Genomic DNA, 72089 nt, shown 5'->3' on the forward strand with positions numbered 1-72089 from the left:
TGTGGGGAAGTTTTCCTGTTTGTTTCGGTGTTTTTCCAGTTCTTTTCTGTAGGCTTCGCAGCCGCGGTAATTACTAGTGTGGTTTTTTCCACAGTTACTACAGGTTGGCACATCTTTTCCTCTGACGTTTCCGCACTGTTTCACGTCGTGAGCACCCGCGCACACCATACACTTTTGGGGACGTTCGCACTCGTCTCCCCCAGGCCTGACATCGAAAACAGATATTAATCGATGAACGATTTGGGTTTCTTCGATATCTTACTATCGATTAAAAAGAGCTTGTTTATATCGAATATTCGCTTCGATTGTGGGTCGTCTGGCAAGTCGACTTTCCATAGAGGTAGAATTTTACCTCTTACTCTTTTCCTCTGGGAGCGTATCTGCGAGACTGCCAAGGGCGTAAATCCTTCATCGATAAGTTAATTTTTTATATCGTCTGCTGGTACCGCAGAAGTATCTTATTATCTATCTTACGTATCTTACTATCGATTAAAAAGAGCTTTTTTAGATCGAATATACGCTTCGATGCTGGGTCGTCCGGCAAGTCTACTTTCCATAGAGGTAGAATTTTACCTCTTGCTCTTTTCCTCTGGGAGCGAATTTGTGAGATTGCCAAGGGTGTAAATCCTTCATCAAAAAGTTCATTTTTTATGTCGTCTGCTGGTATCGCAGAAGTTAGGCCTCTTAAAATAACGCTGAGGGTAGGGGCGTCCGACGTGGATCGCCTCGTGATTTCTGCATCACTGCTTTCTATGAACTTAAGGATTGTCTCGTAGTCTTCCGCGGTGCAAAAGTCAATTTTATATTCAACGCGCACGATTTTGGCTTTCACTGGTGCACGGCACGTTTGACGTATCTTTCGAGCAATGCCTCGCCACTGACGGTCTGCCCGTGCTACGATCGTGTAAGATCCGCCATGCTTCCCGGCTGTTCGCTGCCGTTCTCTTCTTCGGGTACACTTTGCATGGGCGGGTCTTCCTCATCGCTGCTGTCACACGATTGGTACGCTGATGCTGGTCCGTCAGGGTGGGCGTTACCTTCCTGGTTGACATTTCCGTCGATGTTAGTACCGACGTTTCCATCGATGCCGCTCTGATCCCGAGTTCCTGCGGGTTGCCTGGCGTTGTTCGGTTATTTCCGGCGTGGCCTGGTCATCGCTGCTTGCACGCGATTCGCTCGTTGCCGCTGGCTCGTTCGGCGAGGCGGGACGCTCCGGAGCGGCGCTCTCGGTGGCTTTGCCATCTTGGGTCTTTCCGCCTTGGCCTGTCAATAATTTTACAAGTTTTTCTAGGGCTTCAGCTGATTTCTCCAGTTCCTGGGGGGTCAGTTTGGATTTTCCAGTTCCTTGGACTTCTCTCTGTTTTTGCGGTGGGTCGGTTTCCTCCGGGTTTGGTGAACCTTCCGGGGTTCCCTCCGTGATAGCTGGTTCGTTGAATTCTTTCTGGTTCGCCGCACTCGTCTCTTTCGTGGGGTCCGTTTTTCCCGGTTCTGGTGTTTCTGCATCTTGAGACGGCTGGGCTCCGGGTTCCTTGGCGGGCTTCTTCCGCATATAGATCGGTATTTCCTCCCATGTCTTGGCCCGTTCCCATATGTCCTTGTTTATTTCATTGTAGTATTCTGTCGATATGTCCTCGTTTTCGCCACCGAAGAAACAGTCGTCACCTATCACGATGATTTGACTTATGTTCCATCGTAGCGTCTGTTTGAAGAGAGGCACTTCTGGGTCGTCTGGTCTGTCTTGAATGGCTTGGAAGTTTTCCATCGCCTTTCTCAGAAATTCATCACCCGTGCAATAATACACCTCTGTATCGGAGCGCGTGTTTCTTGGATGCGATTCACTCCAGCAGTTGTAATGGTCCTTGATGGTGTTGAGGAAAGCCAGATTTGCCTTGTTGAGGTCGCCGTTACGTGCCTTCTTCTTGCTGTGTAGCGCTGACAGCTTGGCCCATCTTTCTCTTTCGCCTTCATCATCAAGGATCACATCGAGCAGAAAGCAAACAGGTTGCTCTGCCAACTGTTTTCTGGGTGCCATTTTAATTTATGGCAAGTAGATCCAACTGAGTACGGATTCGTGCCTTATATTGCTGTACTAATCCAGCATAATAATAATTATTTTCGTGTAATTTTCAAGAGCTCATACGGAGCGTGTTACCTCTCTCGTGTCTCGTTCGAGAATGCCCACGGATGATCCTGAGACTTCACTACATTTCATGTTCATTTGTAAACATTGGATTGAACAACGCTGTCAATTTGCTATTAGCCTCTCGATTCCCAATGTCAATCGTTTGTCTTGGATGAATTTACTAAAGGCGAATGCTGAACATGTTCTTGTTCATGCTTTTGAAAAATATCTTTATGCATGTAACAGATTTTAATTTGCATTTAATTTTGATTTTTTCTGTTTCTGTATTCACATCAGGTGTGAAATGAGATATTTTTTATGGTATGTATATCGCAGTTATTTTTTTTTTAGAATGTGAGAAAAGCATTTGAATGGAAAAGAAAATTCGTAATTCTTGTTTGTGTGTGTGTGTGTGGGGGGGGGGGGAAGTTGTTTTTTTTTCTCTGAAATTTTATATTTTGTTTTCTCTATGTGTATTTCGGTTAGAACTACTGGTGAAAAATGTCTAGAAGTTGACGGTAGATGAAGTTATAGATCTCTTTTTCACGCACCAGCAAGAATTCATTGACGGTATTTCGTCTGAGAAAGAGAGAAGTAAGGAGGAGTCCCTCACATAAAATGAGATTAGAGAAATGTGTAGAATGTGGGGGGGGGAATCTGTGCAAAACTCTGTGGAAAAGAACCACCCAAATAAAGCTGTAGCAATGTGCAACCTCTCCAACGAATACTGCAATTTACCATTTCCCAGGAATCTTAAAAAAAGATGCAAAAGCAAGTGTCATTGGACAAGGTGCTGTTTAAAAGACACGCCAAAAGAGTAAGTTTGCAAACAACAAGGAGTCCGTAAATCGTCCTAAACGATAGTCCTCCTCTATCTCTCGTCGTGTAGAGTAAGTTAATTTGCAAACATTATCGTATTGTACGTTTATTTATGGTGTTGTTTGTACTACGTATATTTTATTGCATTATGTAGAATTATTAATGTGTTTAAGTATTGATTGAATGCTGTTTTTGTTAGTCATTTTTATGTGAATGAATAATGGTGGAACGAGTTATATCCGAGTTCCCTTCCTATGGGGAAGTTTGATTAGCATAGCGAGCTATTCGGATAACGAGCACGTTGGCGGAACGAATTAAGCTCGTTAACTTAAGTTCCACTGTATGTTTCCTTCTGATTAGAATGAGAATATGATGGGTAAAAATTTAAATATTTTAAAGGTAAAAAATGACGATCACGACATATGTAGCTTGAAATTCCCGTCGTTGTAGTGTTAAACCAAAAAGGTTCCCAAACTTTCTGTTCTATACCACCCCCTTTTCAGAAAAATTCTCATCGCCTTCCAACTTAAGTTAGTCTACAGGATTCCATGTTATACCTACAACTTCTAACGCCCTCTGAACCCCTCCATCGACCACACGCAGCATTTATTGCCGTGTTAAACTATCAAAAATGTAATGTTTCCAAGAGAAAGGGGCTTTCTTGAAAAATCTACTCACGGGGCCCTATCCTGGTCTCTGAAATGCGGCCGATCCAACATTCTTCTAGACATGTCCAGTAGTACTTTCAGTGCGACTCGGACAAGTTCTTCCAAAACTTTCGAATTGGAACTAGGAGTATGCCTTTCCAGCAACCAAACATCGTCAGGTACATTACCCCGAAAGAGAGATATCACGTTCACATTCTCACCTCAATTATCTTACAGGTGCTTCCGATTCACGTCACTCGCACGACCGATTACGAACATTCTAGAGATAATCACACGAGTTTCCAGCGCGAAACAACCTTTGTTAGATTGTTTGCTCTGGAATAAATCATAGTAATCTTGCGCGTCTTTTATATATTTTGTTTCACGAGTTACGTGATTGTTAGTATCCGTAACAATGCAATTCTAATTTTGTCAGGATTTTTCACCGATTTCGAAACAATGGAAATATCTTGCTCATTGTTCAACTTTCTTTGAGCATCTTTTTATCTGCAAAATTTATTTTCAGTATGTCTCTCTCGGGACGTGTGTTATATCTACATTTTTTTTTATTTTGGATCACTTTCTCTCTATAAAAATACACAATTTTAGTCCGATCTTCGTCACGTTTTGCATATATAGCCTACCAGGGATGTTCAACAGCCGGCCCAGGTCATTTTGTGCGGCAAAAGTGACGAGTTTTTTTCTTCTATGGCTTTGGATAGTTTCTTCAAATGTTACTTAGAAGAAACTATATAAATTAGGTATTTTCCGTTTTGAAGGGGGCTCTAGTTTCAAACATTAGTGAGCAAAAGCGCCAAATATGAGAACCCGTGACAACGCCGAACGTTTTTCGCGGCTATGACGTCGGAGACCGTTAAAGGGAAAAAAATAACCATTGCTGATAAGAGCGGTTTGATTGTTATTTAGTCAACACCCACCCTGAAGACATGGCAGAAAAAACGCTTTGGCCGATATTTAAAAAATATTTTTTCCCGTCTTCCAGATAACTTTGAAATAATATGGAATAAATATTTTACAAAAATAAAAATTATGAGGTATTTTATGGTATGAGGGGCAAAGGACTATATTTTTGGCGGTGTTGCACAGTAAGAAAAGGTGAAATGTTCTTCAACCAATCATTTTGGGCATAGAGGCTAAAGATTTCTGGCAGTACCTATCATTTTTTTACATTAGCTGCCCTCAGAATAGGCCCGCGGGGTCCAGTATGAAGAAGAAAGACAAGAGAGTAAATGTATGTGTTTTTATGAAGTGCGTGTAATTTTGTCAGACTCCGGTAAAAATGTCTATGTGGGAGACCCACTCTTAATTACAAATGTTAGTTATATTACTTATTAATATTTCGGCAGGAAAAGTGAACTGCTCTCGTGACGTCAGCTACTCTGCACCATGGTCGCACCTCATTCGTCGGTTGCGTGCCTATGCTGCGATTGGCTGAAAAAGATTCAAAAACATGACATACAATTTATTAATAAATTATTAGTTTTTAGGGGAAGAAAAAAGAGGAATAGTATTAGTATTATTAGAAAGAAGGGAAAAATGGAGTGAGAAGATTTTTATTTTATTTTTCAGAGCCACTTTCGATAATTATCAGAAGTGCCTCAATTGTTTGTTTGGATTTTGTAGGAAATATTCTCGAAAAGATGGTGAAGGGAAGAAAAAGATAGGAAAATATATACAAGATACTTAAATTTCGGTTAATTAGGAGCTTTTAATTGCTCTTCAAACGCTCGCTGCTTCTTCGCAAGCTGCTCTGAAAATTTTTAATGAGCGAGGTGTTGCCCAGCTTCCTTCTGGAATTCTTGGATTAGTACTCGTTTTTTTTTTTGCGCGAGCTCTTTTTCATTATATTTTTCATATATAATTTGGCTAGTTCAAAGATTTCACTAGCTGGGCTTTCGCTTGCGTCAGAGTCCGTGTTCGAGGCTACTTCATCGCGTGTGCTTAATCCGGGATCTGTGGCATCCTTTTCCGCAGTCCGGGCGTTCGTCTCTCCGGCCTGGTTCACGATACTCTCTGGGATCAACCCACGCCTGGGCTGCTCACTCGCCTCGTCGCACTTCCTTGCCAAGTTTTGTCGCGTCTCGGTCGAGTTTTTTCGGAAGTCCGTAGAGTGAGACTTGTGTTTTTCAGCGTGATCTCGCTGCTTGCCTGGTGCCGTAGGGAAGTCCGTAGCATGTGGCCGGCCAATCGCGTTCTACTTTTTGGTCGTCTCAGTTTCTGTTTCCTCTCGAAGAATTTTCTCCAGACACTTCGTGGGAGAAATGTAGTATTATCGTAGTTTCTCCGGGATTTTTTGAATTCCGCGGGCACTATGAACTCATGGTCGCATTTTTCTGTGGGGAAGTTTTCCTGTTTGTTTCGGTGTTTTTCCAGTTCTTTTCTGTAGGCTTCGCAGCCGCGGTAATTACTAGTGTGGTTTTTTCCACAGTTACTACAGGTTGGCACATCTTTTCCTCTGACGTTTCCGCACTGTTTCACGTCGTGAGCACCCGCGCACACCATACACTTTTGGGGACGTTCGCACTCGTCTCCCCCAGGCCTGACATCGAAAACAGATATTAATCGATGAACGATTTGGGTTTCTTCGATATCTTACTATCGATTAAAAAGAGCTTGTTTATATCGAATATTCGCTTCGATTGTGGGTCGTCTGGCAAGTCGACTTTCCATAGAGGTAGAATTTTACCTCTTACTCTTTTCCTCTGGGAGCGTATCTGCGAGACTGCCAAGGGCGTAAATCCTTCATCGATAAGTTAATTTTTTATATCGTCTGCTGGTACCGCAGAAGTATCTTATTATCTATCTTACGTATCTTACTATCGATTAAAAAGAGCTTTTTTAGATCGAATATACGCTTCGATTCTGGGTCGTCCGGCAAGTCTACTTTCCATAGAGGTAGAATTTTACCTCTTGCTCTTTTCCTCTGGGAGCGAATTTGTGAGATTGCCAAGGGTGTAAATCCTTCATCAAAAAGTTCATTTTTTATGTCGTCTGCTGGTATCGCAGAAGTTAGGCCTCTTAAAATAACGCTGAGGGTAGGGGCGTCCGACGTGGATCGCCTCGTGATTTCTGCATCACTGCTTTCTATGAACTTAAGGATTGTCTCGTAGTCTTCCGCGGTGCAAAAGTCAATTTTATATTCAACGCGCACGATTTTGGCTTTCACTGGTGCACGGCACGTTTGACGTATCTTTCGAGCAATGCCTCGCCACTGACGGTCTGCCCGTGCTACGATCGTGTAAGATCCGCCATGCTTCCCGTCTTGTCCCGGCTGTTCGCTGCCGTTCTCTTCTTCGGGTACACTTTGCATGGGCGGGTCTTCCTCATCGCTGCTGTCACACGATTGGTACGCTGATGCTGGTCCGTCAGGGTGGGCGTTACCTTCCTGGTTGACATTTCCGTCGATGTTAGTACCGACGTTTCCATCGATGCCGCTCTGATCCCGAGTTCCTGCGGGTTGCCTGGCGTTGTTCGGTTATTTCCGGCGTGGCCTGGTCATCGCTGCTTGCACGCGATTCGCTCGTTGCCGCTGGCTCGTTCGGCGAGGCGGGACGCTCCGGAGCGGCGCTCTCGGTGGCTTTGCCATCTTGGGTCTTTCCGCCTTGGCCTGTCAATAATTTTACAAGTTTTTCTAGGGCTTCAGCTGATTTCTCCAGTTCCTGGGGGGGTCAGTTTGGATTTTCCAGTTCCTTGGACTTCTCTCTGTTTTTGCGGTGGGTCGGTTTCCTCCGGGTTTGGTGAACCTTCCGGGGTTCCCTCCGTGATAGCTGGTTCGTTGAATTCTTTCTGGTTCGCCGCACTCGTCTCTTTCGTGGGGTCCGTTTTTCCCGGTTCTGGTGTTTCTGCATCTTGAGACGGCTGGGCTCCGGGTTCCTTGGCGGGCTTCTTCCGCATATAGATCGGTATTTCCTCCCATGTCTTGGCCCGTTCCCATATGTCCTTGTTTATTTCATTGTAGTATTCTGTCGATATGTCCTCGTTTTCGCCACCGAAGAAACAGTCGTCACCTATCACGATGATTTGACTTATGTTCCATCGTAGCGTCTGTTTGAAGAGAGGCACTTCTGGGTCGTCTGGTCTGTCTTGAATGGCTTGGAAGTTTTCCATCGCCTTTCTCAGAAATTCATCACCCGTGCAATAATACACCTCTGTATCGGAGCGCGTGTTTCTTGGATGCGATTCACTCCAGCAGTTGTAATGGTCCTTGATGGTGTTGAGGAAAGCCAGATTTGCCTTGTTGAGGTCGCCGTTACGTGCCTTCTTCTTGCTGTGTAGCGCTGACAGCTTGGCCCATCTTTCTCTTTCGCCTTCATCATCAAGGATCACATCGAGCAGAAAGCAAACAGGTTGCTCTGCCAACTGTTTTCTGGGTGCCATTTTAATTTATGGCAAGTAGATCCAACTGAGTACGGATTCGTGCCTTATATTGCTGTACTAATCCAGCATAATAATAATTATTTTCGTGTAATTTTCAAGAGCTCATACGGAGCGTGTTACCTCTCTCGTGTCTCGTTCGAGAATGCCCCCGGATGATCCTGAGACTTCACTACATTTCATGTTCATTTGTAAACATTGGATTGAACAACGCTGTCAATTTGCTATTAGCCTCTCGATTCCCAATGTCAATCGTTTGTCTTGGATGAATTTACTAAAGGCGAATGCTGAACATATTCTTGTTCATGCTTTTGAAAAATATCTTTATGCATGTAACAGATTTTAATTTGCATTTAATTTTGATTTTTTCTGTTTCTGTATTCACATCAGGTGTGAAATGAGATATTTTTTATGGTATGTATATCGCAGTTATTTTTTTTTTAGAATGTGAGAAAAGCATTTGAATGGAAAAGAAAATTCGTAATTCTTGTTTGTGTGTGTGTGTGTGTGGGGGGGGGGGAAGTTGTTTTTTTTTCTCTGAAATTTTATATTTTGTTTTCTCTATGTGTATTTCGGTTAGAACTACTGGTGAAAAATGTCTAGAAGTTGACGGTAGATGAAGTTATAGATCTCTTTTTCACGCACCAGCAAGAATTCATTGACGGTATTTCGTCTGAGAAAGAGAGAAGTAAGGAGGAGTCCCTCACATAAAATGAGATTAGAGAAATGTGTAGAATGTGGGGGGGGGGGAATCTGTGCAAAACTCTGTGGAAAAGAACCACCCAAATAAAGCTGTAGCAATGTGCAACCTCTCCAACGAATACTGCAATTTACCATTTCCCAGGAATCTTAAAAAAAGATGCAAAAGCAAGTGTCATTGGACAAGGTGCTGTTTAAAAGACACGCCAAAAGAGTAAGTTTGCAAACAACAAGGAGTCCGTAAATCGTCCTAAACGATAGTCCTCCTCTATCTCTCGTCGTGTAGAGTAAGTTAATTTGCAAACATTATCGTATTGTACGTTTATTTATGGTGTTGTTTGTACTACGTATATTTTATTGCATTATGTAGAATTATTAATGTGTTTAAGTATTGATTGAATGCTGTTTTTGTTAGTCATTTTTATGTGAATGAATAATGGTGGAACGAGTTATATCCGAGTTCCCTTCCTATGGGGAAGTTTGATTAGCATAGCGAGCTATTCGGATAACGAGCACGTTGGCGGAACGAATTAAGCTCGTTAACTTAAGTTCCACTGTATGTTTCCTTCTGATTAGAATGAGAATATGATGGGTAAAAATTTAAATATTTTAAAGGTAAAAAATGACGATCACGACATATGTAGCTTGAAATTCCCGTCGTTGTAGTGTTAAACCAAAAAGGTTCCCAAACTTTCTGTTCTATACCACCCCCTTTTCAGAAAAATTCTCATCGCCTTCCAACTTAAGTTAGTCTACAGGATTCCATGTTATACCTACAACTTCTAACGCCCTCTGAACCCCTCCATCGACCACACGCAGCATTTATTGCCGTGTTAAACTATCAAAAATGTAATGTTTCCAAGAGAAAGGGGCTTTCTTGAAAAATCTACTCACGGGGCCCTATCCTGGTCTCTGAAATGCGGCCGATCCAACATTCTTCTAGACATGTCCAGTAGTACTTTCAGTGCGACTCGGACAAGTTCTTCCAAAACTTTCGAATTGGAACTAGGAGTATGCCTTTCCAGCAACCAAACATCGTCATGTACATTACCCCGAAAGAGAGATATCACGTTCACATTCTCACCTCAATTATCTTACAGGTGCTTCCGACTCACGTCACTCGCACGACCGATTACGAACATTCTAGAGATAATCACACGAGTTTCCAGCGCGAAACAACCTTTGTTAGATTGTTTGCTCTGGAATAAATCATAGTAATCTTGCGCGTCTTTTATATATTTTGTTTCACGAGTTACGTGATTGTTAGTATCCGTAACAATGCAATTCTAATTTTGTCAGGATTTTTCACCGATTTCGAAACAATGGAAATATCTTGCTCATTGTTCAACTTTCTTTGAGCATCTTTTTATCTGCAAAATTTATTTTCAGTATGTCTCTCTCGGGACGTGTGTTATATCTACATTTTTTTTTATTTTTGATCACTTTCTCTCTATAAAAATACACAATTTTAGTCCGATCTTCGTCACGTTTTGCATATATAGCCTACCAGGGATGTTCAACAGCCGGCCCAGGTCATTTTGTGCGGCAAAAGTGACGAGTTTTTTTCTTCTATGGCTTTGGATAGTTTCTTCAAATGTTACTTAGAAGAAACTATATAAATTAGGTATTTTCCGTTTTGAAGGGGGCTCTAGTTTCAAACATTAGTGAGCAAAAGCGCCAAATATAAGAACCCGTGACAACGCCGGACGTTTTTCTCGGCTATGACGTCGGAGACCGTTAAAGGGAAAAAAATAACCATTGCTGATAAGAGCGGTTTGATTGTTATTTAGTCAACACCCACCCTGAAGACATGGCAGAAAAAACGCTTTGGCCGATATTTAAAAAATATTTTTTCCCGTCTTCCAGATAACTTTGAAATAATATGGAATAAATATTTTACAAAAATAAAAATTATGAGGTATTTTATGGTATGAGGGGCAAAGGACTATATTTTTGGCGGTGTTGCACAGTAAGAAAAGGTGAAATGTTCTTCAACCAATCATTTTGGGCATAGAGGCTAAAGATTTCTGGCAGTACCTATCATTTTTTTACATTAGCTGCCCTCAGAATAGGCCCGCGGGGTCCAGTATGAAGAAGAAAGACAAGAGAGTAAATGTATGTGTTTTTATGAAGTGCGTGTAATTTTGTCAGACTCCGGTAAAAATGTCTATGTGGGAGACCCACTCTTAATTACAAATGTTAGTTATATTACTTATTAATATTTCGGCAGGAAAAGTGAACTGCTCTCGTGACGTCAGCTACTCTGCACCATGGTCGCACCTCATTCGTCGGTTGCGTGCCTATGCTGCGATTGGCTGAAAAAGATTCAAAAACATGACATACAATTTATTAATAAATTATTAGTTTTTAGGGGAAGAAAAAAGAGGAATAGTATTAGTATTATTAGAAAGAAGGGAAAAATAGAGTGAGAAGATTTTTATTTTATTTTTCAGAGCCACTTTCGATAATTATCAGAAGTGCCTCAATTGTTTGTTTGGATTTTGTAGGAAATATTCTCGAAAAGATGGTGAAGGGAAGAAAAAGATAGGAAAATATATACAAGATACTTAAATTTCGGTTAATTAGGAGCTTTTAATTGCTCTTCAAACGCTCGCTGCTTCTTCGCAAGCTGCTCTGAAAATTTTTAATGAGCGAGGTGTTGCTCAGCTTCCTTCTGGAATTCTTGGATTAGTACTCGTTTTTTTTTTGCGCGAGCTCTTTTTCATTATATTTTTCATATATAATTTGGCTAGTTCAAAGATTTCACTAGCTGGGCTTTCGCTTGCGTCAGAGTCCGGGTTCGAGGCTACTTCATCGCGTGTGCTTAATCCGGGATCTGTGGCATCCTTTTCCGCAGTCCGGGCGTTCGTCTCTCCGGCCTGGTTCACGATACTCTCTGGGATCAACCCACGCCTGGGCTGCTCACTCGCCTCGTCGCACTTCCTTGCCAAGTTTTGTCGCGTCTCGGTCGAGTTTTTTCGGAAGTCCGTAGAGTGAGACTTGTGTTTTTCAGCGTGATCTCGCTGCTTGCCTGGTGCCGTAGGGAAGTCCGTAGCATGTGGCCGGCCAATCGCGTTCTACTTTTTGGTCGTCTCAGTTTCTGTTTCCTCTCGAAGAATTTTCTCCAGACACTTCGTGGGAGAAATGTAGTATTATCGTAGTTTCTCCGGGATTTTTTGAATTCCGCGGGCACTATGAACTCATGGTCGCATTTTTCTGTGGGGAAGTTTTCCTGTTTGTTTCGGTGTTTTTCCAGTTCTTTTCTGTAGGCTTCGCAGCCGCGGTAATTACTAGTGTGGTTTTTTCCACAGTTACTACAGGTTGGCACATCTTTTCCTCTGACGTTTCCGCACTGTTTCACGTCGTGAGCACCCGCGCACACCATACACTTTTGGGGACGTTCGCACTCGTCTCCCCCAGGCCTGACATCGAAAACAGATATTAATCGATGAACGATTTGGGTTTCTTCGATATCTTACTATCGATTAAAAAGAGCTTGTTTATATCGAATATTCGCTTCGATTGTGGGTCGTCTGGCAAGTCGACTTTCCATAGAGGTAGAATTTTACCTCTTACTCTTTTCCTCTGGGAGCGTATCTGCGAGACTGCCAAGGGCGTAAATCCTTCATCGATAAGTTAATTTTTTATATCGTCTGCTGGTACCGCAGAAGTATCTTATTATCTATCTTACGTATCTTACTATCGATTAAAAAGAGCTTTTTTAGATCGAATATACGCTTCGATTCTGGGTCGTCCGGCAAGTCTACTTTCCATAGAGGTAGAATTTTACCTCTTGCTCTTTTCCTCTGGGAGCGAATTTGTGAGATTGCCAAGGGTGTAAATCCTTCATCAAAAAGTTCATATTTTATGTCGTCTGCTGGTATCGCAGAAGTTAGGCCTCTTAAAATAACGCTGAGGGTAGGGGCGTCCGACGTGGATCGCCTCGTGATTTCTGCATCACTGCTTTCTATGAACTTAAGGATTGTCTCGTAGTCTTCCGCGGTGCAAAAGTCAATTTTATATTCAACGCGCACGATTTTGGCTTTCACTGGTGCACGGCACGTTTGACGTATCTTTCGAGCAATGCCTCGCCACTGACGGTCTGCCCGTGCTACGATCGTGTAAGATCCGCCATGCTTCCCGTCTTGTCCCGGCTGTTCGCTGCCGTTCTCTTCTTCGGGTACACTTTGCATGGGCGGGTCTTCCTCATCGCTGCTGTCACACGATTGGTACGCTGATGCTGGTCCGTCAGGGTGGGCGTTACCTTCCTGGTTGACATTTCCGTCGATGTTAGTACCGACGTTTCCATCGATGCCGCTCTGATCCCGAGTTCCTGCGGGTTGCCTGGCGTTGTTCGGTTATTTCCGGCGTGGCCTGGTCATCGCTGCTTGCACGCGATTCGCTCGTTGCCGCTGGCTCGTTCGGCGAGGCGGGACGCTCCGGAGCGGCGCTCTCGGTGGCTTTGCCATCTTGGGTCTTTCCGCCTTGGCCTGTCAATAATTTTACAAGTTTTTCTAGGGCTTCAGCTGATTTCTCCAGTTCCTGGGGGGTCAGTTTGGATTTTCCAGTTCCTTGGACTTCTCTCTGTTTTTGCGGTGGGTCGGTTTCCTCCGGGTTTGGTGAACCTTCCGGGGTTCCCTCCGTGATAGCTGGTTCGTTGAATTCTTTCTGGTTCGCCGCACTCGTCTCTTTCGTGGGGTCCGTTTTTCCCGGTTCTGGTGTTTCTGCATCTTGAGACGGCTGGGCTCCGGGTTCCTTGGCGGGCTTCTTCCGCATATAGATCGGTATTTCCTCCCATGTCTTGGCCCGTTCCCATATGTCCTTGTTTATTTCATTGTAGTATTCTGTCGATATGTCCTCGTTTTCGCCACCGAAGAAACAGTCGTCACCTATCACGATGATTTGACTTATGTTCCATCGTAGCGTCTGTTTGAAGAGAGGCACTTCTGGGTCGTCTGGTCTGTCTTGAATGGCTTGGAAGTTTTCCATCGCCTTTCTCAGAAATTCATCACCCGTGCAATAATACACCTCTGTATCGGAGCGCGTGTTTCTTGGATGCGATTCACTCCAGCAGTTGTAATGGTCCTTGATGGTGTTGAGGAAAGCCAGATTTGCCTTGTTGAGGTCGCCGTTACGTGCCTTCTTCTTGCTGTGTAGCGCTGACAGCTTGGCCCATCTTTCTCTTTCGCCTTCATCATCAAGGATCACATCGAGCAGAAAGCAAACAGGTTGCTCTGCCAACTGTTTTCTGGGTGCCATTTTAATTTATGGCAAGTAGATCCAACTGAGTACGGATTCGTGCCTTATATTGCTGTACTAATCCAGCATAATAATAATTATTTTCGTGTAATTTTCAAGAGCTCATACGGAGCGTGTTACCTCTCTCGTGTCTCGTTCGAGAATGCCCCCGGATGATCCTGAGACTTCACTACATTTCATGTTCATTTGTAAACATTGGATTGAACAACGCTGTCAATTTGCTATTAGCCTCTCGATTCCCAATGTCAATCGTTTGTCTTGGATGAATTTACTAAAGGCGAATGCTGAACATGTTCTTGTTCATGCTTTTGAAAAATATCTTTATGCATGTAACAGATTTTAATTTGCATTTAATTTTGATTTTTTCTGTTTCTGTATTCACATCAGGTGTGAAATGAGATATTTTTTATGGTATGTATATCGCAGTTATTTTTTTTTTAGAATGTGAGAAAAGCATTTGAATGGAAAAGAAAATTCGTAATTCTTGTTTGTGTGTGTGTGTGGGGGGGGGCTGGGAAGTTGTTTTTTTTTCTCTGAAATTTTATATTTTGTTTTCTCTATGTGTATTTCGGTTAGAACTACTGGTGAAAAATGTCTAGAAGTTGACGGTAGATGAAGTTATAGATCTCTTTTTCACGCACCAGCAAGAATTCATTGACGGTATTTCGTCTGAGAAAGAGAGAAGTAAGGAGGAGTCCCTCACATAAAATGAGATTAGAGAAATGTGTAGAATGTGGGGGGGGGGGGAATCTGTGCAAAACTCTGTGGAAAAGAACCACCCAAATAAAGCTGTAGCAATGTGCAACCTCTCCAACGAATACTGCAATTTACCATTTCCCAGGAATCTTAAAAAAAGATGCAAAAGCAAGTGTCATTGGACAAGGTGCTGTTTAAAAGACACGCCAAAAGAGTAAGTTTGCAAACAACAAGGAGTCCGTAAATCGTCCTAAACGATAGTCCTCCTCTATATCTCGTCGTGTAGAGTAAGTTAATTTGCAAACATTATCGTATTGTACGTTTATTTATGGTGTTGTTTGTACTACGTATATTTTATTGCATTATGTAGAATTATTAATGTGTTTAAGTATTGATTGAATGCTGTTTTTGTTAGTCATTTTTATGTGAATGAATAATGGTGGAACGAGTTATATCCGAGTTCCCTTCCTATGGGGAAGTTTGATTAGCATAGCGAGCTATTCGGATAACGAGCACGTTGGCGGAACGAATTAAGCTCGTTAACTTAAGTTCCACTGTATGTTTCCTTCTGATTAGAATGAGAATATGATGGGTAAAAATTTAAATATTTTAAAGGTAAAAAATGACGATCACGACATATGTAGCTTGAAATTCCCGTCGTTGTAGTGTTAAACCAAAAAGGTTCCCAAACTTTCTGTTCTATACCACCCCCTTTTCAGAAAAATTCTCATCGCCTTCCAACTTAAGTTAGTCTACAGGATTCCATGTTATACCTACAACTTCTAACGCCCTCTGAACCCCTCCATCGACCACACGCAGCATTTATTGCCGTGTTAAACTATCAAAAATGTAATGTTTCCAAGAGAAAGGGGCTTTCTTGAAAAATCTACTCACGGGGCCCTATCCTGGTCTCTGAAATGCGGCCGATCCAACATTCTTCTAGACATGTCCAGTAGTACTTTCAGTGCGACTCGGACAAGTTCTTCCAAAACTTTCGAATTGGAACTAGGAGTATGCCTTTCCAGCAACCAAACATCGTCAGGTACATTACCCCGAAAGAGAGATATCACGTTCACATTCTCACCTCAATTATCTTACAGGTGCTTCCGATTCACGTCACTCGCACGACCGATTACGAACATTCTAGAGATAATCACACGAGTTTCCAGCGCGAAACAACCTTTGTTAGATTGTTTGCTCTGGAATAAATCATAGTAATCTTGCGCGTCTTTTATATATTTTGTTTCACGAGTTACGTGATTGTTAGTATCCGTAACAATGCAATTCTAATTTTGTCAGGATTTTTCACCGATTTCGAAACAATGGAAATATCTTGCTCATTGTTCAACTTTCTTTGAGCATCTTTTTATCTGCAAAATTTATTTTCAGTATGTCTCTCTCGGGACGTGTGTTATATCTACATTTTTTTTTATTTTTGATCACTTTCTCTCTATAAAAATACACAATTTTAGTCCGATCTTCGTCACGTTTTGCATATATAGCCTACCAGGGATGTTCAACAGCCGGCCCAGGTCATTTTGTGCGGCAAAAGTGACGAGTTTTTTTCTTCTATGGCTTTGGATAGTTTCTTCAAATGTTACTTAGAAGAAACTATATAAATTAGGTATTTTCCGTTTTGAAGGGGGCTCTAGTTTCAAACATTAGTGAGCAAAAGCGCCAAATATGAGAACCCGTGACAACGCCGGACGTTTTTCTCGGCTATGACGTCGGAGACCGTTAAAGGGAAAAAAATAACCATTGCTGATAAGAGCGGTTTGATTGTTATTTAGTCAACACCCACCCTGAAGACATGGCAGAAAAAACGCTTTGGCCGATATTTAAAAAATATTTTTTCCCGTCTTCCAGATAACTTTGAAATAATATGGAATAAATATTTTACAAAAATAAAAATTATGAGGTATTTTATGGTATGAGGGGCAAAGGACTATATTTTTGGCGGTGTTGCACAGTAAGAAAAGGTGAAATGTTCTTCAACCAATCATTTTGGGCATAGAGGCTAAAGATTTCTGGCAGTACCTATCATTTTTTTACATTAGCTGCCCTCAGAATAGGCCCGCGGGGTCCAGTATGAAGAAGAAAGACAAGAGAGTAAATGTATGTGTTTTTATGAAGTGCGTGTAATTTTGTCAGACTCCGGTAAAAATGTCTATGTGGGAGACCCACTCTTAATTACAAATGTTAGTTATATTACTTATTAATATTTCGGCAGGAAAAGTGAACTGCTCTCGTGACGTCAGCTACTCTGCACCATGGTCGCACCTCATTCGTCGGTTGCGTGCCTATGCTGCGATTGGCTGAAAAAGATTCAAAAACATGACATACAATTTATTAATAAATTATTAGTTTTTAGGGGAAGAAAAAAGAGGAATAGTATTAGTATTATTAGAAAGAAGGGAAAAATAGAGTGAGAAGATTTTTATTTTATTTTTCAGAGCCACTTTCGATAATTATCAGAAGTGCCTCAATTGTTTGTTTGGATTTTGTAGGAAATATTCTCGAAAAGATGGTGAAGGGAAGAAAAAGATAGGAAAATATATACAAGATAATTAAATTTCGGTTAATTAGGAGCTTTTAATTGCTCTTCAAACGCTCGCTGCTTCTTCGCAAGCTGCTCTGAAAATTTTTAATGAGCGAGGTGTTGCCCAGCTTCCTTCTGGAATTCTTGGATTAGTACTCGTTTTTTTTTGCGCGAGCTCTTTTTCATTATATTTTTCATATATAATTTGGCTAGTTCAAAGATTTCATTAGCTGGGCTTTCGCTTGCGTCAGAGTCCGGGTTCGAGGCTACTTCATCGCGTGTGCTTAATCCGGGATCTGTGGCATCCTTTTCCGCAGTCCGGGCGTTCGTTTCTCCGGCCTGGCTCACGATACTCTCTGGGATCAACCTACGCCTGGGCTGCTCACTCGCCTCGTCGCACTTCCTTGCCAAGTTTTGTCGCGTCTCGGTTGAGTTTTTTCGGAAGTCCGTAGAGTGAGACTTGTGTTTTTCAGCGTGATCTCGCTGCTTGCCTGGTGCCGTAGGGAAGTCCGTAGCATGTGGGCGGCCAATCGCGTTCTACTTTTTGGTCGTCTCAGTTTCTGTTTCCTCTCGAAGAATTTTCTCCAGACACTTCGTGGGAGAAATGTAGTATTATCGTAGTTTCTCCGGGATTTTTTGAATTCCGCGGGCACTATGAACTCATGGTCGCATTTTTCTGTGGGGAAGTTTTCCTGTTTGTTTCGGTGTTTTTCCAGTTCTTTTCTGTAGGCTTCGCAGCCGCGGTAATTACTAGTGTGGTTTTTTCCACAGTTACTACAGGTTGGCACATCTTTTCCTCTGACGTTTCCGCACTGTTTCACGTCGTGAGCACCCGCGCACACCATACACTTTTGGGGACGTTCGCACTCGTCTCCCCCAGGCCTGACATCGAAAACAGATATTAATCGATGAACGATTTGGGTTTCTTCGATATCTTACTATCGATTAAAAAGAGCTTGTTTATATCGAATATTCGCTTCGATTGTGGGTCGTCTGGCAAGTCGACTTTCCATAGAGGTAGAATTTTACCTCTTGCTCTTTTCCTCTGGGAGCGAATTTGTGAGATTGCCAAGGGTGTAAATCCTTCATCAAAAAGTTCATTTTTTATGTCGTCTGCTGGTATCGCAGAAGTTAGGCCTCTTAAAATAACGCTGAGGGTAGGGGCGTCCGACGTGGATCGCCTCGTGATTTCTGCATCACTGCTTTCTATGAACTTAAGGATTGTCTCGTAGTCTTCCGCGGTGCAAAAGTCAATTTTATATTCAACGCGCACGATTTTGTCTTTCACTGGTGCACGGCACGTTTGACGTATCTTTCGAGCAATGCCTCGCCACTGACGGTCTGCCCGTGCTACGATCGTGTAAGATCCGCCATGCTTCCCGTCTTGTCCCGGCTGTTCGCTGCCGTTCTCTTCTTCGGGTACACTTTGCATGGGCGGGTCTTCCTCATCGCTGCTGTCACACGATTGGTACGCTGATGCTGGTCCGTCAGGGTGGGCGTTACCTTCCTGGTTGACATTTCCGTCGATGTTAGTACCGACGTTTCCGTCGATGTTAGTACCGACGTTTCCATCGATGCCGCTCTGATCCCGAGTTCCTGCGGGTTGCCTGGCGTTGTTCGGTTATTTCCGGCGTGGCCTGGTCATCGCTGCTTGCACGCGATTCGCTCGTTGCCGCTGGCTCGTTCGGCGAGGCGGGACGCTCCGGAGCGGCGCTCTCGGTGGCTTTGCCATCTTGGGTCTTTCCGCCTTGGCCTGTCAATAATTTTACAAGTGTTTCTAGGGCTTCAGCTGATTTCTCCAGTTCCTGGGGGGTCAGTTTGGATTTTCCAGTTCCTTGGACTTCTCTCTGTTTTTGCGGTGGGTCGGTTTCCTCCGGGTTTGGTGAACCTTCCGGGGTTCCCTCCGTGATAGCTGGTTCGTTGAATTCTTTCTGGTTCGCCGCACTCGTCTCTTTCGTGGGGTCCGTTTTTCCCGGTTCTGGTGTTTCTGCATCTTGAGACGGCTGGGCTCCGGGTTCCTTGGCGGGCTTCTTCCGCATATAGATCGGTATTTCCTCCCATGTCTTGGCCCGTTCCCATATGTCCTTGTTTATTTCATTGTAGTATTCTGTCGATATGTCCTCGTTTTCGCCACCGAAGAAACAGTCGTCACCTATCACGATGATTTGACTTATGTTCCATCGTAGCGTCTGTTTGAAGAGAGGCACTTCTGGGTCGTCTGGTCTGTCTTGAATGGCTTGGAAGTTTTCCATCGCCTTTCTCAGAAATTCATCACCCGTGCAATAATACACCTCTGTATCGGAGCGCGTGTTTCTTGGATGCGATTCACTCCAGCAGTTGTAATGGTCCTTGATGGTGTTGAGGAAAGCCAGATTTGCCTTGTTGAGGTCGCCGTTACGTGCCTTCTTCTTGCTGTGTAGCGCTGACAGCTTGGCCCATCTTTCTCTTTCGCCTTCATCATCAAGGATCACATCGAGCAGAAAGCAAACAGGTTGCTCTGCCAACTGTTTTCTGGGTGCCATTTTAATTTATGGCAAGTAGATCCAACTGAGTACGGATTCGTGCCTTATATTGCTGTACTAATCCAGCATAATAATAATTATTTTCGTGTAATTTTCAAGAGCTCATACGGAGCGTGTTACCTCTCTCGTGTCTCGTTCGAGAATGCCCCCGGATGATCCTGAGACTTCACTACATTTCATGTTCATTTGTAAACATTGGATTGAACAACGCTGTCAATTTGCTATTAGCCTCTCGATTCCCAATGTCAATCGTTTGTCTTGGATGAATTTACTAAAGGCGAATGCTGAACATGTTCTTGTTCATGCTTTTGAAAAATATCTTTATGCATGTAACAGATTTTAATTTGCATTTAATTTTGATTTTTTCTGTTTCTGTATTCACATCAGGTGTGAAATGAGATATTTTTTATGGTATGTATATCGCAGTTATTTTTTTTTTAGAATGTGAGAAAAGCATTTGAATGGAAAAGAAAATTCGTAATTCTTGTTTGTGTGTGGGGGGGGGGGGGAAGTTGTTTTTTTTTCTCTGAAATTTTATATTTTGTTTTCTCTATGTGTATTTCGGTTAGAACTACTGGTGAAAAATGTCTAGAAGTTGACGGTAGATGAAGTTATAGATCTCTTTTTCACGCACCAGCAAGAATTCATTGACGGTATTTCGTCTGAGAAAGAGAGAAGTAAGGAGGAGTCCCTCACATAAAATGAGATTAGAGAAATGTGTAGAATGTGGGGGGGGGGAATCTGTGCAAAACTCTGTGGAAAAGAACCACCCAAATAAAGCTGTAGCAATGTGCAACCTCTCCAACGAATACTGCAATTTACCATTTCCCAGGAATCTTAAAAAAAGATGCAAAAGCAAGTGTCATTGGACAAGGTGCTGTTTAAAAGACACGCCAAAAGAGTAAGTTTGCAAACAACAAGGAGTCCGTAAATCGTCCTAAACGATAGTCCTCCTCTATATCTCGTCGTGTAGAGTAAGTTAATTTGCAAACATTATCGTATTGTACGTTTATTTATGGTGTTGTTTGTACTACGTATATTTTATTGCATTATGTAGAATTATTAATGTGTTTAAGTATTGATTGAATGCTGTTTTTGTTAGTCATTTTTATGTGAATGAATAATGGTGGAACGAGTTATATCCGAGTTCCCTTCCTATGGGGAAGTTTGATTAGCATAGCGAGCTATTCGGATAACGAGCACGTTGGCGGAACGAATTAAGCTCGTTAACTTAAGTTCCACTGTATGTTTCCTTCTGATTAGAATGAGAATATGATGGGTAAAAATTTAAATATTTTAAAGGTAAAAAATGACGATCACGACATATGTAGCTTGAAATTCCCGTCGTTGTAGTGTTAAACCAAAAAGGTTCCCAAACTTTCTGTTCTATACCACCCCCTTTTCAGAAAAATTCTCATCGCCTTCCAACTTAAGTTAGTCTACAGGATTCCATGTTATACCTACAACTTCTAACGCCCTCTGAACCCCTCCATCGACCACACGCAGCATTTATTGCCGTGTTAAACTATCAAAAATGTAATGTTTCCAAGAGAAAGGGGCTTTCTTGAAAAATCTACTCACGGGGCCCTATCCTGGTCTCTGAAATGCGGCCGATCCAACATTCTTCTAGACATGTCCAGTAGTACTTTCAGTGCGACTCGGACAAGTTCTTCCAAAACTTTCGAATTGGAACTAGGAGTATGCCTTTCCAGCAACCAAACATCGTCAGGTACATTACCCCGAAAGAGAGATATCACGTTCACATTCTCACCTCAATTATCTTACAGGTGCTTCCGATTCACGTCACTCGCACGACCGATTACGAACATTCTAGAGATAATCACACGAGTTTCCAGCGCGAAACAACCTTTGTTAGATTGTTTGCTCTGGAATAAATCATAGTAATCTTGCGCGTCTTTTATATATTTTGTTTCACGAGTTACGTGATTGTTAGTATCCGTAACAATGCAATTCTAATTTTGTCAGGATTTTTCACCGATTTCGAAACAATGGAAATATCTTGCTCATTGTTCAACTTTCTTTGAGCATCTTTTTATCTGCAAAATTTATTTTCAGTATGTCTCTCTCGGGACGTGTGTTATATCTACATTTTTTTTTATTTTTGATCACTTTCTCTCTATAAAAATACACAATTTTAGTCCGATCTTCGTCACGTTTTGCATATATAGCCTACCAGGGATGTTCAACAGCCGGCCCAGGTCATTTTGTGCGGCAAAAGTGACGAGTTTTTTTCTTCTATGGCTTTGGATAGTTTCTTCAAATGTTACTTAGAAGAAACTATATAAATTAGGTATTTTCCGTTTTGAAGGGGGCTCTAGTTTCAAACATTAGTGAGCAAAAGCGCCAAATATGAGAACCCGTGACAACGCCGGACGTTTTTCTCGGCTATGACGTCGGAGACCGTTAAAGGGAAAAAAATAACCATTGCTGATAAGAGCGGTTTGATTGTTATTTAGTCAACACCCACCCTGAAGACATGGCAGAAAAAACGCTTTGGCCGATATTTAAAAAATATTTTTTCCCGTCTTCCAGATAACTTTGAAATAATATGGAATAAATATTTTACAAAAATAAAAATTATGAGGTATTTTATGGTATGAGGGGCAAAGGACTATATTTTTGGCGGTGTTGCACAGTAAGAAAAGGTGAAATGTTCTTCAACCAATCATTTTGGGCATAGAGGCTAAAGATTTCTGGCAGTACCTATCATTTTTTTACATTAGCTGCCCTCAGAATAGGCCCGCGGGGTCCAGTATGAAGAAGAAAGACAAGAGAGTAAATGTATGTGTTTTTATGAAGTGCGTGTAATTTTGTCAGACTCCGGTAAAAATGTCTATGTGGGAGACCCACTCTTAATTACAAATGTTAGTTATATTACTTATTAATATTTCGGCAGGAAAAGTGAACTGCTCTCGTGACGTCAGCTACTCTGCACCATGGTCGCACCTCATTCGTCGGTTGCGTGCCTATGCTGCGATTGGCTGAAAAAGATTCAAAAACATGACATACAATTTATTAATAAATTATTAGTTTTTAGGGGAAGAAAAAAGAGGAATAGTATTAGTATTATTAGAAAGAAGGGAAAAATAGAGTGAGAAGATTTTTATTTTATTTTTCAGAGCCACTTTCGATAATTATCAGAAGTGCCTCAATTGTTTGTTTGGATTTTGTAGGAAATATTCTCGAAAAGATGGTGAAGGGAAGAAAAAGATAGGAAAATATATACAAGATACTTAAATTTCGGTTAATTAGGAGCTTTTAATTGCTCTTCAAACGCTCGCTGCTTCTTCGCAAGCTGCTCTGAAAATTTTTAATGAGCGAGGTGTTGCCCAGCTTCCTTCTGGAATTCTTGGATTAGTACTCGTTTTTTTTTGCGCGAGCTCTTTTTCATTATATTTTTCATATATAATTTGGCTAGTTCAAAGATTTCATTAGCTGGGCTTTCGCTTGCGTCAGAGTCCGGGTTCGAGGCTACTTCATCGCGTGTGCTTAATCCGGGATCTGTGGCATCCTTTTCCGCAGTCCGGGCGTTCGTTTCTCCGGCCTGGCTCACGATACTCTCTGGGATCAACCTACGCCTGGGCTGCTCACTCGCCTCGTCGCACTTCCTTGCCAAGTTTTGTCGCGTCTCGGTTGAGTTTTTTCGGAAGTCCGTAGAGTGAGACTTGTGTTTTTCAGCGTGATCTCGCTGCTTGCCTGGTGCCGTAGGGAAGTCCGTAGCATGTGGGCGGCCAATCGCGTTCTACTTTTTGGTCGTCTCAGTTTCTGTTTCCTCTCGAAGAATTTTCTCCAGACACTTCGTGGGAGAAATGTAGTATTATCGTAGTTTCTCCGGGATTTTTTGAATTCCGCGGGCACTATGAACTCATGGTCGCATTTTTCTGTGGGGAAGTTTTCCTGTTTGTTTCGGTGTTTTTCCAGTTCTTTTCTGTAGGCTTCGCAGCCGCGGTAATTACTAGTGTGGTTTTTTCCACAGTTACTACAGGTTGGCACATCTTTTCCTCTGACGTTTCCGCACTGTTTCACGTCGTGAGCACCCGCGCACACCATACACTTTTGGGGACGTTCGCACTCGTCTCCCCCAGGCCTGACATCGAAAACAGATATTAATCGATGAACGATTTGGGTTTCTTCGATATCTTACTATCGATTAAAAAGAGCTTGTTTATATCGAATATTCGCTTCGATTGTGGGTCGTCTGGCAAGTCGACTTTCCATAGAGGTAGAATTTTACCTCTTGCTCTTTTCCTCTGGGAGCGAATTTGTGAGATTGCCAAGGGTGTAAATCCTTCATCAAAAAGTTCATTTTTTATGTCGTCTGCTGGTATCGCAGAAGTTAGGCCTCTTAAAATAACGCTGAGGGTAGGGGCGTCCGACGTGGATCGCCTCGTGATTTCTGCATCACTGCTTTCTATGAACTTAAGGATTGTCTCGTAGTCTTCCGCGGTGCAAAAGTCAATTTTATATTCAACGCGCACGATTTTGGCTTTCACTGGTGCACGGCACGTTTGACGTATCTTTCGAGCAATGCCTCGCCACTGACGGTCTGCCCGTGCTACGATCGTGTAAGATCCGCCATGCTTCCCGTCTTGTCCCGGCTGTTCGCTGCCGTTCTCTTCTTCGGGTACACTTTGCATGGGCGGGTCTTCCTCATCGCTGCTGTCACACGATTGGTACGCTGATGCTGGTCCGTCAGGGTGGGCGTTACCTTCCTGGTTGACATTTCCGTCGATGTTAGTACCGACGTTTCCATCGATGCCGCTCTGATCCCGAGTTCCTGCGGGTTGCCTGGCGTTGTTCGGTTATTTCCGGCGTGGCCTGGTCATCGCTGCTTGCACGCGATTCGCTCGTTGCCGCTGGCTCGTTCGGCGAGGCGGGACGCTCCGGAGCGGCGCTCTCGGTGGCTTTGCCATCTTGGGTCTTTCCGCCTTGGCCTGTCAATAATTTTACAAGTTTTTCTAGGGCTTCAGCTGATTTCTCCAGTTCCTGGGGGGTCAGTTTGGATTTTCCAGTTCCTTGGACTTCTCTCTGTTTTTGCGGTGGGTCGGTTTCCTCCGGGTTTGGTGAACCTTCCGGGGTTCCCTCCGTGATAGCTGGTTCGTTGAATTCTTTCTGGTTCGCCGCACTCGTCTCTTTCGTGGGGTCCGTTTTTCCCGGTTCTGGTGTTTCTGCATCTTGAGACGGCTGGGCTCCGGGTTCCTTGGCGGGCTTCTTCCGCATATAGATCGGTATTTCCTCCCATGTCTTGGCCCGTTCCCATATGTCCTTGTTTATTTCATTGTAGTATTCTGTCGATATGTCCTCGTTTTCGCCACCGAAGAAACAGTCGTCACCTATCACGATGATTTGACTTATGTTCCATCGTAGCGTCTGTTTGAAGAGAGGCACTTCTGGGTCGTCTGGTCTGTCTTGAATGGCTTGGAAGTTTTCCATCGCCTTTCTCAGAAATTCATCACCCGTGCAATAATACACCTCTGTATCGGAGCGCGTGTTTCTTGGATGCGATTCACTCCAGCAGTTGTAATGGTCCTTGATGGTGTTGAGGAAAGCCAGATTTGCCTTGTTGAGGTCGCCGTTACGTGCCTTCTTCTTGCTGTGTAGCGCTGACAGCTTGGCCCATCTTTCTCTTTCGCCTTCATCATCAAGGATCACATCGAGCAGAAAGCAAACAGGTTGCTCTGCCAACTGTTTTCTGGGTGCCATTTTAATTTATGGCAAGTAGATCCAACTGAGTACGGATTCGTGCCTTATATTGCTGTGCTAATCCAGCATAATAATAATTATTTTCGTGTAATTTTCAAGAGCTCATACGGAGCGTGCTACCTCTCTCGTGTCTCGTTCGAGAATGCCCCCGGATGATCCTGAGACTTCACTACATTTCATGTTCATTTGTAAACATTGGATTGAACAACGCTGTCAATTTGCTATTAGCCTCTCGATTCCCAATGTCAATCGTTTGTCTTGGATGAATTTACTAAAGGCGAATGCTGAACATGTTCTTGTTCATGCTTTTGAAAAATATCTTTATGCATGTAACAGATTTTAATTTGCATTTAATTTTGATTTTTTCTGTGTCTGTATTCACATCAGGTGTGAAATGAGATATTTTTTATGTTATGTATATCGCAGTTATTTTTTTTTTAGAATGTGAGAAAAGCATTTGAATGGAAAAGAAAATTCGTAATTCTTGTTTGTGTGTGTGTGTGTGGGGGGGGGGGGGAAGTTGTTTTTTTTTCTCTGAAATTTTATATTTTGTTTTCTCTATGTGTATTTCGGTTAGAACTACTGGTGAAAAATGTCTAGAAGTTGACGGTAGATGAAGTTATAGATCTCTTTTTCACGCACCAGCAAGAATTCATTGACGGTATTTCGTCTGAGAAAGAGAGAAGTAAGGAGGAGTCCCTCACATAAAATGAGATTAGAGAAATGTGTAGAATGTGGGGGGGGGGAATCTGTGCAAAACTCTGTGGAAAAGAACCACCCAAATAAAGCTGTAGCAATGTGCAACCTCTCCAACGAATACTGCAATTTACCATTTCCCAGGAATCTTAAAAAAAGATGCAAAAGCAAGTGTCATTGGACAAGGTGCTGTTTAAAAGACACGCCAAAAGAGTAAGTTTGCAAACAACAAGGAGTCCGTAAATCGTCCTAAACGATAGTCCTCCTCTATCTCTCGTCGTGTAGAGTAAGTTAATTTGCAAACATTATCGTATTGTACGTTTATTTATGGTGTTGTTTGTACTACGTATATTTTATTGCATTATGTAGAATTATTAATGTGTTTAAGTATTGATTGAATGCTGTTTTTGTTAGTCATTTTTATGTGAATGAATAATGGTGGAACGAGTTATATCCGAGTTCCCTTCCTATGGGGAAGTTTGATTAGCATAGCGAGCTATTCGGATAACGAGCACGTTGGCGGAACGAATTAAGCTCGTTAACTTAAGTTCCACTGTATGTTTCCTTCTGATTAGAATGAGAATATGATGGGTAAAAATTTAAATATTTTAAAGGTAAAAAATGACGATCACGACATATGTAGCTTGAAATTCCCGTCGTTGTAGTGTTAAACCAAAAAGGTTCCCAAACTTTCTGTTCTATACCACCCCCTTTTCAGAAAAATTCTCATCGCCTTCCAACTTAAGTTAGTCTACAGGATTCCATGTTATACCTACAACTTCTAACGCCCTCTGAACCCCTCCATCGACCACACGCAGCATTTATTGCCGTGTTAAACTATCAAAAATGTAATGTTTCCAAGAGAAAGGGGCTTTCTTGAAAAATCTACTCACGGGGCCCTATCCTGGTCTCTGAAATGCGGCCGATCCAACATTCTTCTAGACATGTCCAGTAGTACTTTCAGTGCGACTCGGACAAGTTCTTCCAAAACTTTCGAATTGGAACTAGGAGTATGCCTTTCCAGCAACCAAACATCGTCAGGTACATTACCCCGAAAGAGAGATATCACGTTCACATTCTCACCTCAATTATCTTACAGGTGCTTCCGATTCACGTCACTCGCACGACCGATTACGAACATTCTAGAGATAATCACACGAGTTTCCAGCGCGAAACAACCTTTGTTAGATTGTTTGCTCTGGAATAAATCATAGTAATCTTGCGCGTCTTTTATATATTTTGTTTCACGAGTTACGTGATTGTTAGTATCCGTAACAATGCAATTCTAATTTTGTCAGGATTTTTCACCGATTTCGAAACAATGGAAATATCTTGCTCATTGTTCAACTTTCTTTGAGCATCTTTTTATCTGCAAAATTTATTTTCAGTATGTCTCTCTCGGGACGTGTGTTATATCTACATTTTTTTTTATTTTTGATCACTTTCTCTCTATAAAAATACACAATTTTAGTCCGATCTTCGTCACGTTTTGCATATATAGCCTACCAGGGATGTTCAACAGCCGGCCCAGGTCATTTTGTGCGGCAAAAGTGACGAGTTTTTTTCTTCTATGGCTTTGGATAGTTTCTTCAAATGTTACTTAGAAGAAACTATATAAATTAGGTATTTTCCGTTTTGAAGGGGGCTCTAGTTTCAAACATTAGTGAGCAAAAGCGCCAAATATGAGAACCCGTGACAACGCCGAACGTTTTTCGCGGCTATGACGTCGGAGACCGTTAAAGGGAAAAAAATAACCATTGCTGATAAGAGCGGTTTGATTGTTATTTAGTCAACACCCACCCTGAAGACATGGCAGAAAAAACGCTTTGGCCGATATTTAAAAAATATATTTTCCCGTCTTCCAGATAACTTTGAAATAATATGGAATAAATATTTTACAAAAATAAAAATTATGAGGTATTTTATGGTATGAGGGGCAAAGGACTATATTTTTGGTGGTGTTGCACAGTAAGAAAAGGTGAAATGTTCTTCAACCAATCATTTTGGGCATAGAGGCTAAAGATTTCTGGCAGTACCTATCATTTTTTGACATTAGCTGCCCTCAGAATAGGCCCGCGGGGGACCAGTATGAAGAAGAAAGACAAGAGAGTAAATGTATGTGTTTTTATGAAGTGCGTGTAATTTTGTCAGACTCCGGTAAAAATGTCTATGTGGGAGACCCACTCTTAATTACAAATGTTAGTTATATTACTTATTAATATTTCGGCAGGAAAAGTGAACTACTCTCGTGACGTCAGCTACTCTGCACCATGGTCGCACCTCATTCGTCGGTTGCGTGCCTATGCTGCGATTGGCTGAAAAAGATTCAAAAACATGACATACAATTTATTAATAAATTATTAGTTTTTAGGGGAAGAAAAAAGAGGAATAGTATTAGTATTATTAGAAAGAAGGGAAAAATAGAGTGAGAAGATTTTTATTTTATTTTTCAGAGCCACTTTCGATAATTATCAGAAGTGCCTCAATTGTTTGTTTGGATTTTGTAGGAAATATTCTCGAAAAGATGGTGAAGGGAAGAAAAAGATAGGAAAATATATACAAGATACTTAAATTTCGGTTAATTAGGAGCTTTTAATTGCTCTTCAAACGCTCCCTGCTTCTTCGCAAGCTGCTCTGAAAATTTTTAATGAGCGAGGTGTTGCCCAGCTTCCTTCTGGAATTCTTGGATTAGTACTCGTTTTTTTTTTGCGCGAGCTCTTTTTCATTATATTTTTCATATATAATTTGGCTAGTTCAAAGATTTCACTAGCTGGGCTTTCGCTTGCGTCAGAGTCCGGGTTCGAGGCTACTTCATCGCGTGTGCTTAATCCGGGATCTGTGGCATCCTTTTCCGCAGTCCGGGCGTTCGTCTCTCCGGCCTGGCTCACGATACTCTCTGGGATCAACCTACGCCTGGGCTGCTCACTCGCCTCGCCGCACTTCCTTGCCAAGTTTTGTCGCGTCTCGGTCGAGTTTTTTCGGAAGTCCGTAGAGTGAGACTTGTGTTTTTCAGCGTGATCTCGCTGCTTGCCTGGTGCCGTAGGGAAGTCCGTAGCATGTGGCCGGCCAATCGCGTTCTACTTTTTGGTCGTCTCAGTTTCTGTTTCCTCTCGAAGAATTTTCTCTAGACACTTCGTGGGAGAAATGTAATATTATCGTAGTTTCTCCGGGATTTTTTGAATTCCGCGGGCACTATGAACTCATGGTCGCATTTTTCTGTGGGGAAGTTTTCCTGTTTGTTTCGGTGTTTTTCCAGTTCTTTTCTGTAGGCTTCGCAGCCGCGGTAATTACTAGTGTGGTTTTTTCCACAGTTACTACAGGTTGGCACATCTTTTCCTCTGACGTTTCCGCACTGTTTCACGTCGTGAGCACCCGCGCACACCATACACTTTTGGGGACGTTCGCACTCGTCTGCCCCAGGCCTGACATCGAAAACAGATATTAATCGATGAACGATTTGGGTTTCTTCGATATCTTACTATCGATTAAAAAGAGCTTGTTTATATCGAATATTCGCTTCGATTGTGGGTCGTCTGGCAAGTCGACTTTCCATAGAGGTAGAATTTTACCTCTTACTCTTTTCCTCTGGGAGCGTATCTGCGAGACTGCCAAGGGCGTAAATCCTTCATCGATAAGTTAATTTTTTATATCGTCTGCTGGTACCGCAGAAGTATCTTATTATCTATCTTACGTATCTTACTATCGATTAAAAAGAGCTTTTTTAGATCGAATATACGCTTCGATGCTGGGTCGTCCGGCAAGTCTACTTTCCATAGAGGTAGAATTTTACCTCTTGCTCTTTTCCTCTGGGAGCGAATTTGTGAGATTGCCAAGGGTGTAAATCCTTCATCAAAAAGTTCATTTTTTATGTCGTCTGCTGGTATCGCAGAAGTTAGGCCTCTTAAAATAACGCTGAGGGTAGGGGCGTCCGACGTGGATCGCCTCGTGATTTCTGCATCACTGCTTTCTATGAACTTAAGGATTGTCTCGTAGTCTTCCGCGGTGCAAAAGTCAATTTTATATTCAACGCGCACGATTTTGGCTTTCACTGGTGCACGGCACGTTTGACGTATCTTTCGAGCAATGCCTCGCCACTGACGGTCTGCCCGTGCTACGATCGTGTAAGATCCGCCATGCTTCCCGTCTTGTCCCGGTTGTTCGCTGCCGTTCTCTTCTTCGGGTACACTTTGCATGGGCGGGTCTTCCTCATCGCTGCTGTCACACGATTGGTACGCTGATGCTGGTCCGTCAGGGTGGGCGTTACCTTCCTGGTTGACATTTCCGTCGATGTTAGTACCGACGTTTCCATCGATGCCGCTCTGATCCCGAGTTCCTGCGGGTTGCCTGGCGTTGTTCGGTTATTTCCGGCGTGGCCTGGTCATCGCTGCTTGCACGCGATTCGCTCGTTGCCGCTGGCTCGTTCGGCGAGGCGGGACGCTCCGGAGCGGCGCTCTCGGTGGCTTTGCCATCTTGGGTCTTTCCGCCTTGGCCTGTCAATAATTTTACAAGTTTTTCTAGGGCTTCAGCTGATTTCTCCAGTTCCTGGGGGGTCAGTTTGGATTTTCCAGTTCCTTGGACTTCTCTCTGTTTTTGCGGTGGGTCGGTTTCCTCCGGGTTTGGTGAACCTTCCGGGGTTCCCTCCGTGATAGCTGGTTCGTTGAATTCTTTCTGGTTCGCCGCACTCGTCTCTTTCGTGGGGTCCGTTTTTCCCGGTTCTGGTGTTTCTGCATCTTGAGACGGCTGGGCTCCGGGTTCCTTGGCGGGCTTCTTCCGCATATAGATCGGTATTTCCTCCCATGTCTTGGCCCGTTCCCATATGTCCTTGTTTATTTCATTGTAGTATTCTGTCGATATGTCCTCGTTTTCGCCACCGAAGAAACAGTCGTCACCTATCACGATGATTTGACTTATGTTCCATCGTAGCGTCTGTTTGAAGAGAGGCACTTCTGGGTCGTCTGGTCTGTCTTGAATGGCTTGGAAGTTTTCCATCGCCTTTCTCAGAAATTCATCACCCGTGCAATAATACACCTCTGTATCGGAGCGCGTGTTTCTTGGATGCGATTCACTCCAGCAGTTGTAATGGTCCTTGATGGTGTTGAGGAAAGCCAGATTTGCCTTGTTGAGGTCGCCGTTACGTGCCTTCTTCTTGCTGTGTAGCGCTGACAGCTTGGCCCATCTTTCTCTTTCGCCTTCATCATCAAGGATCACATCGAGCAGAAAGCAAACAGGTTGCTCTGCCAACTGTTTTCTGGGTGCCATTTTAATTTATGGCAAGTAGATCCAACTGAGTACGGATTCGTGCCTTATATTGCTGTGCTAATCCAGCATAATAATAATTATTTTCGTGTAATTTTCAAGAGCTCATACGGAGCGTGCTACCTCTCTCGTGTCTCGTTCGAGAATGCCCCCGGATGATCCTGAGACTTCACTACATTTCATGTTCATTTGTAAACATTGGATTGAACAACGCTGTCAATTTGCTATTAGCCTCTCGATTCCCAATGTCAATCGTTTGTCTTGGATGAATTTACTAAAGGCGAATGCTGAACATGTTCTTGTTCATGCTTTTGAAAAATATCTTTATGCATGTAACAGATTTTAATTTGCATTTAATTTTGATTTTTTCTGTGTCTGTATTCACATCAGGTGTGAAATGAGATATTTTTTATGTTATGTATATCGCAGTTATTTTTTTTTTAGAATGTGAGAAAAGCATTTGAATGGAAAAGAAAATTCGTAATTCTTGTTTGTGTGTGTGTGTGTGGGGGGGGGGGGGAAGTTGTTTTTTTTTCTCTGAAATTTTATATTTTGTTTTCTCTATGTGTATTTCGGTTAGAACTACTGGTGAAAAATGTCTAGAAGTTGACGGTAGATGAAGTTATAGATCTCTTTTTCACGCACCAGCAAGAATTCATTGACGGTATTTCGTCTGAGAAAGAGAGAAGTAAGGAGGAGTCCCTCACATAAAATGAGATTAGAGAAATGTGTAGAATGTGGGGGGGGGGAATCTGTGCAAAACTCTGTGGAAAAGAACCACCCAAATAAAGCTGTAGCAATGTGCAACCTCTCCAACGAATACTGCAATTTACCATTTCCCAGGAATCTTAAAAAAAGATGCAAAAGCAAGTGTCATTGGACAAGGTGCTGTTTAAAAGACACGCCAAAAGAGTAAGTTTGCAAACAACAAGGAGTCCGTAAATCGTCCTAAACGATAGTCCTCCTCTATCTCTCGTCGTGTAGAGTAAGTTAATTTGCAAACATTATCGTATTGTACGTTTATTTATGGTGTTGTTTGTACTACGTATATTTTATTGCATTATGTAGAATTATTAATGTGTTTAAGTATTGATTGAATGCTGTTTTTGTTAGTCATTTTTATGTGAATGAATAATGGTGGAACGAGTTATATCCGAGTTCCCTTCCTATGGGGAAGTTTGATTAGCATAGCGAGCTATTCGGATAACGAGCACGTTGGCGGAACGAATTAAGCTCGTTAACTTAAGTTCCACTGTATGTTTCCTTCTGATTAGAATGAGAATATGATGGGTAAAAATTTAAATATTTTAAAGGTAAAAAATGACGATCACGACATATGTAGCTTGAAATTCCCGTCGTTGTAGTGTTAAACCAAAAAGGTTCCCAAACTTTCTGTTCTATACCACCCCCTTTTCAGAAAAATTCTCATCGCCTTCCAACTTAAGTTAGTCTACAGGATTCCATGTTATACCTACAACTTCTAACGCCCTCTGAACCCCTCCATCGACCACACGCAGCATTTATTGCCGTGTTAAACTATCAAAAATGTAATGTTTCCAAGAGAAAGGGGCTTTCTTGAAAAATCTACTCACGGGGCCCTATCCTGGTCTCTGAAATGCGGCCGATCCAACATTCTTCTAGACATGTCCAGTAGTACTTTCAGTGCGACTCGGACAAGTTCTTCCAAAACTTTCGAATTGGAACTAGGAGTATGCCTTTCCAGCAACCAAACATCGTCAGGTACATTACCCCGAAAGAGAGATATCACGTTCACATTCTCACCTCAATTATCTTACAGGTGCTTCCGATTCACGTCACTCGCACGACCGATTACGAACATTCTAGAGATAATCACACGAGTTTCCAGCGCGAAACAACCTTTGTTAGATTGTTTGCTCTGGAATAAATCATAGTAATCTTGCGCGTCTTTTATATATTTTGTTTCACGAGTTACGTGATTGTTAGTATCCGTAACAATGCAATTCTAATTTTGTCAGGATTTTTCACCGATTTCGAAACAATGGAAATATCTTGCTCATTGTTCAACTTTCTTTGAGCATCTTTTTATCTGCAAAATTTATTTTCAGTATGTCTCTCTCGGGACGTGTGTTATATCTACATTTTTTTTTATTTTTGATCACTTTCTCTCTATAAAAATACACAATTTTAGTCCGATCTTCGTCACGTTTTGCATATATAGCCTACCAGGGATGTTCAACAGCCGGCCCAGGTCATTTTGTGCGGCAAAAGTGACGAGTTTTTTTCTTCTATGGCTTTGGATAGTTTCTTCAAATGTTACTTAGAAGAAACTATATAAATTAGGTATTTTCCGTTTTGAAGGGGGCTCTAGTTTCAAACATTAGTGAGCAAAAGCGCCAAATATGAGAACCCGTGACAACGCCGAACGTTTTTCGCGGCTATGACGTCGGAGACCGTTAAAGGGAAAAAAATAACCATTGCTGATAAGAGCGGTTTGATTGTTATTTAGTCAACACCCACCCTGAAGACATGGCAGAAAAAACGCTTTGGCCGATATTTAAAAAATATATTTTCCCGTCTTCCAGATAACTTTGAAATAATATGGAATAAATATTTTACAAAAATAAAAATTATGAGGTATTTTATGGTATGAGGGGCAAAGGACTATATTTTTGGTGGTGTTGCACAGTAAGAAAAGGTGAAATGTTCTTCAACCAATCATTTTGGGCATAGAGGCTAAAGATTTCTGGCAGTACCTATCATTTTTTGACATTAGCTGCCCTCAGAATAGGCCCGCGGGGGACCAGTATGAAGAAGAAAGACAAGAGAGTAAATGTATGTGTTTTTATGAAGTGCGTGTAATTTTGTCAGACTCCGGTAAAAATGTCTATGTGGGAGACCCACTCTTAATTACAAATGTTAGTTATATTACTTATTAATATTTCGGCAGGAAAAGTGAACTACTCTCGTGACGTCAGCTACTCTGCACCATGGTCGCACCTCATTCGTCGGTTGCGTGCCTATGCTGCGATTGGCTGAAAAAGATTCAAAAACATGACATACAATTTATTAATAAATTATTAGTTTTTAGGGGAAGAAAAAAGAGGAATAGTATTAGTATTATTAGAAAGAAGGGAAAAATAGAGTGAGAAGATTTTTATTTTATTTTTCAGAGCCACTTTCGATAATTATCAGAAGTGCCTCAATTGTTTGTTTGGATTTTGTAGGAAATATTCTCGAAAAGATGGTGAAGGGAAGAAAAAGATAGGAAAATATATACAAGATACTTAAATTTCGGTTAATTAGGAGCTTTTAATTGCTCTTCAAACGCTCCCTGCTTCTTCGCAAGCTGCTCTGAAAATTTTTAATGAGCGAGGTGTTGCCCAGCTTCCTTCTGGAATTCTTGGATTAGTACTCGTTTTTTTTTTGCGCGAGCTCTTTTTCATTATATTTTTCATATATAATTTGGCTAGTTCAAAGATTTCACTAGCTGGGCTTTCGCTTGCGTCAGAGTCCGGGTTCGAGGCTACTTCATCGCGTGTGCTTAATCCGGGATCTGTGGCATCCTTTTCCGCAGTCCGGGCGTTCGTCTCTCCGGCCTGGCTCACGATACTCTCTGGGATCAACCTACGCCTGGGCTGCTCACTCGCCTCGCCGCACTTCCTTGCCAAGTTTTGTCGCGTCTCGGTCGAGTTTTTTCGGAAGTCCGTAGAGTGAGACTTGTGTTTTTCAGCGTGATCTCGCTGCTTGCCTGGTGCCGTAGGGAAGTCCGTAGCATGTGGCCGGCCAATCGCGTTCTACTTTTTGGTCGTCTCAGTTTCTGTTTCCTCTCGAAGAATTTTCTCTAGACACTTCGTGGGAGAAATGTAATATTATCGTAGTTTCTCCGGGATTTTTTGAATTCCGCGGGCACTATGAACTCATGGTCGCATTTTTCTGTGGGGAAGTTTTCCTGTTTGTTTCGGTGTTTTTCCAGTTCTTTTCTGTAGGCTTCGCAGCCGCGGTAATTACTAGTGTGGTTTTTTCCACAGTTACTACAGGTTGGCACATCTTTTCCTCTGACGTTTCCGCACTGTTTCACGTCGTGAGCACCCGCGCACACCATACACTTTTGGGGACGTTCGCACTCGTCTGCCCCAGGCCTGACATCGAAAACAGATATTAATCGATGAACGATTTGGGTTTCTTCGATATCTTACTATCGATTAAAAAGAGCTTGTTTATATCGAATATTCGCTTCGATTGTGGGTCGTCTGGCAAGTCGACTTTCCATAGAGGTAGAATTTTACCTCTTACTCTTTTCCTCTGGGAGCGTATCTGCGAGACTGCCAAGGGCGTAAATCCTTCATCGATAAGTTAATTTTTTATATCGTCTGCTGGTACCGCAGAAGTATCTTATTATCTATCTTACGTATCTTACTATCGATTAAAAAGAGCTTTTTTAGATCGAATATACGCTTCGATGCTGGGTCGTCCGGCAAGTCTACTTTCCATAGAGGTAGAATTTTACCTCTTGCTCTTTTCCTCTGGGAGCGAATTTGTGAGATTGCCAAGGGTGTAAATCCTTCATCAAAAAGTTCATTTTTTATGTCGTCTGCTGGTATCGCAGAAGTTAGGCCTCTTAAAATAACGCTGAGGGTAGGGGCGTCCGACGTGGATCGCCTCGTGATTTCTGCATCACTGCTTTCTATGAACTTAAGGATTGTCTCGTAGTCTTCCGCGGTGCAAAAGTCAATTTTATATTCAACGCGCACGATTTTGGCTTTCACTGGTGCACGGCACGTTTGACGTATCTTTCGAGCAATGCCTCGCCACTGACGGTCTGCCCGTGCTACGATCGTGTAAGATCCGCCATGCTTCCCGTCTTGTCCCGGTTGTTCGCTGCCGTTCTCTTCTTCGGGTACACTTTGCATGGGCGGGTCTTCCTCATCGCTGCTGTCACACGATTGGTACGCTGATGCTGGTCCGTCAGGGTGGGCGTTACCTTCCTGGTTGACATTTCCGTCGATGTTAGTACCGACGTTTCCATCGATGCCGCTCTGATCCCGAGTTCCTGCGGGTTGCCTGGCGTTGTTCGGTTATTTCCGGCGTGGCCTGGTCATCGCTGCTTGCACGCGATTCGCTCGTTGCCGCTGGCTCGTTCGGCGAGGCGGGACGCTCCGGAGCGGCGCTCTCGGTGGCTTTGCCATCTTGGGTCTTTCCGCCTTGGCCTGTCAATAATTTTACAAGTTTTTCTAGGGCTTCAGCTGATTTCTCCAGTTCCTGGGGGGTCAGTTTGGATTTTCCAGTTCCTTGGACTTCTCTCTGTTTTTGCGGTGGGTCGGTTTCCTCCGGGTTTGGTGAACCTTCCGGGGTTCCCTCCGTGATAGCTGGTTCGTTGAATTCTTTCTGGTTCGCCGCACTCGTCTCTTTCGTGGGGTCCGTTTTTCCCGGTTCTGGTGTTTCTGCATCTTGAGACGGCTGGGCTCCGGGTTCCTTGGCGGGCTTCTTCCGCATATAGATCGGTATTTCCTCCCATGTCTTGGCCCGTTCCCATATGTCCTTGTTTATTTCATTGTAGTATTCTGTCGATATGTCCTCGTTTTCGCCACCGAAGAAACAGTCGTCACCTATCACGATGATTTGACTTATGTTCCATCGTAGCGTCTGTTTGAAGAGAGGCACTTCTGGGTCGTCTGGTCTGTCTTGAATGGCTTGGAAGTTTTCCATCGCCTTTCTCAGAAATTCATCACCCGTGCAATAATACACCTCTGTATCGGAGCGCGTGTTTCTTGGATGCGATTCACTCCAGCAGTTGTAATGGTCCTTGATGGTGTTGAGGAAAGCCAGATTTGCCTTGTTGAGGTCGCCGTTACGTGCCTTCTTCTTGCTGTGTAGCGCTGACAGCTTGGCCCATCTTTCTCTTTCGCCTTCATCATCAAGGATCACATCGAGCAGAAAGCAAACAGGTTGCTCTGCCAACTGTTTTCTGGGTGCCATTTTAATTTATGGCAAGTAGATCCAACTGAGTACGGATTCGTGCCTTATATTGCTGTACTAATCCAGCATAATAATAATTATTTTCGTGTAATTTTCAAGAGCTCATACGGAGCGTGTTACCTCTCTCGTGTCTCGTTCGAGAATGCCCCCGGATGATCCTGAGACTTCACTACATTTCATGTTCATTTGTAAACATTGGATTGAACAACGCTGTCAATTTGCTATTAGCCTCTCGATTCCCAATGTCAATCGTTTGTCTTGGATGAATTTACTAAAGGCGAATGCTGAACATGTTCTTGTTCATGCTTTTGAAAAATATCTTTATGCATGTAACAGATTTTAATTTGCATTTAATTTTGATTTTTTCTGTTTCTGTATTCACATCAGGTGTGAAATGAGATATTTTTTATGTTATGTATATCGCAGTTATTTTTTTTTTAGAATGTGAGAAAAGCATTTGAATGGAAAAGAAAATTCGTAATTCTTGTTTGTGTGTGTGTGTGGGGGGGGGGGAAGTTGTTTTTTTTTCTCTGAAATTTTATATTTTGTTTTCTCTATGTGTATTTCGGTTAGAACTACTGGTGAAAAATGTCTAGAAGTTGACGGTAGATGAAGTTATAGATCTCTTTTTCACGCACCAGCAAGAATTCATTGACGGTATTTCGTCTGAGAAAGAGAGAAGTAAGGAGGAGTCCCTCACATAAAATGAGATTAGAGAAATGTGTAGAATGTGGGGGGGGGGGGAATCTGTGCAAAACTCTGTGGAAAAGAACCACCCAAATAAAGCTGTAGCAATGTGCAACCTCTCCAACGAATACTGCAATTTACCATTTCCCAGGAATCTTAAAAAAAGATGCAAAAGCAAGTGTCATTGGACAAGGTGCTGTTTAAAAGACACGCCAAAAGAGTAAGTTTGCAAACAACAAGGAGTCCGTAAATCGTCCTAAACGATAGTCCTCCTCTATATCTCGTCGTGTAGAGTAAGTTAATTTGCAAACATTATCGTATTGTACGTTTATTTATGGTGTTGTTTGTACTACGTATATTTTATTGCATTATGTAGAATTATTAATGTGTTTAAGTATTGATTGAATGCTGTTTTTGTTAGTCATTTTTATGTGAATGAATAATGGTGGAACGAGTTATATCCGAGTTCCCTTCCTATGGGGAAGTTTGATTAGCATAGCGAGCTATTCGGATAACGAGCACGTTGGCGGAACGAATTAAGCTCGTTAACTTAAGTTCCACTGTATGTTTCCTTCTGATTAGAATGAGAATATGATGGGTAAAAATTTAAATATTTTAAAGGTAAAAAATGACGATCACGACATATGTAGCTTGAAATTCCCGTCGTTGTAGTGTTAAACCAAAAAGGTTCCCAAACTTTCTGTTCTATACCACCCCCTTTTCAGAAAAATTCTCATCGCCTTCCAACTTAAGTTAGTCTACAGGATTCCATGTTATACCTACAACTTCTAACGCCCTCTGAACCCCTCCATCGACCACACGCAGCATTTATTGCCGTGTTAAACTATCAAAAATGTAATGTTTCCAAGAGAAAGGGGCTTTCTTGAAAAATCTACTCACGGGGCCCTATCCTGGTCTCTGAAATGCGGCCGATCCAACATTCTTCTAGACATGTCCAGTAGTACTTTCAGTGCGACTCGGACAAGTTCTTCCAAAACTTTCGAATTGGAACTAGGAGTATGCCTTTCCAGCAACCAAACATCGTCAGGTACATTACCCCGAAAGAGAGATATCACGTTCACATTCTCACCTCAATTATCTTACAGGTGCTTCCGATTCACGTCACTCGCACGACCGATTACGAACATTCTAGAGATAATCACACGAGTTTCCAGCGCGAAACAACCTTTGTTAGATTGTTTGCTCTGGAATAAATCATAGTAATCTTGCGCGTCTTTTATATATTTTGTTTCACGAGTTACGTGATTGTTAGTATCCGTAACAATGCAATTCTAATTTTGTCAGGATTTTTCACCGATTTCGAAACAATGGAAATATCTTGCTCATTGTTCAACTTTCTTTGAGCATCTTTTTATCTGCAAAATTTATTTTCAGTATGTCTCTCTCGGGACGTGTGTTATATCTACATTTTTTTTTATTTTGGATCACTTTCTCTCTATAAAAATACACAATTTTAGTCCGATCTTCGTCACGTTTTGCATATATAGCCTACCAGGGATGTTCAACAGCCGGCCCAGGTCATTTTGTGCGGCAAAAGTGACGAGTTTTTTTCTTCTATGGCTTTGGATAGTTTCTTCAAATGTTACTTAGAAGAAACTATATAAATTAGGTATTTTCCGTTTTGAAGGGGGCTCTAGTTTCAAACATTAGTGAGCAAAAGCGCCAAATATGAGAACCCGTGACAACGCCGGACGTTTTTCTCGGCTATGACGTCGGAGACCGTTAAAGGGAAAAAAATAACCATTGCTGATAAGAGCGGTTTGATTGTTATTTAGTCAACACCCACCCTGAAGACATGGCAGAAAAAACGCTTTGGCCGATATTTAAAAAATATTTTTTCCCGTCTTCCAGATAACTTTGAAATAATATGGAATAAATATTTTACAAAAATAAAAATTATGAGGTATTTTATGGTATCAGGGGCAAAGGACTATATTTTTGGCGGTGTTGCACAGTAAGAAAAGGTGAAATGTTCTTCAACCAATCATTTTGGGCATAGAGGCTAAAGATTTCTGGCAGTACCTATCATTTTTTTACATTAGCTGCCCTCAGAATAGGCCCGCGGGGTCCAGTATGAAGAAGAAAGACAAGAGAGTAAATGTATGTGTTTTTATGAAGTGCGTGTAATTTTGTCAGACTCCGGTAAAAATGTCTATGTGGGAGACCCACTCTTAATTACAAATGTTAGTTATATTACTTATTAATATTTCGGCAGGAAAAGTGAACTGCTCTCGTGACGTCAGCTACTCTGCACCATGGTCGCACCTCATTCGTCGGTTGCGTGCCTATGCTGCGATTGGCTGAAAAAGATTCAAAAACATGACATACAATTTATTAATAAATTATTAGTTTTTAGGGGAAGAAAAAAGAGGAATAGTATTAGTATTATTAGAAAGAAGGGAAAAATGGAGTGAGAAGATTTTTATTTTATTTTTCAGAGCCACTTTCGATAATTATCAGAAGTGCCTCAATTGTTTGTTTGGATTTTGTAGGAAATATTCTCGAAAAAATGGTGAAGGGAAGAAAAAGATAGGAAAATATATACAAGATACTTAAATTTCGGTTAATTAGGAGCTTTTAATTGCTCTTCAAACGCTCGCTGCTTCTTCGCAAGCTGCTCTGAAAATTTTTAATGAGCGAGGTGTTGCCCAGCTTCCTTCTGGAATTCTTGGATTAGTACTCGTTTTTTTTTTTGCGCGAGCTCTTTTTCATTATATTTTTCATATATAATTTGGCTAGTTCAAAGATTTCACTAGCTGGGCTTTCGCTTGCGTCAGAGTCCGGGTTCGAGGCTACTTCATCGCGTGTGCTTAATCCGGGATCTGTGGCATCCTTTTCCGTAGTCCGGGCGTTCGTCTCTCCGGCCTGGTTCACGATACTCTCTGGGATCAACCCACGCCTGGGCTGCTCACTCGCCTCGTCGCACTTCCTTGCCAAGTTTTGTCGCGTCTCGGTCGAGTTTTTTCGGAAGTCCGTAGAGTGAGACTTGTGTTTTTCAGCGTGATCTCGCTGCTTGCCTGGTGCCGTAGGGAAGTCCGTAGCATGTGGCCGGCCAATCGCATTCTACTTTTTGGTCGTCTCAGTTTCTGTTTCCTCTCGAAGAATTTTCTCCAGACACTTCGTGGGAGAAATGTAGTATTATCGTAGTTTCTCCGGGATTTTTTGAATTCCGCGGGCACTATGAACTCATGGTCGCATTTTTCTGTGGGGAAGTTTTCCTGTTTGTTTCGGTGTTTTTCCAGTTCTTTTCTGTAGGCTTCGCAGCCGCGGTAATTACTAGTGTGGTTTTTTCCACAGTTACTACAGGTTGGCACATCTTTTCCTCTGACGTTTCCGCACTGTTTCACGTCGTGAGCACCCGCGCACACCATACACTTTTGGGGCGTTCGCACTCGTCTCCCCCAGGCCTGACATCGAAAACAGATATTAATCGATGAACGATTTGGGTTTCTTCGATATCTTACTATCGATTAAAAAGAGCTTGTTTATATCGAATATTCGCTTCGATTGTGGGTCGTCTGGCAAGTCGACTTTCCATAGAGGTAGAATTTTACCCCTTACTCTTTTCCTCTGGGAGCGTATCTGCGAGACTGCCAAGGGCGTAAATCCTTCATCGATAAGTTAATTTTTTATATCGTCTGCTGGTACCGCAGAAGTATCTTATTATCTATCTTACGTATCTTACTATCGATTAAAAAGAGCTTTTTTAGATCGAATATACGCTTCGATTCTGGGTCGTCCGGCAAGTCTACTTTCCATAGAGGTAGAATTTTACCTCTTGCTCTTTTCCTCTGGGAGCGAATTTGTGAGATTGCCAAGGGTGTAAATCCTTCATCAAAAAGTTCATTTTTTATGTCGTCTGCTGGTATCGCAGAAGTTAGGCCTCTTAAAATAACGCTGAGGGTAGGGGCGTCCGACGTGGATCGCCTCGTGATTTCTGCATCACTGCTTTCTATGAACTTAAGGATTGTCTCGTAGTCTTCCGCGGTGCAAAAGTCAATTTTATATTCAACGCGCACGATTTTGGCTTTCACTGGTGCACGGCACGTTTGACGTATCTTTCGAGCAATGCCTCGCCACTGACGGTCTGCCCGTGCTACGATCGTGTAAGATCCGCCATGCTTCCCGTCTTGTCCCGGCTGTTCGCTGCCGTTCTCTTCTTCGGGTACACTTTGCATGGGCGGGTCTTCCTCATCGCTGCTGTCACACGATTGGTACGCTGATGCTGGTCCGTCAGGGTGGGCGTTACCTTCCTGGTTGACATTTCCGTCGATGTTAGTACCGACGTTTCCATCGATGCCGCTCTGATCCCGAGTTCCTGCGGGTTGCCTGGCGTTGTTCGGTTATTTCCGGCGTGGCCTGGTCATCGCTGCTTGCACGCGATTCGCTCGTTGCCGCTGGCTCGTTCGGCGAGGCGGGACGCTCCGGAGCGGCGCTCTCGGTGGCTTTGCCATCTTGGGTCTTTCCGCCTTGGCCTGTCAATAATTTTACAAGTTTTTCTAGGGCTTCAGCTGATTTCTCCAGTTCCTGGGGGGTCAGTTTGGATTTTCCAGTTCCTTGGACTTCTCTCTGTTTTTGCGGTGGGTCGGTTTCCTCCGGGTTTGGTGAACCTTCCGGGGTTCCCTCCGTGATAGCTGGTTCGTTGAATTCTTTCTGGTTCGCCGCACTCGTCTCTTTCGTGGGGTCCGTTTTTCCCGGTTCTGGTGTTTCTGCATCTTGAGACGGCTGGGCTCCGGGTTCCTTGGCGGGCTTCTTCCGCATATAGATCGGTATTTCCTCCCATGTCTTGGCCCGTTCCCATATGTCCTTGTTTATTTCATTGTAGTATTCTGTCGATATGTCCTCGTTTTCGCCACCGAAGAAACAGTCGTCACCTATCACGATGATTTGACTTATGTTCCATCGTAGCGTCTGTTTGAAGAGAGGCACTTCTGGGTCGTCTGGTCTGTCTTGAATGGCTTGGAAGTTTTCCATCGCCTTTCTCAGAAATTCATCACCCGTGCAATAATACACCTCTGTATCGGAGCGCGTGCTTCTTGGATGCGATTCACTCCAGCAGTTGTAATGGTCCTTGATGGTGTTGAGGAAAGCCAGATTTGCCTTGTTGAGGTCGCCGTTACGTGCCTTCTTCTTGCTGTGTAGCGCTGACAGCTTGGCCCATCTTTCTCTTTCGCCTTCATCATCAAGGATCACATCGAGCAGAAAGCAAACAGGTTGCTCTGCCAACTGTTTTCTGGGTGCCATTTTAATTTATGGCAAGTAGATCCAACTGAGTACGGATTCGTGCCTTATATTGCTGTACTAATCCAGCATAATAATAATTATTTTCGTGTAATTTTCAAGAGCTCATACGGAGCGTGCTACCTCTCTCGTGTCTCGTTCGAGAATGCCCCCGGATGATCCTGAGACTTCACTACATTTCATGTTCATTTGTAAACATTGGATTGAACAACGCCGTCAATTTGCTATTAGCCTCTCGATTCCCAATGTCAATCGTTTGTCTTGGATGAATTTACTAAAGGCGAATGCTGAACATGTTCTTGTTCATGCTTTTGAAAAATATCTTTATGCATGTAACAGATTTTAATTTGCATTTAATTTTGATTTTTTCTGTTTCTGTATTCACATCAGGTGTGAAATGAGATATTTTTTATGTTATGTATATCGCAGTTATTTTTTTTTTAGAATGTGAGAAAAGCATTTGAATGGAAAAGAAAATTCGTAATTCTTGTTTGTGTGTGTGTGTGGGGGGGGGGGGGGGGAAGTTGTTTTTTTTTCTCTGAAATTTTATATTTTGTTTTCTCTATGTGTATTTCGGTTAGAACTACTGGTGAAAAATGTCTAGAAGTTGACGGTAGATGAAGTTATAGATCTCTTTTTCACGCACCAGCAAGAATTCATTGACGGTATTTCGTCTGAGAAAGAGAGAAGTAAGGAGGAGTCCCTCACATAAAATGAGATTAGAGAAATGTGTAGAATGTGGGGGGGGGGAATCTGTGCAAAACTCTGTGGAAAAGAACCACCCAAATAAAGCTGTAGCAATGTGCAACCTCTCCAACGAATACTGCAATTTACCATTTCCCAGGAATCTTAAAAAAAGATGCAAAAGCAAGTGTCATTGGACAAGGTGCTGTTTAAAAGACACGCCAAAAGAGTAAGTTTGCAAACAACAAGGAGTCCGTAAATCGTCCTAAACGATAGTCCTCCTCTATATCTCGTCGTGTAGAGTAAGTTAATTTGCAAACATTATCGTATTGTACGTTTATTTATGGTGTTGTTTGTACTACGTATATTTTATTGCATTATGTAGAATTATTAATGTGTTTAAGTATTGATTGAATGCTGTTTTTGTTAGTCATTTTTATGTGAATGAATAATGGTGGAACGAGTTATATCCGAGTTCCCTTCCTATGGGGAAGTTTGATTAGCATAGCGAGCTATTCGGATAACGAGCACGTTGGCGGAACGAATTAAGCTCGTTAACTTAAGTTCCACTGTATGTTTCCTTCTGATTAGAATGAGAATATGATGGGTAAAAATTTAAATATTTTAAAGGTAAAAAATGACGATCACGACATATGTAGCTTGAAATTCCCGTCGTTGTAGTGTTAAACCAAAAAGGTTCCCAAACTTTCTGTTCTATACCACCCCCTTTTCAGAAAAATTCTCATCGCCTTCCAACTTAAGTTAGTCTACAGGATTCCATGTTATACCTACAACTTCTAACGCCCTCTGAACCCCTCCATCGACCACACGCAGCATTTATTGCCGTGTTAAACTATCAAAAATGTAATGTTTCCAAGAGAAAGGGGCTTTCTTGAAAAATCTACTCACGGGGCCCTATCCTGGTCTCTGAAATGCGGCCGATCCAACATTCTTCTAGACATGTCCAGTAGTACTTTCAGTGCGACTCGGACAAGTTCTTCCAAAACTTTCGAATTGGAACTAGGAGTATGCCTTTCCAGCAACCAAACATCGTCAGGTACATTACCCCGAAAGAGAGATATCACGTTCACATTCTCACCTCAATTATCTTACAGGTGCTTCCGATTCACGTCACTCGCACGACCGATTACGAACATTCTAGAGATAATCACACGAGTTTCCAGCGCGAAACAACCTTTGTTAGATTGTTTGCTCTGGAATAAATCATAGTAATCTTGCGCGTCTTTTATATATTTTGTTTCACGAGTTACGTGATTGTTAGTATCCGTAACAATGCAATTCTAATTTTGTCAGGATTTTTCACCGATTTCGAAACAATGGAAATATCTTGCTCATTGTTCAACTTTCTTTGAGCATCTTTTTATCTGCAAAATTTATTTTCAGTATGTCTCTCTCGGGACGTGTGTTATATCTACATTTTTTTTTATTTTTGATCACTTTCTCTCTATAAAAATACACAATTTTAGTCCGATCTTCGTCACGTTTTGCATATATAGCCTACCAGGGATGTTCAACAGCCGGCCCAGGTCATTTTGTGCGGCAAAAGTGACGAGTTTTTTTCTTCTATGGCTTTGGATAGTTTCTTCAAATGTTACTTAGAAGAAACTATATAAATTAGGTATTTTCCGTTTTGAAGGGGGCTCTAGTTTCAAACATTAGTGAGCAAAAGCGCCAAATATGAGAACCCGTGACAACGCCGAACGTTTTTCGCGGCTATGACGTCGGAGACCGTTAAAGGGAAAAAAATAACCATTGCTGATAAGAGCGGTTTGATTGTTATTTAGTCAACACCCACCCTGAAGACATGGCAGAAAAAACGCTTTGGCCGATATTTAAAAAATATTTTTTCCCGTCTTCCAGATAACTTTGAAATAATATGGAATAAATATTTTACAAAAATAAAAATTATGAGGTATTTTATGGTATGAGGGGCAAAGGACTATATTTTTGGCGGTGTTGCACAGTAAGAAAAGGTGAAATGTTCTTCAACCAATCATTTTGGGCATAGAGGCTAAAGATTTCTGGCAGTACCTATCATTTTTTGACATTAGCTGCCCTCAGAATAGGCCCGCGGGGTCCAGTATGAAGAAGAAAGACAAGAGAGTAAATGTATGTGTTTTTATGAAGTGCGTGTAATTTTGTCAGACTCCGGTAAAAATGTCTATGTGGGAGACCCACTCTTAATTACAAATGTTAGTTATATTACTTATTAATATTTCGGCAGGAAAAGTGAACTGCTCTCGTGACGTCAGCTACTCTGCACCATGGTCGCACCTCATTCGTCGGTTGCGTGCCTATGCTGCGATTGGCTGAAAAAGATTCAAAAACATGACATACAATTTATTAATAAATTATTAGTTTTTAGGGGAAGAAAAAAGAGGAATAGTATTAGTATTATTAGAAAGAAGGGAAAAATAGAGTGAGAAGATTTTTATTTTATTTTTCAGAGCCACTTTCGATAATTATCAGAAGTGCCTCAATTGTTTGTTTGGATTTTGTAGGAAATATTCTCGAAAAGATGGTGAAGGGAAGAAAAAGATAGGAAAATATATACAAGATACTTAAATTTCGGTTAATTAGGAGCTTTTAATTGCTCTTCAAACGCTCGCTGCTTCTTCGCAAGCTGCTCTGAAAATTTTTAATGAGCGAGGTGTTGCCCAGCTTCCTTCTGGAATTCTTGGATTAGTACTCGTTTTTTTTTGCGCGAGCTCTTTTTCATTATATTTTTCATATATAATTTGGCTAGTTCAAAGATTTCATTAGCTGGGCTTTCGCTTGCGTCAGAGTCCGGGTTCGAGGCTACTTCATCGCGTGTGCTTAATCCGGGATCTGTGGCATCCTTTTCCGCAGTCCGGGCGTTCGTCTCTCCGGCCTGGCTCACGATACTCTCTGGGATCAACCTACGCCTGGGCTGCTCACTCGCCTCGCCGCACTTCCTTGCCAAGTTTTGTCGCGTCTCGGTCGAGTTTTTTCGGAAGTCCGTAGAGTGAGACTTGTGTTTTTCAGCGTGATCTCGCTGCTTGCCTGGTGCCGTAGGGAAGTCCGTAGCATGTGGGCGGCCAATCGCGTTCTACTTTTTGGTCGTCTCAGTTTCTGTTTCCTCTCGAAGAATTTTCTCCAGACACTTCGTGGGAGAAATGTAGTATTATCGTAGTTTCTCCGGGATTTTTTGAATTCCGCGGGCACTATGAACTCATGGTCGCATTTTTCTGTGGGGAAGTTTTCCTGTTTGTTTCGGTGTTTTTCCAGTTCTTTTCTGTAGGCTTCGCAGCCGCGGTAATTACTAGTGTGGTTTTTTCCACAGTTACTACAGGTTGGCACATCTTTTCCTCTGACGTTTCCGCACTGTTTCACGTCGTGAGCACCCGCGCACACCATACACTTTTGGGGACGTTCGCACTCGTCTCCCCCAGGCCTGACATCGAAAACAGATATTAATCGATGAACGATTTGGGTTTCTTCGATATCTTACTATCGATTAAAAAGAGCTTGTTTATATCGAATATACGCTTCGATTCTGGGTCGTCCGGCAAGTCGACTTTCCATAGAGGTAGAATTTTACCTCTTGCTCTTTTCCTCTGGGAGCGAATTTGTGAGATTGCCAAGGGTGTAAATCCTTCATCAAAAAGTTCATTTTTTATGTCGTCTGCTGGTATCGCAGAAGTTAGGCCTCTTAAAATAACGCTGAGGGTAGGGGCGTCCGACGTGGATCGCCTCGTGATTTCTGCATCACTGCTTTCTATGAACTTAAGGATTGTCTCGTAGTCTTCCGCGGTGCAAAAGTCAATTTTATATTCAACGCGCACGATTTTGGCTTTCACTGGTGCACGGCACGTTTGACGTATCTTTCGAGCAATGCCTCGCCACTGACGGTCTGCCCGTGCTACGATCGTGTAAGATCCGCCATGCTTCCCGTCTTGTCCCGGCTGTTCGCTGCCGTTCTCTTCTTCGGGTACACTTTGCATGGGCGGGTCTTCCTCATCGCTGCTGTCACACGATTGGTACGCTGATGCTGGTCCGTCAGGGTGGGCGTTACCTTCCTGGTTGACATTTCCGTCGATGTTAGTACCGACGTTTCCGTCGATGTTAGTACCGACGTTTCCATCGATGCCGCTCTGATCCCGAGTTCCTGCGGGTTGCCTGGCGTTGTTCGGTTATTTCCGGCGTGGCCTGGTCATCGCTGCTTGCACGCGATTCGCTCGTTGCCGCTGGCTCGTTCGGCGAGGCGGGACGCTCCGGAGCGGCGCTCTCGGTGGCTTTGCCATCTTGGGTCTTTCCGCCTTGGCCTGTCAATAATTTTACAAGTTTTTCTAGGGCTTCAGCTGATTTCTCCAGTTCCTGGGGGGTCAGTTTGGATTTTCCAGTTCCTTGGACTTCTCTCTGTTTTTGCGGTGGGTCGGTTTCCTCCGGGTTTGGTGAACCTTCCGGGGTTCCCTCCGTGATAGCTGGTTCGTTGAATTCTTTCTGGTTCGCCGCACTCGTCTCTTTCGTGGGGTCCGTTTTTCCCGGTTCTGGTGTTTCTGCATCTTGAGACGGCTGGGCTCCGGGTTCCTTGGCGGGCTTCTTCCGCATATAGATCGGTATTTCCTCCCATGTCTTGGCCCGTTCCCATATGTCCTTGTTTATTTCATTGTAGTATTCTGTCGATATGTCCTCGTTTTCGCCACCGAAGAAACAGTCGTCACCTATCACGATGATTTGACTTATGTTCCATCGTAGCGTCTGTTTGAAGAGAGGCACTTCTGGGTCGTCTGGTCTGTCTTGAATGGCTTGGAAGTTTTCCATCGCCTTTCTCAGAAATTCATCACCCGTGCAATAATACACCTCTGTATCGGAGCGCGTGTTTCTTGGATGCGATTCACTCCAGCAGTTGTAATGGTCCTTGATGGTGTTGAGGAAAGCCAGATTTGCCTTGTTGAGGTCGCCGTTACGTGCCTTCTTCTTGCTGTGTAGCGCTGACAGCTTGGCCCATCTTTCTCTTTCGCCTTCATCATCAAGGATCACATCGAGCAGAAAGCAAACAGGTTGCTCTGCCAACTGTTTTCTGGGTGCCATTTTAATTTATGGCAAGTAGATCCAACTGAGTACGGATTCGTGCCTTATATTGCTGTACTAATCCAGCATAATAATAATTATTTTCGTGTAATTTTCAAGAGCTCATACGGAGCGTGTTACCTCTCTCGTGTCTCGTTCGAGAATGCCCCCGGATGATCCTGAGACTTCACTACATTTCATGTTCATTTGTAAACATTGGATTGAACAACGCTGTCAATTTGCTATTAGCCTCTCGATTCCCAATGTCAATCGTTTGTCTTGGATGAATTTACTAAAGGCGAATGCTGAACATGTTCTTGTTCATGCTTTTGAAAAATATCTTTATGCATGTAACAGATTTTAATTTGCATTTAATTTTGATTTTTTCTGTTTCTGTATTCACATCAGGTGTGAAATGAGATATTTTTTATGTTATGTATATCGCAGTTATTTTTTTTTTAGAATGTGAGAAAAGCATTTGAATGGAAAAGAAAATTCGTAATTCTTGTTTGTGTGTGGGGGGGGGGGGAAGTTGTTTTTTTTTCTCTGAAATTTTATATTTTGTTTTCTCTATGTGTATTTCGGTTAGAACTACTGGTGAAAAATGTCTAGAAGTTGACGGTAGATGAAGTTATAGATCTCTTTTTCACGCACCAGCAAGAATTCATTGACGGTATTTCGTCTGAGAAAGAGAGAAGTAAGGAGGAGTCCCTCACATAAAATGAGATTAGAGAAATGTGTAGAATGTGGGGGGGGGGAATCTGTGCAAAACTCTGTGGAAAAGAACCACCCAAATAAAGCTGTAGCAATGTGCAACCTCTCCAACGAATACTGCAATTTACCATTTCCCAGGAATCTTAAAAAAAGATGCAAAAGCAAGTGTCATTGGACAAGGTGCTGTTTAAAAGACACGCCAAAAGAGTAAGTTTGCAAACAACAAGGAGTCCGTAAATCGTCCTAAACGATAGTCCTCCTCTATATCTCGTCGTGTAGAGTAAGTTAATTTGCAAACATTATCGTATTGTACGTTTATTTATGGTGTTGTTTGTACTACGTATATTTTATTGCATTATGTAGAATTATTAATGTGTTTAAGTATTGATTGAATGCTGTTTTTGTTAGTCATTTTTATGTGAATGAATAATGGTGGAACGAGTTATATCCGAGTTCCCTTCCTATGGGGAAGTTTGATTAGCATAGCGAGCTATTCGGATAACGAGCACGTTGGCGGAACGAATTAAGCTCGTTAACTTAAGTTCCACTGTATGTTTCCTTCTGATTAGAATGAGAATATGATGGGTAAAAATTTAAATATTTTAAAGGTAAAAAATGACGATCACGACATATGTAGCTTGAAATTCCCGTCGTTGTAGTGTTAAACCAAAAAGGTTCCCAAACTTTCTGTTCTATACCACCCCCTTTTCAGAAAAATTCTCATCGCCTTCCAACTTAAGTTAGTCTACAGGATTCCATGTTATACCTACAACTTCTAACGCCCTCTGAACCCCTCCATCGACCACACGCAGCATTTATTGCCGTGTTAAACTATCAAAAATGTAATGTTTCCAAGAGAAAGGGGCTTTCTTGAAAAATCTACTCACGGGGCCCTATCCTGGTCTCTGAAATGCGGCCGATCCAACATTCTTCTAGACATGTCCAGTAGTACTTTCAGTGCGACTCGGACAAGTTCTTCCAAAACTTTCGAATTGGAACTAGGAGTATGCCTTTCCAGCAACCAAACATCGTCAGGTACATTACCCCGAAAGAGAGATATCACGTTCACATTCTCACCTCAATTATCTTACAGGTGCTTCCGATTCACGTCACTCGCACGACCGATTACGAACATTCTAGAGATAATCACACGAGTTTCCAGCGCGAAACAACCTTTGTTAGATTGTTTGCTCTGGAATAAATCATAGTAATCTTGCGCGTCTTTTATATATTTTGTTTCACGAGTTACGTGATTGTTAGTATCCGTAACAATGCAATTCTAATTTTGTCAGGATTTTTCACCGATTTCGAAACAATGGAAATATCTTGCTCATTGTTCAACTTTCTTTGAGCATCTTTTTATCTGCAAAATTTATTTTCAGTATGTCTCTCTCGGGACGTGTGTTATATCTACATTTTTTTTTATTTTGGATCACTTTCTCTCTATAAAAATACACAATTTTAGTCCGATCTTCGTCACGTTTTGCATATATAGCCTACCAGGGATGTTCAACAGCCGGCCCAGGTCATTTTGTGCGGCAAAAGTGACGAGTTTTTTTCTTCTATGGCTTTGGATAGTTTCTTCAAATGTTACTTAGAAGAAACTATATAAATTAGGTATTTTCCGTTTTGAAGGGGGCTCTAGTTTCAAACATTAGTGAGCAAAAGCGCCAAATATGAGAACCCGTGACAACGCCGAACGTTTTTCGCGGCTATGACGTCGGAGACCGTTAAAGGGAAAAAAAATAACCATTGCTGATAAGAGCGGTTTGATTGTTATTTAGTCAACACCCACCCTGGAGACATGGCAGAAAAAACGCTTTGGCCGATATTTAAAAAATATTTTTTCCCGTCTTCCAGATAACTTTGAAATAATATGGAATAAATATTTTACAAAAATAAAAATTATGAGGTATTTTATGGTATGAGGGGCAAAGGACTATATTTTTGGCGGTGTTGCACAGTAAGAAAAGGTGAAATGTTCTTCAACCAATCATTTTGGGCATAGAGGCTAAAGATTTCTGGCAGTACCTATCATTTTTTTACATTAGCTGCCCTCAGAATAGGCCCGCGGGGGACCAGTATGAAGAAGAAAGACAAGAGAGTAAATGTATGTGTTTTTATGAAGTGCGTGTAATTTTGTCAGACTCCGGTAAAAATGTCTATGTGGGAGACCCACTCTTAATTACAAATGTTAGTTATATTACTTATTAATATTTCGGCAGGAAAAGTGAACTGCTCTCGTGACGTCAGCTACTCTGCACCATGGTCGCACCTCATTCGTCGGTTGCGTGCCTATGCTGCGATTGGCTGAAAAAGATTCAAAAACATGACATACAATTTATTAATAAATTATTAGTTTTTAGGGGAAGAAAAAAGAGGAATAGTATTAGTATTATTAGAAAGAAGGGAAAAATAGAGTGAGAAGATTTTTATTTTATTTTTCAGAGCCACTTTCGATAATTATCAGAAGTGCCTCAATTGTTTGTTTGGATTTTGTAGGAAATATTCTCGAAAAGATGGTGAAGGGAAGAAAAAGTTAGGAAAATATATACAAGATACTTAAATTTCGGTTAATTAGGAGCTTTTAATTGCTCTTCAAACGCTCGCTGCTTCTTCGCAAGCTGCTCTGAAAATTTTTAATGAGCGAGGTGTTGCCCAGCTTCCTTCTGGAATTCTTGGATTAGTACTCGTTTTTTTTTGCGCGAGCTCTTTTTCATTATATTTTTCATATATAATTTGGCTAGTTCAAAGATTTCATTAGCTGGGCTTTCGCTTGCGTCAGAGTCCGGGTTCGAGGCTACTTCATCGCGTGTGCTTAATCCGGGATCTGTGGCATCCTTTTCCGCAGTCCGGGCGTTCGTCTCTCCGGCCTGGCTCACGATACTCTCTGGGATCAACCTACGCCTGGGCTGCTCACTCGCCTCGCCGCACTTCCTTGCCAAGTTTTGTCGCGTCTCGGTCGAGTTTTTTCGGAAGTCCGTAGAGTGAGACTTGTGTTTTTCAGCGTGATCTCGCTGCTTGCCTGGTGCCGTAGGGAAGTCCGTAGCATGTGGGCGGCCAATCGCGTTCTACTTTTTGGTCGTCTCAGTTTCTGTTTCCTCTCGAAGAATTTTCTCCAGACACTTCGTGGGAGAAATGTAGTATTATCGTAGTTTCTCCGGGATTTTTTGAATTCCGCGGGCACTATGAACTCATGGTCGCATTTTTCTGTGGGGAAGTTTTCCTGTTTGTTTCGGTGTTTTTCCAGTTCTTTTCTGTAGGCTTCGCAGCCGCGGTAATTACTAGTGTGGTTTTTTCCACAGTTACTACAGGTTGGCACATCTTTTCCTCTGACGTTTCCGCACTGTTTCACGTCGTGAGCACCCGCGCACACCATACACTTTTGGGGACGTTCGCACTCGTCTCCCCCAGGCCTGACATCGAAAACAGATATTAATCGATGAACGATTTGGGTTTCTTCGATATCTTACTATCGATTAAAAAGAGCTTGTTTATATCGAATATACGCTTCGATTCTGGGTCGTCCGGCAAGTCGACTTTCCATAGAGGTAGAATTTTACCTCTTGCTCTTTTCCTCTGGGAGCGAATTTGTGAGATTGCCAAGGGTGTAAATCCTTCATCAAAAAGTTCATTTTTTATGTCGTCTGCTGGTATCGCAGAAGTTAGGCCTCTTAAAATAACGCTGAGGGTAGGGGCGTCCGACGTGGATCGCCTCGTGATTTCTGCATCACTGCTTTCTATGAACTTAAGGATTGTCTCGTAGTCTTCCGCGGTGCAAAAGTCAATTTTATATTCAACGCGCACGATTTTGGCTTTCACTGGTGCACGGCACGTTTGACGTATCTTTCGAGCAATGCCTCGCCACTGACGGTCTGCCCGTGCTACGATCGTGTAAGATCCGCCATGCTTCCCGTCTTGTCCCGGCTGTTCGCTGCCGTTCTCTTCTTCGGGTACACTTTGCATGGGCGGGTCTTCCTCATCGCTGCTGTCACACGATTGGTACGCTGATGCTGGTCCGTCAGGGTGGGCGTTACCTTCCTGGTTGACATTTCCGTCGATGTTAGTACCGACGTTTCCGTCGATGTTAGTACCGACGTTTCCATCGATGCCGCTCTGATCCCGAGTTCCTGCGGGTTGCCTGGCGTTGTTCGGTTATTTCCGGCGTGGCCTGGTCATCGCTGCTTGCACGCGATTCGCTCGTTGCCGCTGGCTCGTTCGGCGAGGCGGGACGCTCCGGAGCGGCGCTCTCGGTGGCTTTGCCATCTTGGGTCTTTCCGCCTTGGCCTGTCAATAATTTTACAAGTTTTTCTAGGGCTTCAGCTGATTTCTCCAGTTCCTGGGGGGTCAGTTTGGATTTTCCAGTTCCTTGGACTTCTCTCTGTTTTTGCGGTGGGTCGGTTTCCTCCGGGTTTGGTGAACCTTCCGGGGTTCCCTCCGTGATAGCTGGTTCGTTGAATTCTTTCTGGTTCGCCGCACTCGTCTCTTTCGTGGGGTCCGTTTTTCCCGGTTCTGGTGTTTCTGCATCTTGAGACGGCTGGGCTCCGGGTTCCTTGGCGGGCTTCTTCCGCATATAGATCGGTATTTCCTCCCATGTCTTGGCCCGTTCCCATATGTCCTTGTTTATTTCATTGTAGTATTCTGTCGATATGTCCTCGTTTTCGCCACCGAAGAAACAGTCGTCACCTATCACGATGATTTGACTTATGTTCCATCGTAGCGTCTGTTTGAAGAGAGGCACTTCTGGGTCGTCTGGTCTGTCTTGAATGGCTTGGAAGTTTTCCATCGCCTTTCTCAGAAATTCATCACCCGTGCAATAATACACCTCTGTATCGGAGCGCGTGTTTCTTGGATGCGATTCACTCCAGCAGTTGTAATGGTCCTTGATGGTGTTGAGGAAAGCCAGATTTGCCTTGTTGAGGTCGCCGTTACGTGCCTTCTTCTTGCTGTGTAGCGCTGACAGCTTGGCCCATCTTTCTCTTTCGCCTTCATCATCAAGGATCACATCGAGCAGAAAGCAAACAGGTTGCTCTGCCAACTGTTTTCTGGGTGCCATTTTAATTTATGGCAAGTAGATCCAACTGAGTACGGATTCGTGCCTTATATTGCTGTACTAATCCAGCATAATAATAATTATTTTCGTGTAATTTTCAAGAGCTCATACGGAGCGTGTTACCTCTCTCGTGTCTCGTTCGAGAATGCCCCCGGATGATCCTGAGACTTCACTACATTTCATGTTCATTTGTAAACATTGGATTGAACAACGCTGTCAATTTGCTATTAGCCTCTCGATTCCCAATGTCAATCGTTTGTCTTGGATGAATTTACTAAAGGCGAATGCTGAACATGTTCTTGTTCATGCTTTTGAAAAATATCTTTATGCATGTAACAGATTTTAATTTGCATTTAATTTTGATTTTTTCTGTTTCTGTATTCACATCAGGTGTGAAATGAGATATTTTTTATGTTATGTATATCGCAGTTATTTTTTTTTTAGAATGTGAGAAAAGCATTTGAATGGAAAAGAAAATTCGTAATTCTTGTTTGTGTGTGTGTGTGGGGGGGGGGGGGAAGTTGTTTTTTTTTCTCTGAAATTTTATATTTTGTTTTCTCTATGTGTATTTCGGTTAGAACTACTGGTGAAAAATGTCTAGAAGTTGACGGTAGATGAAGTTATAGATCTCTTTTTCACGCACCAGCAAGAATTCATTGACGGTATTTCGTCTGAGAAAGAGAGAAGTAAGGAGGAGTCCCTCACATAAAATGAGATTAGAGAAATGTGTAGAATGTGGGGGGGGGGGGAATCTGTGCAAAACTCTGTGGAAAAGAACCACCCAAATAAAGCTGTAGCAATGTGCAACCTCTCCAACGAATACTGCAATTTACCATTTCCCAGGAATCTTAAAAAAAGATGCAAAAGCAAGTGTCATTGGACAAGGTGCTGTTTAAAAGACACGCCAAAAGAGTAAGTTTGCAAACAACAAGGAGTCCGTAAATCGTCCTAAACGATAGTCCTCCTCTATATCTCGTCGTGTAGAGTAAGTTAATTTGCAAACATTATCGTATTGTACGTTTATTTATGGTGTTGTTTGTACTACGTATATTTTATTGCATTATGTAGAATTATTAATGTGTTTAAGTATTGATTGAATGCTGTTTTTGTTAGTCATTTTTATGTGAATGAATAATGGTGGAACGAGTTATATCCGAGTTCCCTTCCTATGGGGAAGTTTGATTAGCATAGCGAGCTATTCGGATAACGAGCACGTTGGCGGAACGAATTAAGCTCGTTAACTTAAGTTCCACTGTATGTTTCCTTCTGATTAGAATGAGAATATGATGGGTAAAAATTTAAATATTTTAAAGGTAAAAAATGACGATCACGACATATGTAGCTTGAAATTCCCGTCGTTGTAGTGTTAAACCAAAAAGGTTCCCAAACTTTCTGTTCTATACCACCCCCTTTTCAGAAAAATTCTCATCGCCTTCCAACTTAAGTTAGTCTACAGGATTCCATGTTATACCTACAACTTCTAACGCCCTCTGAACCCCTCCATCGACCACACGCAGCATTTATTGCCGTGTTAAACTATCAAAAATGTAATGTTTCCAAGAGAAAGGGGCTTTCTTGAAAAATCTACTCACGGGGCCCTATCCTGGTCTCTGAAATGCGGCCGATCCAACATTCTTCTAGACATGTCCAGTAGTACTTTCAGTGCGACTCGGACAAGTTCTTCCAAAACTTTCGAATTGGAACTAGGAGTATGCCTTTCCAGCAACCAAACATCGTCAGGTACATTACCCCGAAAGAGAGATATCACGTTCACATTCTCACCTCAATTATCTTACAGGTGCTTCCGATTCACGTCACTCGCACGACCGATTACGAACATTCTAGAGATAATCACACGAGTTTCCAGCGCGAAACAACCTTTGTTAGATTGTTTGCTCTGGAATAAATCATAGTAATCTTGCGCGTCTTTTATATATTTTGTTTCACGAGTTACGTGATTGTTAGTATCCGTAACAATGCAATTCTAATTTTGTCAGGATTTTTCACCGATTTCGAAACAATGGAAATATCTTGCTCATTGTTCAACTTTCTTTGAGCATCTTTTTATCTGCAAAATTTATTTTCAGTATGTCTCTCTCGGGACGTGTGTTATATCTACATTTTTTTTTATTTTGGATCACTTTCTCTCTATAAAAATACACAATTTTAGTCCGATCTTCGTCACGTTTTGCATATATAGCCTACCAGGGATGTTCAACAGCCGGCCCAGGTCATTTTGTGCGGCAAAAGTGACGAGTTTTTTTCTTCTATGGCTTTGGATAGTTTCTTCAAATGTTACTTAGAAGAAACTATATAAATTAGGTATTTTCCGTTTTGAAGGGGGCTCTAGTTTCAAACATTAGTGAGCAAAAGCGCCAAATATGAGAACCCGTGACAACGCCGAACGTTTTTCGCGGCTATGACGTCGGAGACCGTTAAAGGGAAAAAAAATAACCATTGCTGATAAGAGCGGTTTGATTGTTATTTAGTCAACACCCACCCTGGAGACATGGCAGAAAAAACGCTTTGGCCGATATTTAAAAAATATTTTTTCCCGTCTTCCAGATAACTTTGAAATAATATGGAATAAATATTTTACAAAAATAAAAATTATGAGGTATTTTATGGTATGAGGGGCAAAGGACTATATTTTTGGCGGTGTTGCACAGTAAGAAAAGGTGAAATGTTCTTCAACCAATCATTTTGGGCATAGAGGCTAAAGATTTCTGGCAGTACCTATCATTTTTTTACATTAGCTGCCCTCAGAATAGGCCCGCGGGGGACCAGTATGAAGAAGAAAGACAAGAGAGTAAATGTATGTGTTTTTATGAAGTGCGTGTAATTTTGTCAGACTCCGGTAAAAATGTCTATGTGGGAGACCCACTCTTAATTACAAATGTTAGTTATATTACTTATTAATATTTCGGCAGGAAAAGTGAACTGCTCTCGTGACGTCAGCTACTCTGCACCATGGTCGCACCTCATTCGTCGGTTGCGTGCCTATGCTGCGATTGGCTGAAAAAGATTCAAAAACATGACATACAATTTATTAATAAATTATTAGTTTTTAGGGGAAGAAAAAAGAGGAATAGTATTAGTATTATTAGAAAGAAGGGAAAAATAGAGTGAGAAGATTTTTATTTTATTTTTCAGAGCCACTTTCGATAATTATCAGAAGTGCCTCAATTGTTTGTTTGGATTTTGTAGGAAATATTCTCGAAAAGATGGTGAAGGGAAGAAAAAGTTAGGAAAATATATACAAGATACTTAAATTTCGGTTAATTAGGAGCTTTTAATTGCTCTTCAAACGCTCGCTGCTTCTTCGCAAGCTGCTCTGAAAATTTTTAATGAGCGAGGTGTTGCCCAGCTTCCTTCTGGAATTCTTGGATTAGTACTCGTTTTTTTTTGCGCGAGCTCTTTTTCATTATATTTTTCATATATAATTTGGCTAGTTCAAAGATTTCATTAGCTGGGCTTTCGCTTGCGTCAGAGTCCGGGTTCGAGGCTACTTCATCGCGTGTGCTTAATCCGGGATCTGTGGCATCCTTTTCCGCAGTCCGGGCGTTCGTCTCTCCGGCCTGGCTCACGATACTCTCTGGGATCAACCTACGCCTGGGCTGCTCACTCGCCTCGCCGCACTTCCTTGCCAAGTTTTGTCGCGTCTCGGTCGAGTTTTTTCGGAAGTCCGTAGAGTGAGACTTGTGTTTTTCAGCGTGATCTCGCTGCTTGCCTGGTGCCGTAGGGAAGTCCGTAGCATGTGGGCGGCCAATCGCGTTCTACTTTTTGGTCGTCTCAGTTTCTGTTTCCTCTCGAAGAATTTTCTCCAGACACTTCGTGGGAGAAATGTAGTATTATCGTAGTTTCTCCGGGATTTTTTGAATTCCGCGGGCACTATGAACTCATGGTCGCATTTTTCTGTGGGGAAGTTTTCCTGTTTGTTTCGGTGTTTTTCCAGTTCTTTTCTGTAGGCTTCGCAGCCGCGGTAATTACTAGTGTGGTTTTTTCCACAGTTACTACAGGTTGGCACATCTTTTCCTCTGACGTTTCCGCACTGTTTCACGTCGTGAGCACCCGCGCACACCATACACTTTTGGGGACGTTCGCACTCGTCTCCCCCAGGCCTGACATCGAAAACAGATATTAATCGATGAACGATTTGGGTTTCTTCGATATCTTACTATCGATTAAAAAGAGCTTGTTTATATCGAATATACGCTTCGATTCTGGGTCGTCCGGCAAGTCGACTTTCCATAGAGGTAGAATTTTACCTCTTGCTCTTTTCCTCTGGGAGCGAATTTGTGAGATTGCCAAGGGTGTAAATCCTTCATCAAAAAGTTCATTTTTTATGTCGTCTGCTGGTATCGCAGAAGTTAGGCCTCTTAAAATAACGCTGAGGGTAGGGGCGTCCGACGTGGATCGCCTCGTGATTTCTGCATCACTGCTTTCTATGAACTTAAGGATTGTCTCGTAGTCTTCCGCGGTGCAAAAGTCAATTTTATATTCAACGCGCACGATTTTGGCTTTCACTGGTGCACGGCACGTTTGACGTATCTTTCGAGCAATGCCTCGCCACTGACGGTCTGCCCGTGCTACGATCGTGTAAGATCCGCCATGCTTCCCGTCTTGTCCCGGCTGTTCGCTGCCGTTCTCTTCTTCGGGTACACTTTGCATGGGCGGGTCTTCCTCATCGCTGCTGTCACACGATTGGTACGCTGATGCTGGTCCGTCAGGGTGGGCGTTACCTTCCTGGTTGACATTTCCGTCGATGTTAGTACCGACGTTTCCGTCGATGTTAGTACCGACGTTTCCATCGATGCCGCTCTGATCCCGAGTTCCTGCGGGTTGCCTGGCGTTGTTCGGTTATTTCCGGCGTGGCCTGGTCATCGCTGCTTGCACGCGATTCGCTCGTTGCCGCTGGCTCGTTCGGCGAGGCGGGACGCTCCGGAGCGGCGCTCTCGGTGGCTTTGCCATCTTGGGTCTTTCCGCCTTGGCCTGTCAATAATTTTACAAGTTTTTCTAGGGCTTCAGCTGATTTCTCCAGTTCCTGGGGGGTCAGTTTGGATTTTCCAGTTCCTTGGACTTCTCTCTGTTTTTGCGGTGGGTCGGTTTCCTCCGGGTTTGGTGAACCTTCCGGGGTTCCCTCCGTGATAGCTGGTTCGTTGAATTCTTTCTGGTTCGCCGCACTCGTCTCTTTCGTGGGGTCCGTTTTTCCCGGTTCTGGTGTTTCTGCATCTTGAGACGGCTGGGCTCCGGGTTCCTTGGCGGGCTTCTTCCGCATATAGATCGGTATTTCCTCCCATGTCTTGGCCCGTTCCCATATGTCCTTGTTTATTTCATTGTAGTATTCTGTCGATATGTCCTCGTTTTCGCCACCGAAGAAACAGTCGTCACCTATCACGATGATTTGACTTATGTTCCATCGTAGCGTCTGTTTGAAGAGAGGCACTTCTGGGTCGTCTGGTCTGTCTTGAATGGCTTGGAAGTTTTCCATCGCCTTTCTCAGAAATTCATCACTCGTGCAATAATACACCTCTGTATCGGAGCGCGTGTTTCTTGGATGCGATTCACTCCAGCAGTTGTAATGGTCCTTGATGGTGTTGAGGAAAGCCAGATTTGCCTTGTTGAGGTCGCCGTTACGTGCCTTCTTCTTGCTGTGTAGCGCTGACAGCTTGGCCCATCTTTCTCTTTCGCCTTCATCATCAAGGATCACATCGAGCAGAAAGCAAACAGGTTGCTCTGCCAACTGTTTTCTGGGTGCCATTTTAATTTATGGCAAGTAGATCCAACTGAGTACGGATTCGTGCCTTATATTGCTGTACTAATCCAGCATAATAATAATTATTTTCGTGTAATTTTCAAGAGCTCATACGGAGCGTGCTACCTCTCTCGTGTCTCGTTCGAGAATGCCCCCGGATGATCCTGAGACTTCACTACATTTCATGTTCATTTGTAAACATTGGATTGAACAACGCTGTCAATTTGCTATTAGCCTCTCGATTCCCAATGTCAATCGTTTGTCTTGGATGAATTTACTAAAGGCGAATGCTGAACATGTTCTTGTTCATGCTTTTGAAAAATATCTTTATGCATGTAACAGATTTTAATTTGCATTTAATTTTGATTTTTTCTGTTTCTGTATTCACATCAGGTGTGAAATGAGATATTTTTTATGTTATGTATATCGCAGTTATTTTTTTTTTAGAATGTGAGAAAAGCATTTGAATGGAAAAGAAAATTCGTAATTCTTGTTTGTGTGGGGGGGGGGGGGGAAGTTGTTTTTTTTTCTCTGAAATTTTATATTTTGTTTTCTCTATGTGTATTTCGGTTAGAACTACTGGTGAAAAATGTCTAGAAGTTGACGGTAGATGAAGTTATAGATCTCTTTTTCACGCACCAGCAAGAATTCATTGACGGTATTTCGTCTGAGAAAGAGAGAAGTAAGGAGGAGTCCCTCACATAAAATGAGATTAGAGAAATGTGTAGAATGTGGGGGGGGGGGGAATCTGTGCAAAACTCTGTGGAAAAGAACCACCCAAATAAAGCTGTAGCAATGTGCAACCTCTCCAACGAATACTGCAATTTACCATTTCCCAGGAATCTTAAAAAAAGATGCAAAAGCAAGTGTCATTGGACAAGGTGCTGTTTAAAAGACACGCCAAAAGAGTAAGTTTGCAAACAACAAGGAGTCCGTAAATCGTCCTAAACGATAGTCCTCCTCTATATCGCGTCGTGTAGAGTAAGTTAATTTGCAAACATTATCGTATTGTACGTTTATTTATGGTGTTGTTTGTACTACGTATATTTTATTGCATTATGTAGAATTATTAATGTGTTTAAGTATTGATTGAATGCTGTTTTTGTTAGTCATTTTTATGTGAATGAATAATGGTGGAACGAGTTATATCCGAGTTCCCTTCCTATGGGGAAGTTTGATTAGCATAGCGAGCTATTCGGATAACGAGCACGTTGGCGGAACGAATTAAGCTCGTTAACTTAAGTTCCACTGTATGTTTCCTTCTGATTAGAATGAGAATATGATGGGTAAAAATTTAAATATTTTAAAGGTAAAAAATGACGATCACGACATATGTAGCTTGAAATTCCCGTCGTTGTAGTGTTAAACCAAAAAGGTTCCCAAACTTTCTGTTCTATACCACCCCCTTTTCAGAAAAATTCTCATCGCCTTCCAACTTAAGTTAGTCTACAGGATTCCATGTTATACCTACAACTTCTAACGCCCTCTGAATCCCTCCATCGACCACACGCAGCATTTATTGCTGTGTTAAACTATCAAAAATGTAATGTTTTCAAGAGAAAGGGGCTTTCTTGAAAAATCTACTCACGGGGCCCTATCCTGGTCTCTGAAAAGCGGCCGATCCAACATTCTTCTAGACATGTCCAGTAGTACTTTCAGTGCGACTCGGACAAGTTCTTCCAAAACTTTCGAATTGGAACTAGGAGTATGCCTTTCCAGCAACCAAACATCGTCAGGTACATTACCCCGAAAGAGAGATATCACGTTCACATTCTCACCTCAATTATCTTACAGGTGCTTCCGATTCACGTCACTCGCACGACCGATTACGAACATTCTAGAGATAATCACACGAGTTTCCAGCGCGAAACAACCTTTGTTAGATTGTTTGCTCTGGAATAAATCATAGTAATCTTGCGCGTCTTTTATATATTTTGTTTCACGAGTTACGTGATTGTTAGTATCCGTAACAATGCAATTCTAATTTTGTCAGGATTTTTCACCGATTTCGAAACAATGGAAATATCTTGCTCATTGTTCAACTTTCTTTGAGCATCTTTTTATCTGCAAAATTTATTTTCAGTATGTCTCTCTCGGGACGTGTGTTATATCTACATTTTTTTTTATTTTTGATCACTTTCTCTTTATAAAAATACACAATTTTAGTCCGATCTTCGTCACGTTTTGCATATATAGCCTACCAGGGATGTTCAACAGCCGGCCCAGGTCATTTTGTGCGGCAAAAGTGACGAGTTTTTTTCTTCTATGGCTTTGGATAGTTTCTTCAAATATTACTTAGAAGAAACTATATAAATTAGGTATTTTCCGTTTTGAAGGGGGCTCTAATTTCAAACATTAGTGAGCAAAAGCGCCAAATATGAGAACCCGTGACAACGCCGAACGTTTTTCGCGGCTATGACGTCGGAGACCGTTAAAGGGAAAAAAAATAACCATTGCTGATAAGAGCGGTTTGATTGTTATTTAGTCAACACCCACCCTGGAGACATGGCAGAAAAAACGCTTTGGCCGATATTTAAAAAATATTTTTTCCCGTCTTCCAGATAACTTTGAAATAATATGGAATAAATATTTTACAAAAATAAAAATTATGAGGTATTTTATGGTATGAGGGGCAAAGGACTATATTTTTGGCGGTGTTGCACAGTAAGAAAAGGTGAAATGTTCTTCAACCAATCATTTTGGGCATAGAGGCTAAAGATTTCTGGCAGTACCTATCATTTTTTTACATTAGCTGCCCTCAGAATAGGCCCGCGGGGGACCAGTATGAAGAAGAAAGACAAGAGAGTAAATGTATGTGTTTTTATGAAGTGCGTGTAATTTTGTCAGACTCCGGTAAAAATGTCTATGTGGGAGACCCACTCTTAATTACAAATGTTAGTTATATTACTTATTAATATTTCGGCAGGAAAAGTGAACTGCTCTCGTGACGTCAGCTACTCTGCACCATGGTCGCACCTCATTCGTCGGTTGCGTGCCTATGCTGCGATTGGCTGAAAAAGATTCAAAAACATGACATACAATTTATTAATAAATTATTAGTTTTTAGGGGAAGAAAAAAGAGGAATAGTATTAGTATTATTAGAAAGAAGGGAAAAATAGAGTGAGAAGATTTTTATTTTATTTTTCAGAGCCACTTTCGATAATTATCAGAAGTGCCTCAATTGTTTGTTTGGATTTTGTAGGAAATATTCTCGAAAAGATGGTGAAGGGAAGAAAAAGATAGGAAAATATATACAAGATACTTAAATTTCGGTTAATTAGGAGCTTTTAATTGCTCTTCAAACGCTCGCTGCTTCTTCGCAAGCTGCTCTGAAAATTTTTAATGAGCGAGGTGTTGCCCAGCTTCCTTCTGGAATTCTTGGATTAGTACTCGTTTTTTTTTGCGCGAGCTCTTTTTCATTATATTTTTCATATATAATTTGGCTAGTTCAAAGATTTCATTAGCTGGGCTTTCGCTTGCGTCAGAGTCCGGGTTCGAGGCTACTTCATCGCGTGTGCTTAATCCGGAATCTGTGGCATCCTTTTCCGCAGTCCGGGCGTTCGTTTCTCCGGCCTGGCTCACGATACTCTCTGGGATCAACCTACGCCTGGGCTGCTCACTCGCCTCGTCGCACTTCCTTGCCAAGTTTTGTCGCGTCTCGGTTGAGTTTTTTCGGAAGTCCGTAGAGTGAGACTTGTGTTTTTCAGCGTGATCTCGCTGCTTGCCTGGTGCCGTAGGGAAGTCCGTAGCATGTGGGCGGCCAATCGCGTTCTACTTTTTGGTCGTCTCAGTTTCTGTTTCCTCTCGAAGAATTTTCTCCAGACACTTCGTGGGAGAAATGTAGTATTATCGTAGTTTCTCCGGGATTTTTTGAATTCCGCGGGCACTATGAACTCATGGTCGCATTTTTCTGTGGGGAAGTTTTCCTGTTTGTTTCGGTGTTTTTCCAGTTCTTTTCTGTAGGCTTCGCAGCCGCGGTAATTACTAGTGTGGTTTTTTCCACAGTTACTACAGGTTGGCACATCTTTTCCTCTGACGTTTCCGCACTGTTTCACGTCGTGAGCACCCGCGCACACCATACACTTTTGGGGACGTTCGCACTCGTCTCCCCCAGGCCTGACATCGAAAACAGATATTAATCGATGAACGATTTGGGTTTCTTCGATATCTTACTATCGATTAAAAAGAGCTTGTTTATATCGAATATTCGCTTCGATTGTGGGTCGTCTGGCAAGTCGACTTTCCATAGAGGTAGAATTTTACCTCTTGCTCTTTTCCTCTGGGAGCGAATTTGTGAGATTGCCAAGGGTGTAAATCCTTCATCAAAAAGTTCATTTTTTATGTCGTCTGCTGGTATCGCAGAAGTTAGGCCTCTTAAAATAACGCTGAGGGTAGGGGCGTCCGACGTGGATCGCCTCGTGATTTCTGCATCACTGCTTTCTATGAACTTAAGGATTGTCTCGTAGTCTTCCGCGGTGCAAAAGTCAATTTTATATTCAACGCGCACGATTTTGGCTTTCACTGGTGCACGGCACGTTTGACGTATCTTTCGAGCAATGCCTCGCCACTGACGGTCTGCCCGTGCTACGATCGTGTAAGATCCGCCATGCTTCCCGTCTTGTCCCGGCTGTTCGCTGCCGTTCTCTTCTTCGGGTACACTTTGCATGGGCGGGTCTTCCTCATCGCTGCTGTCACACGATTGGTACGCTGATGCTGGTCCGTCAGGGTGGGCGTTACCTTCCTGGTTGACATTTCCGTCGATGTTAGTACCGACGTTTCCGTCGATGTTAGTACCGACGTTTCCGTCGATGTTAGTACCGACGTTTCCATCGATGCCGCTCTGATCCCGAGTTCCTGCGGGTTGCCTGGCGTTGTTCGGTTATTTCCGGCGTGGCCTGGTCATCGCTGCTTGCACGCGATTCGCTCGTTGCCGCTGGCTCGTTCGGCGAGGCGGGACGCTCCGGAGCGGCGCTCTCGGTGGCTTTGCCATCTTGGGTCTTTCCGCCTTGGCCTGTCAATAATTTTACAAGTTTTTCTAGGGCTTCAGCTGATTTCTCCAGTTCCTGGGGGGTCAGTTTGGATTTTCCAGTTCCTTGGACTTCTCTCTGTTTTTGCGGTGGGTCGGTTTCCTCCGGGTTTGGTGAACCTTCCGGGGTTCCCTCCGTGATAGCTGGTTCGTTGAATTCTTTCTGGTTCGCCGCACTCGTCTCTTTCGTGGGGTCCGTTTTTCCCGGTTCTGGTGTTTCTGCATCTTGAGACGGCTGGGCTCCGGGTTCCTTGGCGGGCTTCTTCCGCATATAGATCGGTATTTCCTCCCATGTCTTGGCCCGTTCCCATATGTCCTTGTTTATTTCATTGTAGTATTCTGTCGATATGTCCTCGTTTTCGCCACCGAAGAAACAGTCGTCACCTATCACGATGATTTGACTTATGTTCCATCGTAGCGTCTGTTTGAAGAGAGGCACTTCTGGGTCGTCTGGTCTGTCTTGAATGGCTTGGAAGTTTTCCATCGCCTTTCTCAGAAATTCATCACTCGTGCAATAATACACCTCTGTATCGGAGCGCGTGTTTCTTGGATGCGATTCACTCCAGCAGTTGTAATGGTCCTTGATGGTGTTGAGGAAAGCCAGATTTGCCTTGTTGAGGTCGCCGTTACGTGCCTTCTTCTTGCTGTGTAGCGCTGACAGCTTGGCCCATCTTTCTCTTTCGCCTTCATCATCAAGGATCACATCGAGCAGAAAGCAAACAGGTTGCTCTGCCAACTGTTTTCTGGGTGCCATTTTAATTTATGGCAAGTAGATCCAACTGAGTACGGATTCGTGCCTTATATTGCTGTACTAATCCAGCATAATAATAATTATTTTCGTGTAATTTTCAAGAGCTCATACGGAGCGTGCTACCTCTCTCGTGTCTCGTTCGAGAATGCCCCCGGATGATCCTGAGACTTCACTACATTTCATGTTCATTTGTAAACATTGGATTGAACAACGCTGTCAATTTGCTATTAGCCTCTCGATTCCCAATGTCAATCGTTTGTCTTGGATGAATTTACTAAAGGCGAATGCTGAACATGTTCTTGTTCATGCTTTTGAAAAATATCTTTATGCATGTAACAGATTTTAATTTGCATTTAATTTTGATTTTTTCTGTTTCTGTATTCACATCAGGTGTGAAATGAGATATTTTTTATGTTATGTATATCGCAGTTATTTTTTTTTTAGAATGTGAGAAAAGCATTTGAATGGAAAAGAAAATTCGTAATTCTTGTTTGTGTGGGGGGGGGGGGGGAAGTTGTTTTTTTTTCTCTGAAATTTTATATTTTGTTTTCTCTATGTGTATTTCGGTTAGAACTACTGGTGAAAAATGTCTAGAAGTTGACGGTAGATGAAGTTATAGATCTCTTTTTCACGCACCAGCAAGAATTCATTGACGGTATTTCGTCTGAGAAAGAGAGAAGTAAGGAGGAGTCCCTCACATAAAATGAGATTAGAGAAATGTGTAGAATGTGGGGGGGGGGAATCTGTGCAAAACTCTGTGGAAAAGAACCACCCAAATAAAGCTGTAGCAATGTGCAACCTCTCCAACGAATACTGCAATTTACCATTTCCCAGGAATCTTAAAAAAAGATGCAAAAGCAAGTGTCATTGGACAAGGTGCTGTTTAAAAGACACGCCAAAAGAGTAAGTTTGCAAACAACAAGGAGTCCGTAAATCGTCCTAAACGATAGTCCTCCTCTATATCGCGTCGTGTAGAGTAAGTTAATTTGCAAACATTATCGTATTGTACGTTTATTTATGGTGTTGTTTGTACTACGTATATTTTATTGCATTATGTAGAATTATTAATGTGTTTAAGTATTGATTGAATGCTGTTTTTGTTAGTCATTTTTATGTGAATGAATAATGGTGGAACGAGTTATATCCGAGTTCCCTTCCTATGGGGAAGTTTGATTAGCATAGCGAGCTATTCGGATAACGAGCACGTTGGCGGAACGAATTAAGCTCGTTAACTTAAGTTCCACTGTATGTTTCCTTCTGATTAGAATGAGAATATGATGGGTAAAAATTTAAATATTTTAAAGGTAAAAAATGACGATCACGACATATGTAGCTTGAAATTCCCGTCGTTGTAGTGTTAAACCAAAAAGGTTCCCAAACTTTCTGTTCTATACCACCCCCTTTTCAGAAAAATTCTCATCGCCTTCCAACTTAAGTTAGTCTACAGGATTCCATGTTATACCTACAACTTCTAACGCCCTCTGAATCCCTCCATCGACCACACGCAGCATTTATTGCCGTGTTAAACTATCAAAAATGTAATGTTTTCAAGAGAAAGGGGCTTTCTTGAAAAATCTACTCACGGGGCCCTATCCTGGTCTCTGAAAAGCGGCCGATCCAACATTCTTCTAGACATGTCCAGTAGTACTTTCAGTGCGACTCGGACAAGTTCTTCCAAAACTTTCGAATTGGAACTAGGAGTATGCCTTTCCAGCAACCAAACATCGTCAGGTACATTACCCCGAAAGAGAGATATCACGTTCACATTCTCACCTCAATTATCTTACAGGTGCTTCCGATTCACGTCACTCGCACGACCGATTACGAACATTCTAGAGATAATCACACGAGTTTCCAGCGCGAAACAACCTTTGTTAGATTGTTTGCTCTGGAATAAATCATAGTAATCTTGCGCGTCTTTTATATATTTTGTTTCACGAGTTACGTGATTGTTAGTATCCGTAACAATGCAATTCTAATTTTGTCAGGATTTTTCACCGATTTCGAAACAATGGAAATATCTTGCTCATTGTTCAACTTTCTTTGAGCATCTTTTTATCTGCAAAATTTATTTTCAGTATGTCTCTCTCGGGACGTGTGTTATATCTACATTTTTTTTTATTTTTGATCACTTTCTCTTTATAAAAATACACAATTTTAGTCCGATCTTCGTCACGTTTTGCATATATAGCCTACCAGGGATGTTCAACAGCCGGCCCAGGTCATTTTGTGCGGCAAAAGTGACGAGTTTTTTTCTTCTATGGCTTTGGATAGTTTCTTCAAATATTACTTAGAAGAAACTATATAAATTAGGTATTTTCCGTTTTGAAGGGGGCTCTAATTTCAAACATTAGTGAGCAAAAGCGCCAAATATGAGAACCCGTGACAACGCCGAACGTTTTTCGCGGCTATGACGTCGGAGACCGTTAAAGGGAAAAAAAATAACCATTGCTGATAAGAGCGGTTTGATTGTTATTTAGTCAACACCCACCCTGGAGACATGGCAGAAAAAACGCTTTGGCCGATATTTAAAAAATATTTTTTCCCGTCTTCCAGATAACTTTGAAATAATATGGAATAAATATTTTACAAAAATAAAAATTATGAGGTATTTTATGGTATGAGGGGCAAAGGACTATATTTTTGGCGGTGTTGCACAGTAAGAAAAGGTGAAATGTTCTTCAACCAATCATTTTGGGCATAGAGGCTAAAGATTTCTGGCAGTACCTATCATTTTTTTACATTAGCTGCCCTCAGAATAGGCCCGCGGGGGACCAGTATGAAGAAGAAAGACAAGAGAGTAAATGTATGTGTTTTTATGAAGTGCGTGTAATTTTGTCAGACTCCGGTAAAAATGTCTATGTGGGAGACCCACTCTTAATTACAAATGTTAGTTATATTACTTATTAATATTTCGGCAGGAAAAGTGAACTGCTCTCGTGACGTCAGCTACTCTGCACCATGGTCGCACCTCATTCGTCGGTTGCGTGCCTATGCTGCGATTGGCTGAAAAAGATTCAAAAACATGACATACAATTTATTAATAAATTATTAGTTTTTAGGGGAAGAAAAAAGAGGAATAGTATTAGTATTATTAGAAATTATTATCCCATTTCCATATGTGCTTATTTATTTCGTTGGCATATTCAGTCCAGATGACCTCGTTTTCATCGTAGAAGCAGTCATCACCAATAACGATGATTTGTTGGATGTGCCAACGCAGGGACTGCTTGAACAGCGGCACCTCCGGGTCATATGGTCTGTCCATGATAGTGTTGAAGTCCTCCATGGCTTTTCTTAGGAAGTCGTCTCCTGTACAGTAGAACACCTCGGTGTCCGGGCGTGTATTTCTAGGATAAGATTCATTCCAGCAATTGAAGTGGACCTTGACGATCTCGAGGTATGCGATGGCAGCCTTGTTCAGGTCAGCGTTCCGTGCCTTCTTCCTGCTATAAACCGCTAGCAGCTCGGCCCATTCTGCATTCTCGTTGTCGTCAACAAGGATCACTTCGTGTAGGAAGCAAACAGGTTGTTGTGCTAAATTATCTCTCAGTGCCATTCTAACTTTTATATGGCTTATTGAATCCGACTGAGTACGGATAGTGCCTATATTCAAGCTGTACTAATCCAGCATATTAATTATTAGCTAACTTATCATTTTAGGAGCTCATAGCGGAGCGTGCTTCCTCTTTCGTGTCTCACTCGAGAAAAGACATTTTGGGCATGCTGAGGTGAATTTGCCAGTCCCATGTCACTATTTTTGATGGACATTCTACTGGTATTAGTCGCGGGCCACTAAGGGGGTGGCCTATCTTGGAGAGTGAGTGTATGTAAAAATGTGTGTAAGATGAGGTGTAAGGACAAATTTGGGAATTAAGTTAAAAGCTCCAGCCGATTAAACCTTTCGCAGATAAAATGCCGCCGAGTCCAACAGTACCTAAAAGAGAAAAGAAAAAATTGCCCAAGGCCAGTGACAGAACGCCATTGGCCTAGAGCTCGCCTGCTCTGGATTGGCTATTGACCAGTGGGAACAAAATAGAGGAAAAATAAAGTCCAGAGGTGAAAGGAAAAAGAAGAGAGATAGTGAGATTTTTTAATTTAAAAATTTTTTTTTTTTGGGGATTTTGGATTTTTTGCTAGAAGAGGTAGAGAAAATAAAAAAATAATAAGATAAAAAGACATTTAGAAAGAGGACGCTACAAAAAGAAGGGGGAAGAAAAAAGAGGAGGGGGTCCGGCCGGAGACAAGTTGCCAGGAATTAGGCGATGGTTTCCTTCAACCGCTTTTGTTGGCGCCTTTCCGTCAGACACCGTATGAAATTGTCCGTGACTTTCGTTTTCACAGGGGTTGGAAGGACTGCATTCACCCATTCGTGAGTAGTGAAGATGGCCTGTCGGACCTTGGAGATGGCATCATTTCTGGAGAAACCTGGAAAAATTCATTTCTGGAGAAAAAAGAAAAGACTAGTGTCTGGCGAGTACGATGTGGACACTTCAGCTGTTGAATAACAGCTACTGGTTTGGACGGTTGAGTCGGTTCCGCTGCTCTCTGGATACCCTTGATGGATTCTGGGCGCTTTCCCTTCTCTGCCTGTTTGAAATTTTTGCTATAAGGAGAAAATTCGCAATTTCTAAAGTTCGCTGCATGGAACTATTTGCAATTTGTGCACTGGGGTGTATTGACCCCGCGTACATTCGTACAGTCTCTGGATGCATGTGGCAGGATGCACTTGACACACTTCGCCGGTGCCGAGCAGGACGTCGAGTGATGTCCCCAGGCCTGGCATCGGAAGCATTGAATGTGCTTTTTGGCTCCTCTTGGGCGATATTTTTTCCCCTTGACTCGGAGCATATCCAGGGATTTTAGCTCCAGCAGTCGTCGGGACCGGGGGGAAGCTCTACCTTCCATAAGGGGAGCTTAGCTCCGTCCCTTCTTCGGCGTATCTGCTGTACTCTGATGACTGCATACCCGGCTTCCTGTAAAGAGATGAAAATGTCCTCGTTGGAGGATAGTGGATCTAGGCTTTTCACGACGTATGTCGCTGGCTTTTCAGAGTCGAGTTGGAACGAATGGAATTCGATTCCCTTCTCACTGCAGTATCTCGTTACTGCTCTGTCATCATTCTCGTTGGCAGGAAAGATGAGAACCTTTCCGTTCTGGATTTTGGCTTCGAATAGCTCGGAGCAGGCTTCGGCTAGATCACGGGCCAGCTGTCTCCAAGCCCCATTGGCTGTTATGATAACAGGCGGGATCTTGGCGTTCCTGCCTCGTTGCGATTGACTTATCAGTCCTTGTGGGCGGAGTCTCAGTTGTCGCTTCAGGAGAGTTGCGTTTCGATTGGTTCCTGCGGCTCGCTGGGAGGAGTCTGCAGTCCACTTGAAGTTGCCGCGTTGTCGACAATAATTGTCGAATTGCCCGAAGGCGGGAATGGCACCGGCGAGAAGATAGGCCTATTGGATTCTCCGGCAGCGGTCTCATTGATTACCGTCTTTTTCGCTGGCTTGTACCTTTTCCTAACGATTTCGCATCGGCTAGGATCAGCGATGACGGGAGGTAACTGCTTTCGATCAGTGTAGTTCTAGCTCCGATTCCCGCCTCTTCAGTTTCCATCGATTTGGCATCCACGAACAACTGGTAGGTATCCCTGAAAAGAGAAAAAGTCTTGCATGTCCTTTTGGTTGCCTCAGGTTCGAGGATTACAGCAATTTGTTCATTACTAAGCCCAAACATGAGCTGTGCGATTGCTTCCACTAGACCAGCAATTTTGTC

The sequence above is a fragment of the Pholcus phalangioides genome, unplaced genomic scaffold (genome assembly GCF_987345545.1).
Source record: "Pholcus phalangioides strain wild (caught in Gottingen) unplaced genomic scaffold, Ppha-v1.0 ptg000001l_1, whole genome shotgun sequence".
Taxonomy (NCBI): domain Eukaryota; kingdom Metazoa; phylum Arthropoda; class Arachnida; order Araneae; family Pholcidae; genus Pholcus; species Pholcus phalangioides.